Source organism: Aedes albopictus, chromosome 3 (genome assembly GCF_035046485.1).
Source record: "Aedes albopictus strain Foshan chromosome 3, AalbF5, whole genome shotgun sequence".
NCBI classification, from domain to species: domain Eukaryota; kingdom Metazoa; phylum Arthropoda; class Insecta; order Diptera; family Culicidae; genus Aedes; species Aedes albopictus.
The window spans coordinates 266,527,369-266,599,457 of record NC_085138.1 but is presented as its reverse complement, the minus strand read 5'-3'; the positions used below and the strand labels follow the sequence as shown (position 1 = coordinate 266,599,457).

Below are 72,089 nucleotides of genomic sequence, written 5' to 3'. Positions count from 1 at the left end.
TCTGATTAGAATCCTCTCAGGATTCCGAGAAAAGTCCTCACAGGATTCCGAGAAAAATCCTCTCAGGATTCTGAAGAAAATCCTCTCAGGATTCTGGGGAAAATCCTTTCAGGATTCCGACGACAACCTTCTCGGGATTCTGGGGAGAATCCTTTCAGGATTCTGAGGAGAATCCTCTCAGGATTTTGAGGAGAAGCCTCTCAGGATTACAAGGAAAATCCTCCCAGGATTCCGAGGAAAATCCTCTCAGGATTCCGAGGAAAATCCTCTCAGGATTCCGAGGAAAATCCTCTCAAGATTCTGAGGAGTATCCTCTCAGCATTATGAGGAGAATCCTTTCAGGATTCGGAGCAAAATCCTCTCAGGATTCCGAGGAAAATCCTCTCAGAATTCTGAGGAAAATTTTCTCAGGTTTCTCAGTAGAGTCCTCTCAGGATTTTGAGGAGAATCCTCTCAGGATTCAGAGAAAAATCCTCTCAGGATTCTGAGAAAAATCCTCTTAGGATTCTGAGGAGAATCCTTCGACATTTTTTTTTATCAATTTCTTTAGGAATACCTTCAGCCAGAGGTTCCCAAACTTTTTGCTATCGCGGCGCCCTTTGACATTTCCAAAAATGGCGCGGCGCACCAAAGTTTTTAACAAAGTTTTTTTTTTATTTTGGGCAAGTTTCACTTTACAATGTGCAGGACAAAATCGTGAAACACTTCTCTAATATCATGTTTTCAGAAACCAATATTTGAAAAATTATTTTTTTTAATTTTTTTCTCAAAGATAGTTTAAATATTTGTAAGATTTCAAAAATCATGTTAATTTCATCATAGAAGTTTTAAAAATAAGAAGAAACTTAGATGTAATGGTAAAACAAGCTGCTTAATTTCAACAATTCAGCCAAAAATTCTAAAGCGTTTGCAATAATTAAAGAATTCTTATTGAATGAAAATGACTACACAGAACTTGACCAAAGCTTTAACATTTTGCGAAAATTGCAAAGCAACACTTTTATTTATTTTGGAAAATTTCGGCAAACTGGGACACATGAAGAGATTGTAAAGATCTGCCAGGTGGGCTTTGATTGAATTTATTTTCATAAATTTCAACTTAACCCTTTGGGCCTGGATTGGCCATATGTAACCCCATTGATGAAACCGAGCATAACAAACTTATTCGAGTTCAGCGAGGTTGCGGCAGTACTGCAGTCTGGTTAAAAAAAAAGTCAAAGCTCTTCACACTACCAATTCGGCAAACTTGCATGCCGCTAAGCTGTTCCAAAGACCTTGTAATTATTCTGAAAAGAACGTAAATAATGTTCTTGAAATTAATATCTTTGAAAAAGTTATAGTTAAATCAAAAGCTAAGCTGAAGCTTAAGAATTCCAAAGACAATTTCAAAAACTTGAAATTTTAAGATGTGGTTTTAATTGATATCAGAAATCCTATGGAACAATCGAAGAATCAGGAAAGATTTAAAAAATGTGAGCGACACTAGTTTTACTAATAAGATAAAAATAAATTAAAGGTGTTCCGCAATACAAATAAAGAGTTATTTTTTGTTTCGTCACAAAAGCCAAAATCCTGCGGCGCACCTGGAAAAGGGCCGCGGCGCACCAGGGCGCCGCGGCGCACAGTTTGGGAAGCACTGCCTTCAGCAATTTCTTTCGGAATTTCGGCAGTTTTCAAACTCACTCGTCAATTTATTCGATAATTCCTAATCTATTATCGGAATAATCGGGAAGTAATTAGGCAAATTGTTCGGCAATGGTCATGGTAATAATTCACAGCTATGTCACCATTTGGAAGTTTTCTTCGGTAATATTTAAGAAAAAAATTTCTCGGCATTTTTTTAATTCTTTAGAAGTCCTTTCAGCAATTTATCTGTGAATTCTCTCAGAACTTGCTTTATAAATTAAACGGGAACTCCCTTGTATTTTTTTAGGCAACTTCATTTGGCGTTGGATTTTTTTTTCAATTACTACTTAAAGAATATCGGAACGAATGCCAAATGAATTCTCCTGAAAGAAATAAAAAAAAAATGCAGACAAAATAACGAAGAATTTATGGAGGGAACAGCTGAAAGAATTTTTAAAAGTATTGCCCAATCAGTTCTCGAAGGAGTTGCTGAAAATGTTTCCTGAGGCGTTGCCCAAAAAATCTAAAGGAATCAGCAAAGCAGTTTCGAGTTCGCCTTGTCGCCAATCCGGAGGCGGCGGGTTTGATTCGGAACTTTTCTCGACTTCCCTGGATATTATGGTACTTGTCTCACACTATTTAGCCCTTCAATCAATAACTGTGGAAATACTCAAAGAACACTATGCCAAGTTCCAGTGGAAACATAGAGACACAAAGAAAAAGAAACGAAGGAGTTTCCAAAATAATTGCCAAAGGAATCAATGAAGATATTACAAAAGAACGTCAAATAGAGACGAATGCCCCTTCTGGGTAAAGTCTCTCTAAACAAAACAAAAAAAAAAATTCAAAATAATTTATGAAAAACTTTCAACGGGAGTGGAACAAATAATTTGTGACTTCCAAAAAACCGAATTTTTTTTTAAAGGAGTTTCCATGGGAATTGCTGAAGGAATTCCCACATTTCCGGAGGAATTTTTAGAGCAATTGCCGGAAGGATTCTCAAAACATATTCGAAAATATTCCTAAAGGTCCCATTAGACATGACAAGTATTTGGCCAAACAAGCCCAACAAATGACCAACACAACGTAAATCATGGCAACCTCGGATGAATGTCGGACTGCAATTGCAAATATTTGTCATTATGACATACAGTCTAATGGCCCCTTAAGGAAGCTGAATCAATTTGCTGCGAAATTCCCTAAAAAAATCTTGACCCACCCCCATGTACATATTTAATACATATATTTTTTTTGCAGGTGTGAAGTCAACACGACTCCAATACTACGATTCAAATAACTATAATGTACAATTCTTGGTAACGGTATAACGTTACCAAAAATATAAAATATGTATTCCCATTTTTATTATTGATCATGTGGCGAATATTCGCAGCACACCACTTGCAGACCACTACCAGACTACACACAACCGTACAACCTAGCTGCGCCACCATGGTCTTCTGAAAATGGGCATGATGTGTGTCTCTGTTTTTGCAGCATCAGCTCTCCCACCAAAAACACGGCATCCGACACGATAAATAGTTGTCGTTAAGCAAAATCGTCATTATCATTTTAAATTAGCTCCATTAATACCTAATTAAAACTCATAATTGTTTATCAAAAATTCATTTCACCCTGTGGGACTGCGAGTGAGGGCGAACCCCGACGCAACAGCTCATTATGCAACATTTGTTTTCATTGTTGGGGAGTGTCTTTTTATCGGAAACTTTTGCGTTGCACTGCCCGACTCACGGTGCTCCATTTACCGTTATTATAAAATAAAATATACCATCAAAACCTGAAACGCCATTCTCTTTATTTATCTATCCTACACCTCTGGACAAATTTTTAAAATCATCGTTGGACGAATTTTTGAGTTACGCCCTTTTAAAGGGCCTAACCTCTAAAAAATCGAGTTTTCTATTAAATAACACCACATTCCATAACAGTATCATGAATTAAAGGCATCAATAACAGAAATTATCATGAACAACATTGTAATTTGATAGTATGCATCCATATGAATATCCGTAGAGTGCATTTTGTATCAAAATTTGTCATTACGTCAATGTACGGTAGAAGTTCTTAGGGCCTATAGAAAGCAAACATTACATTGGTGTAACATATTCAATTAAAAGTATATTGTATTGTGATTACTCATATTACTCTCCGTCAAGGCGATAATATTGACATGCATATCAGCACCAACATTTCAAAAGGACGTAACTGATCTTTAAAACAATATCTTTTCCCATAGCTGTAGATCGTATCTCATCTTTCCCAGGACACCAACAACCACTATCGGAAAGAATTGCATTTCCTCCGTCCAGTAGTGGTTGTACATTGCAACGGAGAGATAAAAGTTTTGTTTCGGCAAGCAGTTCCGCCATTTTGAAATGTTAGCACCGATATATGAAGAGCGTACGCTCTCTATACAGAAAATCTGCTTTAAAAACAATAGTTAAATATGGGCAACCACAAATTAAACAAAAAGGAATATGTGTGCCAAATGATTTAAGTTAAAAGTATAGAAAACCAAAACATTGAATGGCCAAAAGACAAAAAGTCGGGCCCATATAGCCGAGGCGGTAAACGCACGGGTATTCAGCATGACCATGCTGAGGGTGACGGGTTCGATTCCCGGTCGGTCCAGGATCTTTTCGTAAAGGAAATTTCCTTGACTTCCTTGGGCATAGAGTATCTTCGTGCCTGCCACACGATATACGCATGCAAAATGGTCATTGGCAGAGGAAGCTCTCAGTTAATAACTGTGGAAGTGCACATAGAACACTAATCTGAGAAGCAGGCTTTGTCCCAATGAGGACGTTACGCCAAGAAAAGAAAGAAGAAGACAAAAAGTCGAATCCGGCTTCAAATAATCGCACATAAAATGCTGCACGAAAATTCTTTCTTTTTTTGAAAAACATGTAGGTAAGACCTTTTGTTCCTACTAATTTTATTTTTTTCGACCTACTACACTAGTTTACAAAATGAAACGAAAGTCGTGAACTTCTGTCAACGACCAACATTTTTGAAGCATAATTTAGCGCTGATTTCCAAACCGGGCTTCAAAAAATTTAAAGTAGAACAGTTTTTGAGTTTTAGCTCAATATAGAGTTTTACAACTTTTGAAAATATGGAATTTAATAAAATTCAAATATCTTGCGTTTTGTTCAACCAATTTTAAATCTTTTTCCATAAATTAAAAGCTGAATATAATACCTTTCGATCATCTGAAAGCAGGTTTTGCGTCAGATTGATGAAATTCAAGATATTGGTGAGTTTTGGGGACGATCTCCTTAAATTTTAGCAAAATTTTCAAAAATATTTGAAGAAATGTTTTTTTTTCAATATGAAAAAAAGAATTTAAAAATTCTTTTTCAACGTTTATTTGACATATTATATGTGAGCGAGTTACAGTAAAAAATTCAGCTCAATCGGAGTATTGGTTACTGAGAATGAGATGTGTGAAGTGAGCGACATTGCTTAAAATTAGAACAAAAATCGATTTCAAATCATCAACCTTGTATGGAAAGTCGAAAAAATTTCCGCTCTACTGTAATTTTTTTCCTTCGCGTTTTCGAACTCAGGGCATGATTCTACACCAAAAACGATCATCAACTTACCGAGTTCAAAAATGCTGTAAACTAGTGCTATTACATTACCAGAAAAATTATCGCACAAATTTATGCAAAAATGTAAATAGCTATGCGCGGTTACATTTACATTTAATCGTTTCGGTGTCTTCTGCGCGGTCAGTCATTACCTATTTTCCGCACGAACACGAAACAAGACACGAACACGATATGATGTACTGGCGACGATCTATTAACGATTTTGAACATTTTTGTGCGATAATCTACGGCGAAACGCGCAATATTGTTTTCTATTTTTTTGCATTTCTACGTTTTGTCTTCTCAGCCTCATCATTTCAAGAGCGCGTAACTGCTTTCCAAAACAACACCTTTTTTCAAAGCTGTGGCGTGGCACTTCTAGACAAAAAGAATGCTCCTCTTTCGATGGCTTACATTAGAGGGATGACATGCAATCTACATCCATAGAAGAAGGAGCCGTAGTATCAACCAGTTACGCCCCTTTGAAATGCTGAAGCTGAAAAGATAAATCGTACAAATCTAGAGCAACATTTGAAAAGGGCATACAAGCATTGGTAAACAATGACTTCAGACGTCGCACCTGAGCCCGCATGAACTTATTCACACAAACTAAGACAGTTTTCAGATAGAACAAACATCGATCTTTCGGATAACGGTGTTCATTTGCGGGCGGGCTGCTGTTTAGGCCCACGAAGCGATTTCGAAAAAAAGCACAAAAACTGTTGGGCCCTTTTCATATGTTGCTCCAGGAATGAAATAAAAAATGAAAAACAATAGAATAGAAAAGTTAAATTAGTAGGGACAAAAGGTCTTAGCTACATATTTTAAAAGAAGAAAGAATTTTCACCCAGAATATTATGTTTGATTATTTGTTGCCTGTTCCGACTTTTGGCCTTTCGATATTTTGAATTTCTATTCTTATAACTTAAGATATGTGGCACACAGACATATTTCTTTTTGTCTAATTTCCGGTTGCTCAAATATTTTTGACAAATTTTTACTATTATTTTTAAGGCACATTTGCTGTATAGAGAGTGTACGCTTTTAATATATCGGTGCTAACATTTCAAAACGGCGAAACTGCTTGCCGAAACCAAACCTTTATCTCTCTTATGCAATGTACAACTACTACTGGACGGAGGAAATGCAATTCTTTCCGATAGTGGTTGTTGGTGTCCTGGGAAAGATGAGATTCGATCTGCTATGGGAGAAGATATTGTGTTGAAGAGCAGTTACGTCATTTTGAAATGTTGGTGCTGAGCATGTAAATACTATCGCCTTGACGGAGAGTAATATGAACATCCATTGACATATGGAATCCCAATACAATATACTTTTAACTGAATTTGTTACACCAATGTAATGTTTGCTTTCTATAGGCCCTAAGAACTTTTACCGTATATTGAAGTAATGACAAATTTTGATACAAAATGCACTCCAGGGATATTCATATGGATGCATACTACCAAATTTCAATGTTGTTCATGATAATTTCTGTTATTGTTGCCTTTAATTCATGATTCTTTTATGGAATGTGGTGTTATTTAATAGAAAACTCGAGTTTTTAGAGGTTAGGCCCTTTAAAAGGGCGTAACTCAAAAATTCGCCCAACGATGATTTTAAAAATTTGTCCAGAGGTGTAGGATAGATAAATAAAGAGAATGGCGTTTCAGGTTTTGATGGTATATTTTATTTTATAATAACGGTAAATGGAGCACCGTGCGACTGCTAATTGCTGACCTCGATTGACCTCACCCCATTTGGTGTTACTTGTCGATGCGGTGGAGGTAGACTACTTTTCGGAAAGTTTAAAGTCCCACCAACTTTGATATTCATGACCTTCTGATTGCATCACGTACCAATTTGGGGACACAATACTGGAAATTACATTCGAATGGATCTGGGGCCTGGGAGAAAAGGGGCGTACTGGTGGGGTTTATTGTTTGGAATCGACACATGATCATAATATGGTAATAAGTGCATTGTGAATGGAAGCTCGGATCGACTCTGGCGCACAACCATGAGGACATCCGACCGCCGTTACAAATTAGATCCGTTGAAATGCGCCGCCCGTAATTAGTCGTGATATTAATAATTCAAACTTCCCGCAGCCGATTCACGCTGCTTGCTAGGCGTTTAACGATTCACGAATTTGCGTTTCTAAGCCGGCCATTAGTAGTTAATGGATGCGAATAGAATCAACCAATTGAGTGCTGTTATTTTGCGTTTATGTGGCAAATGAGGTCCCGACCGATGATGCCGCGCGAAAAACAATGCATTCCATTAGACTGAGAGTGTATGGGGAGAAAAGTTCAACAGAAATGTTATAATTGAAAATGGCGAATGCAAATATGAAAAGTTTTGATATTTATAACTCTTAATGGCGTTTAAAGTGAAAATTCAGATCCTTTCGCTTCATCTTTAACATTAGCATTCAGTAAGACTGTATCGATGAAAAACCCTCTAATGAATACCTGAGGTCGCAAAAATAAAGTTCAGTCCATGGCATACTTTGATTTTTATTCCTTGTCAAAGCTGAACCGGGCGATTTTGTATTTTTTGGACCCCAATTCTCTATATCTTTAGATTCTGTTGTTTAAGAATATTCATGTCTTCGTCAAATTTGTTCGATAAGTAAAGCGCCATCTTTCGGTGAATTGGTTAATTCGAAATTTCGCCACTAGATGGCGATAATTGGTATTAACGATTTAGTAATATGATGTCTTAAACGAAATTATCAGAAGATCTAGAGCTTTTAGAAGCGTCACGTCTTCAGGAAAGTTGCTCAGTAAGTCGAGCGCTTACATATAATGGATCGATTGATTCGAAATTCCACCACTAGGTGGTGCTAGTGTGCATGTAAATTTTGTATCTCATATATCACTGGATCCTTATCACTTAGAAAGATGACGTCTTCGAGAAAGTTGTTGTGTTGGTCAAGCACTTCCAGATGATGGGCCGTTCGAATCTAAACTCCACACATAGGTGGCGTTAGTGAGCATGCTAATTTTAAATCTCATGTAACTCAGTATCCTGACCACATAAAAAGATAATGTGTTCGGCATTGATGATGCAAAATTTTATATATAATTATATCTATATATATAAAAATGAGTTTGAAGTTCCTTTGAGGCAACAAAAATCAAGAACGGCTGAACAGATCAGCATGACTCCTGCACAGTTCGGTTCGTATTCGTGGTGGCTGTGTTTATATGTACAAAAAGTTACAAAAATGAGCTGAGAAAGTAGAAATATTAACAAAATACTGAGATTTGTGCGAACTGGGTACAAACTCAACATGACCGCAATAAAACCAATCTAGAGTGCTGTGCTGCTATAACCTCAACAGCTGTCAAACCACCACATCTGGCAAGACAAAGTTTGCCGGGACAGCTAGTATATATATATATATATATATATATATATATATATATATATATATATATATATATATATATATATATATATATATATATATATATATATATATATATATATATATATATATATATATATATATATATATATATATATATATATATATATATATATATATATATATATATGTAAATTGGATAGAAATTTTGCTGTGTTACGTCTACTTGTCTTTGACATCACAGAAATAACAGTCAAACAGATGTAACAGTAACGAACTTTTAATCCCATATAATCTCAGGACCCTGATTACATGGAGGTTTGGTGTCTTTGTAGTTGTTTCATTGGTAAAGGGCCTTACAGATGATGGTACGTATGATTCGGAATTCCACCGCTAAGCGGCGCTAGAGTGCAAACAATTTTCAAATTGTACATATTTCAGGATCCTAATTATTTGGAAATATGGTGTCTTCGGCAAAGTTGTACGGCTGATCAAGGGCTTTAATTTGAATTATTGTTTGATTCGAGTTTCTTCCACTAGGTGGCACTAGTTGCAAATTTGCATGGGCAATTATGTGCCAGAAAATTTTCGACAAGCTGTAACTTTTTATTGAATGCACCAAAAACTCTCAAATTTTGACTGCTGGTTTCCCAACTAGTTAGCTATAATTGGTACATTTGTTGGGCTTAATTGGTTGACTCAATTCAAAGTTGGAGTGTTTCTAGTAAATAAATTCTAATTTCATTACCGTTTATTGAAATTGCTACATTTCAGGATTTTGGAAATCGAATGAAATGAAATCATGAACATAAATGACTAAAACATTGGTCATTGAAATACATTTGTTTAAGCAGAAATATGTTGGCGCATGGTATCAGTTACAGTCAGGTTTTTTTACGCGGGGGATACATACCGCGTAAAAAAAACCGCGTAAAAATAAACCGCGGTAATTCAAAAATCCGCGTAAATGAAAACCGCGTTTATTAAAAAATTCGCCTAAATGAAAACCATGATTTATAACTTTTAACACAATTAGTGAGCGGCACTTGTGCAGTGACTTGATGCATGAGAAAGTTCCTCTCCATTCCCGCGGCCATCTGTCATGCTCGAGTGACAATTCATATTCGAGCAGTTTGAACCAGTACTGCGAAGTGTCAGTATCAACCGACATTTGAAGCTGAAATTGAGGATGGTAACCACTCATTTTTCCATTTACTATCGGAATATCAATCGAATAGCCTATCATCATTCAGTTGCTCCAGTCTCTGTCAATGCACATATCATCCAATTGACCTCCAGCTAGGAAACAATATGTGTGGTGTTGAAGGTTTAAAGCTTTTACCATCATTGATGACGTCAAACCCGACATCAACCTATTTTTATTTTGGCCACCAAACCCAACAAGGACCCAATACTTGTTCGATGTTGGTCCAACAGTGGCCCAACATTTGATAAAAAAATGACCCGACTTTGATCCGACATTCGATATTTTTTCAGTCTGGCGGAATTTTGCAGGGTTTTTCGTGCTTCGTTGCCCACTCATTCGAGTGACAATATATTCAACTGACAAGGATTCGCTTCTCATTTGATAGGTGCTCTGAATGAAGTCGTTTTGAACATGAATAGAAGGAAAAATGACTGAAATGATTTGTTGGTTAGTGTTCAAATGTAGGTATGAGATGAATTTTTGCAACACCGGTTTGATCCGGTTCGTTTTTAAGGCTCCAACTCACAGGTGTCGAAGTACAGGCATTCAATCATATTCACTTAGAAAATTTTGGGATATTCCAGGTAATCATAAGTGTTCTGGAACTCAGTTCTTAAAAGTCTGTGGCTATGACAGTAGTTTCTTAAGCTAAAAATAGTAACTATACATAATTGGACAGGGTTCAAATCAATAACTATTCCAAAATAGTTTTGAAATATTCCACATCAGCTAATTGAACAGTCAGAAGATCTACTGAACATAATAGATTACAAATCGTAGTAGTTTGGAACAGTTTGGATGTCCTAGGATATCCCGACTGATCTGAAACTGTCTATTGAACCTTCAAAAGACTTACTGGACATGACAGATTACAAATCGTAGCTTTGTATAATGAAAGAAGTTACCGTTATAGCCGTAGACTTCAGGATCTAAACTCCAGAACAGTTTGGATGACCTAGGATATTCCGACTGATCTGAAACTGCCTATCGAACTTTCAAAAGACTTACTGGACAGGATAGATTACATATCGTAGCTTTGAATAATGAGAAGTTATCGTTACTGCCGTAGACTTTAGAATCTAAACTCCAGAACAGTTTGGATGACCTAGGATATCCCAACTGACCTGACTGAAACTATCTATCGAACTTTCAAAAGACTTACTCGACATGATAGATTACAAATCGTAGCTTTGTATAATGAAAGAAGTTACCGTTATAGCCATAGACTTTAGGATCTAAACTGAAGAACAGTTAGCATGACCTAGGATAGCCGAAAAAATACTATGCATCATATTCTACCCTTTTTATGCTGTTAAGCACCGAAACTACAGAAATATGTAGAAAAACTCTATAATAATGCTTGGAAAAAATCCGGCTTCAAAGTTTTTAAAATCCACGTAAATGAAAACCGCGTTAATTCAAAAATCCGCGTAAAAATAAACCGCGTTAATTCAAAAAATGCGCGTAAAAATAAACCGCGTTAATTCAAAAATCCGCGTAAAAAAACCTCGTAAATGAAAACCGCGTAAAAAAACCTCACTGTATAGTTTTACTTCCGCCTATTTATGGCACTCAGCCCAAATACGGATGGTCATGAAGACATTCACACACACTCACATGACGCCCTACATTTCAAACCCATCAACACATGGGCCAGGACGTAAGAATACGTGATCAGATGTGTTTGTCTCACAAATTACGAGAGCGTCAAGTAGGATAAAGTCTAGATCATCTGCGGTACAAGGTAATCACGCTTACCACTACGCCTCCAGCGCCGCTCTCTCTGTTGCTCATACAGTATGTTACACCACCCAGTATGTTTGACGATGCTATCCGCGCGGCCACAAGTTTGACATGTACGTAGAAGAAACATATACCCACACATAAATTTTACTCATTGTCATTATGATGTACAGCGTGCGCCACGACGTAAAAACTAACTCGTTCAACAAAATGGGTAAACCTGAAAGGTATGGCAATTATTCCTGAGATATATGTGATATTTAATTTGCATGCTCGGTACCGTCACCTACATGTGGAGTTCCGAACTAAACGGCCCATTAATTGTAAGTCGTTGATCTACTCTACAACTTTGCCGAAGACCCCATGTTTCTTTGAGCCCAGAATCCTGATATATATAACATATACAATTTGCATGCTTACCAGTGCCATCTCCTTAGGCGACTTTACAAATTTAACGGCCCATGGTCTGTAAGTACTTGCCCTACGTTACAACATTTCTGAAGATTCCATCTTTACGATATATGAGATATATTAAATATAAGTGCTCAGTAACGCCACCCATACGTGGAGTTCCAAATCAAACGGCACATCATCTGTAAGTCATTGACCTTCTCAACAACTTTGCCGAAAATATCATCTTTTTAGGTGCTCAGGATCCTGAGATACATGAAATATAAAATTTGCACGATTATTTGTGCCATCTACGTGTGGAATTTTCAAACAAACGGTCCATCATTAGTAAACACTCGACCCAATAAACAACTTTGCCAAACACACCAAATTTCTATGAAGTCAGGATCTTGATATAAATGTGATCAAATACTTAATACTTACATGCTCGCTAGTGCCACCTCTGTGTGAAGTTCCGAATCAAACGGCCCAGCATCTATCAGTCCTTGAGCAACTCAAGAACTTTGCCAAAGGTACCATCATTCTAGGTGATAAGAATACTGAGATATATTAATATAAAATATGCACGCTCAGTTGCGCCATCTATGTGTGAAATTTTCAAACAAACTGTCCATCATAAGGAAAATCTTTATCTAATAAACAACTTTACTGAAGACAACAAAGAAATTGTAAGATACTTGATATATATGTACCCAAATACTCAATATGTAAGTCAGCATGTAAGTCACTAGCGCCACCTATATATGAAACTCCAAATCTAACGGTCCAGCATCTGTAAGTCCTTGACCAACCCAACAACCTTGCTGAAGATACCGATCTTCTAATAAGTCAGGATCATGAGATACAGAAGAACAGATATTTTATTTTTATTCTGAATGTGCTAGAAATCAAGGTACTGAACAAAATCCTCTGATGGGACTCAATACACTATACATACATACTCACGGACATACCCACAAAAGTGGGTCATCGTTTATATGGAAAAATGAAAAATTCAATGGTATCCCGACTAGATGAACATAACAAGAATATATCATAATTATATCATAATATGATATAACTAACAAATTATGTTATCATTTTGTTATGACATGGACTGTTTATTACTTTTTCAAACTAAATTATAACAAAATATATTATAATCTTTTGTAACTAGTTTTGTTACAAATAAATCAGAACAAACTCTGTTATAACTTTGTTATTTTTGCAACTGAACAAAATGATCAGTTGAAAAAATAACATAATTATATCAGAATATGAAACTATTTTAATTTTTAGCTATATTATAAAAAAATGAGAAATTTGAATATGTATTCGTTTTTTTCATTGCTTGTAGAGCAAAAGGTCGATGGATGCAGGTAAAAGACCAAAAATGCTTATAAGAAAACAGCTTTATTCTGTAATTGAAAAATTTATGAAAAAATATTCAATTGCTGTTGAGGGGCTGCAGTTTCACTTGTTTTTCATTGCGTAGAATGCCGGAAGCGTATCCGGCTACCCTCAAAACTGAAAAGTACTCATATTTTTTTCAACTTTGAACCGATTTAAGTGAACTTCGACTCGTTTGAATAACAAATCTTTTTTTTATTAGGGGGATTCACTTAACTGCGTAAACTGATTAAACGTCATGATCACCAAGGCAATCTTTGATTATTTCATTCGCAAAATCATGAAACATTACAAATAAGCAGAAAATCATGGCTTACGCAGCAATTTAATCTGTTTAGTGAGTACCCCTATTGATTGGTTATGCGAATAGAACGATTGGGTTACGCGGTATTCCCAAAAGTCCACATTTTCTGGAACATGTTTCTATGCTATTGAGGGGCCCATATGCAAAGAGGTGTAAGTGACCATTTTGTTGAGTTTGAGCTGAGCATATCAAAAAATCTTCCGATTTCAAGCTTTCAGGAACATTTTAAAGATTATATTTATGATGATTAGAAAAAAAATACAGTAACACAGCGTAACAAAAAATAACTTTTTGCCTGTCTCAAGAGCAAACTTATGTGTCTCCAAAGGATTTTGGGCCGCTGAATCTGAATCCGGGCTCAGATTTGCTTTAACACGTCACAATTTTGAGCTATACCTCAATTTATAGGGCAAAATATGCGATTTTGGGCTTTTTTGACTGCAAGCCATTAAGCAAGGAAATATTTTTTTAAGCAATCAAAAGGTTAGTTGGTCAATAAACATCTAAATTAACGACTCATGCAAAATATTTCGTTTTACCAAATCAAATTGGATAGTTTTAAGCGATTTGTGTTAGGTACGATATTTCTCATACAAAGTCATCCTCCAAAAGTTGCATGCAAGTTTTCATACCAACATAAAATGCTTAAATCTATCAAATTTGATTGGGTAAAACGAAATATTTTCCATGAGTCGTTAATTTAGATGTTAATTGACCAATTAACCTTTTGATTGCTTAAAAAAAAATATTTCCATGCTTAATGGTTTGCAATCAAAAAAGCCCAAAATCGTATATTTTGCCCTATAAATTGAGGTATAGCTCAAAATTGTGACGTGTTGGAGCAAATCTGAGCCCGGATTCGGATTCAGCGGCCCAAAATCCTTCGGAGACACATAAGTTTGCTCTTGAGACAAAAAAATGTTGCGCTGTGTAATCAGAGGAAATTGGGTTGATATTGAAACTCCATACATTTTGAATGGGATGGAAAACTGGTGGAAAACTTCAAAGTTCATTTACTCGAAAGTGGGTTTTTGTAACTTTCACCCCTTTGCTTCTAAGCTCCACTATTTATTTTATTCATTGCTTTAATTTGAGTTTTTGGGTAAATATAGCATCACAGCTATTGATATGTTTATCTAAGTATTTATTTCCTTCTTTCAGTATCCCAGTCCCGTTACGGTGCCAAAATCCTATCACTTTTCTACGATTCCCGATTCTTATAGGTTAAGTAAAATTTTAGCTTCAAAAAGTGATACATCTGCACATGAGTTTTTTTTAATCTCAAAATTGAGTAAACAGTTGGATTTATATGTCATTTTAACAGTACTGCTATTCTAACTTCTAATTATAACGTCAAAAAGTACCGAACAGACTATGTATTATGAAGTAATGAATGTTAGTGAGCGTGGAGATAGCAAATGTGGTACCTACTAAATAATTCTAATCAATAAAAATGTCAACTATGTATACAGATAATTCTGCTCAATTGATGATTGCATTTGTCTATTATAACTTTTTTCTTTCGATCTATTATTATTCGACCATATATTGTTTGACATTATATCATAAATATCTATTTTCATTACTAAAAATAATCTAAAACAGAATAAAACCAAACAGCATCTGCAGAAGTAATCATATCGGCATGTGATATAATTGTGATCAATAAAAACAAAGCCACATTTTACCTTCGCTCACGTAGGTACGTGTATAATCGCCGTTCTCGCAGCGCGAACAAAACAAAAAATAAAATAAAAATCATCTCCGTCCGGAAAGAATCTTTGTCGCCGCCAAAATGCAACCCATGACGAAGCTCAATCATAAATAGTCGACTAACTACTTTTTCGTCGTTCTCTTTGTTCCTTGGAAATAGCCGACGACGGGCCATGCGACCGCCACCACTGTTATTCGTGTTTCAGTGCGCATGTCTGCGCACCGCGATAGTGCTGTTGGTAAGAGAGAGAGGTTTATTGTTTGATCTTGCATTTAAATCTCTGTCTATTTTTGTCCTGCGACTGACAAACAAGAGATGGGGGAATAGGGAAACTGGCAATACGTAGAACCAGTGAGGCTTCTTTCGTCTTGCCTCATAGCCTCATTGGTAGAGGCGACTGAAAATTTACGATGGCAGGATTGGTGGTTCAAATCCCGTCCATGTTTGTAAGTTTTATAATGAACTCGAAAGTTTTTTTTTATGTGACTTATTATTTTCTAAAAATAGAATAACACACTTAAAGTAATTATCCAAAAATGAGTAATTTTTTTTAGTTTTTACCCTATTTGATTTTTACCCTAATTGAAAATATCAAACTGTATTATAATTTTGATATATTTTATCAAAAACTTAGAACAGGGCTTGATATATTTTTGATGTATTTGTAACAAGCTCTGATACACTTTTGTTAGAACCCTTGTGATTTTTAGTTAGAATTTTTGTTATTTTAACAACATCCTGCATCTAAATTATAACTGCCTATGTTAGAAAAATCTGGGTAACATAATAACATATTATGATATAATTTTGTTATGATCGCCTAGTCGGGATCCCATCAGATCAAAACTTTTTTGATCCCATTTCAGGACGTTTTGCGCATCGCGTTTGAAGTTTGTATGGGGGTTTACATGGGAAAACACACTTTTTTGCATTTCTCTCATAACAAGGTCGAATTTGTATAAAACCATGTAACCGATAAAGTGAAAACATAGCCTAGGGTGTCCTGAAAAACTTTGTCGAAGACCGCGAAGTGATGTGACGCTTATGAAAAAAGTTATAGCGTTGGCAGTGCTTGGCGAAACATCATGATTTTGTTGCTATTGTTATTCCTTTACATGTTAAAACATAAACATATGCATGCGGTTCGTTGGTTATAACTATTTTCACAAGCATCGGATCGCTTTGCGGTCTTCAACAAAGTTTTTGAAAACATCCTAGGCTATCATTTTACAGTATCGGTTAAAAAGTTTCAGACAAACTTTTTCAACTTATGACAAAAATGAAAAAAAGTATGTTTTCCTATACAAAATTTCATGCAAATTTCAATTGCAATGCGCGAAGTGTACACGCAACCAATCGTGCTCAAATTTTGCACAGATATTCAGGACTCGAAACGGAACCAGAAAAGCTTTGATCTGAGAAAACGGTTCCGATGAGCCACACTAATACACGCACATACATACATCTTCTCCTTTCGTCGAACTACATGTTTCTCGACCCTCCGAGCCTTCTATCTAAAATTGAGTGTTTTGAACGAACAATACATTTCGTGCACGGGAAAGGCAAAAGCATCCTATATGTTCAATGCAACATTTTAACGTATGTGCATTGTACAACTGACTAGACCTACAGGGGATGGCCAAAATGTTTGGGATAGGCAACGTTTTTTTCTCTCACAAAAAAGTTCAACAAGCTATAACTTTTCATAGAGCGCATCAAAAAATCTCAAATTTTGACTGTTTGTCAACCTATTATGTGTGCATCATTGGTACAAATTTGGGCTCGATTGATTAATTTTTCGCAAAGTTAGAACCGTTTGGGTAAAACACTATTTTTCAGACAACTCATTTTTGAGGTGTCATATCTCGGAAACCAGTGAACCGAATTGAATGAAATTTTGAACGTACACACCAGCAATATGTAAATGCTTCACAAACTATTAAAACATAGGTACTTTTAAAACGTTGAACAAAATTATCATGGATTGACATTTTTTGGATTTTTCTCGAAAAAATATATTTTTTTTACATCAATGTCAATAAATTTTAGTGTTGATATCCTAAGATTTTCCACTTCTGTTCTCAAGTTATCTCTAATCAGATATATTAAAGCCTATTTAGATTGAAGGAAGAACACATTTAGTAATTTTGGTGTGGTTTTGTAAATTTTACTTTTTTTCCTCTATATGGGTAAAAATTTCAACCCGGTATAACTCAATTCACCGTAAGAAAATATTACATTTTAAAACGTCGTATTAAGTATCAATATATTGTTGATAAACGTAAAAAAATCATTCATTTCGGTTCACTGGTTTCCAAGATATGACAGTTCAAAAATTAGTTGTCTAAATAATAGTGTTTTACCCGAACGGTTCTAACTTTGCGAAAAAATTATCAATCGAGCCCAAATTTGTACCAATGATGCACATATAATAGGTTGACAAACAGTCAAAATTTGAGATTTTTTGATGCACTCTATGAAAAGTTACAGCATGTTGAATTTTTTTGTGGAAGAAAAAAAGTTGCCTATCCCAAACATTTTGGCCATCCCCTGTATACTCCCATCAACCAATATGATACATGGGCCGGAGAATCACATCCCCAGCTACAACCATTCGCGGTTCCAGTTTTTTGATCTTCAGTGACATTTGTTCACACCATCATCGCGAGTCACTGCCGTAATCGCCACGGCTCAGCTGCTCGTCTGCTCTAGCTCTAGGACTCCCAGTCCGCTCGGCCAACGGGTTGCACTTTCTGTCTATTTCCAGCTTCTGATGATGCTACCAGCAGCAGCAGCAGCAGCTCTGTCCGGAGGCGACTGTCCGTTCTCATATGCTGTCGTGCCCATTGATTTGTGTACTGTTTTGCCCATCATCATCGTCGTCGTCGTAGTCGTCGCGGCTACATTCGTTATTGTACGCGCACGGACTTTAATGTTTTAACTGTAAGCAGATTACGTTCTCGCCGTATCTTGGCGTGGCTGGCCGAGTGCACATTCGCACCGGTTGCGGTCGGACGCGCCTGCCCTAGCCATGTGGTTGTGTTGCACGGATGGGTCCGGTACTCCGGTACACTGGCTGGAGTGCCATGGCAATTGATTTATTTTACTCAATTTACTGTGGCGTGTGATTTAGTTTCAAAATTGATTTCCAACCTGCTATCGTGATGGAACTGGTCGTCTGGTGATGTTGTCGCCGGTCGATGCACTCTTTTTCGCCGGGCGAACATTACTGGGGCTGGTTGGATACGTGCGATGCGTGAATTATTAGATGACATTCTGCGTAATGTGTGGGTTTTGTGAGATGTAAACTGTGTGATACATTGAAGGTAGTATGAAAAATAATAAACTGTCATTTGTAATGAACTGACACAAAATCACACCTCAAACGGAACTTAGTTTTCAAAACAGTCAACCGCGGGTAGAAATTTACCTTCTTCATATGCGCTAATTCCCGTCATATCAGATGAAAAATAACCAATACTTAAGGACAAGGTATTTGGAGTACATGGCTCAAATTTTCTAGAGCACCGTTTTTTTAGAACCGGTGAACGGGTATGGCTGTAAATGCATCACGCTGATTGTTCAGTGGCTATCATCAGCGTGATGCATTTTGATCCAGATCCGTTCTACGGTTCTAAAAAACGGTGCTCTAGAAAATTTGAGCTATGTACTCCAAATACCTTGTCCCTAAAGATATTCCAAATCACCTTTGCCAATGACTAATTAGATGGAAGCAAAAAGATGATCAATAACTAGCTCCTAAAGCCTGTATCCGCACTAATCGGGACACAGAAATACAGCTGTAACTCGGCAATAGGTACATTAAAATTGCTCAAATTTTGTCAAATAGCATCTTAAGATGTGTTTATTCCCCCTACAAAATTTCATGTGAATCGGTGCAGTATTTTTTGTTGTAGCAACGAATGAGTAAAATGTGCGCCATTGAATTTTGTACAGCCCCTAGTTTTGTTTGTCAGCGCTGTAACTATTGAATTTGGCAAAGGAAATGGTTGAAATTTTGAACACAAACCTCTCAATCCACATCTTTTCCATAGGCAAAATTTCAAAAAAATCGATGAGATATCAACAATTTTGTAGTCGAAACATGTATTGGGACTGAACGTGATTTTAGCCCCTCAGACAGCAATTAGTCAGTACCCTTTATTGTTTCGATTGTACTATGGAAAGTACTACACCAAGAATCATCAAATTTTGCAGGCATATTATACACACAATCGACTACCTTCTGTGGAAATTTCATGAAAATTGACAGAGAAATTCAAAAGTTATGAATAGGCAAACATCGCACATGAAAAACACGAAACATTTTCACTGCTCTCACCCCTATCAACACCAGTAGCTTTCAAATCAATCGATCAAAATTGATGAAATTTTGTAAGAAAGTGTCTCTATAAGTATCATAGCTGCTAACGAAATTTCATAATTATCATCACAGAACTTTGAACTGTAGCGTAAAAGAACCATCTAGTATGTGAATGAAAATTGATTATGATTGTACAAAATGCTTAAAACCACGTCTGTTTGTTTTTCATCCACAGTTAAAAGTAATGCATCGACTTTTATGAAATTTGGCACAAATAATAAACATACACCAAAGAGTTCTCAGTCAATTATTTGGCCAATTTTGTCGATTCATTACAGAGCTGCTGACGTTCTTCTGTGTCCCGATTATTGCGGATACAGGCTTTAGAAATCTGAAAATTAAGCAAACTTTCACGTTTCAATTTAATTCCTCTTACGACTTCACATATTTTCTCGTTTTGCGTATGACGAAGGCAATCGCACCAAAGCAACAGCTAGCCGAATCGTCCTTCATCACAGTTCAGTTTTTACTTCGCCAGATTCACTTGCTGTACTGATCTTCAATTCACACCACCCACAAAAGCATTGTAGCATTTAGCACTTTAAAGTTGGATTTCGCAGCTGCAAAATGCAGTAAAGTTGCAAAGTTATTGAACTAAATGGCGTGTATCCATCGATAAATTGTAAACAAACAAGTTGTCCCTGTCCTTGGGAAGATGCAGTCATATCGTATTTAAAAACCACAGAGAAAAATGTCTTCGTTGCACTCTGATCACGCTATATGATCTGCTGGGCAAAAATATCAACCAAAATATTTTTTTATCGTTTTTCTAATGCTACATTTATCTCAATTTAAAGCTTTCTGCTCAATAATACTTTGAATACATGCATTGATTTGGGATGCGACGAATTTGATCGGCATTTCGAATATACAGCTACGGTCAAACAAAAATGTTTGACCATCTTATGTATCATAGTGCCACGTAGAAGGTGTGACGGAAATTAAATTCGAGTTGTGCTCCGGCGCATGCAGGTCTACATGGTCCCGGAGTTTTCCGAATTATCTTGGGGAAAGAAATTGACCATCCCAACTAACATTTATTCTTTATTCTTTATTCTTTATTTCTTTTCACTTCATCTGCCTTTTGGCTTAATGAAGGTGGTGGGGAAAAGCCCTGTGGAGTTGAACAACAACATCAAATTTCAGTCTCCAGAAGGCATAAAAACCCCACATCTTTCCGAACACAACAGTTACAATTTCTAACAAAACTAACATCAAGACTTACAAATTACAAGTTAAATACATTATAAACATAGTCACTATTTTAAAACACGACAAACTGGTGATAGCATCACTGGTTGTCCAAGCATCGCTTTATCGTGCCGCTGAAAAAAAGGAACGGGTAGTTTAATTCCTTCCTGATTAGGATAATGGAATAACACTCGCCTGATCTACTGTTTCCTGCCATCATGGATGATTGTTGGGATTACGTTGTTGGAGTTTTCTTATGAATGATGCTGTCGACATGTTGAAATCGAAGATCTCGTATACTTCGTTGAAAGCCGACGTTATGGCACTAATGGGACCGTTCTCGGCATAAAGCGTATTACTGGATTCCACCATTAAAAAATCACGCTGACGCAGGACTCGTTCGGGTGCGTAGATGTTTAAACTGGACAAAATCTCCGGCGCGTCTAATTCTCCTTTCAATACTTTTGCTGCAAATCCGGCTTGCTGAACGAATCTTCGTTTGACCAGAGTATCCAAACCAAGAAGGCAGCATCGATCTTCGTAAGATGGTAAGTTCAAAGGATCGCGCCACGGTAGATGGCGAAGAGTACGCCTAACAAATTTCCTCTGTATAGCTTCGATTCTACTAATCCACGTCGATTGATATGGACACCATACAACGGCGTTAGATTCCAATATTGATCTTACGAGGGCGCAGTACAATGATCGGAGGCAAAATGGATCTTTGAATTCGTCGCATATTTTAAAGATGAATCCCAACTGCCGGTTTCCTCTTGAAATGATATCGTCGTAATGAATTCGAAAAGTAAGCGCCGAATCTAATATTATGCCTAGGTCACGCACGTGGTTGACGCGCTCAAGTTTGGTATTGTTGATCGCATAGTCGTAGCAAATAGGATTTTGTTTTCGATGGAATGTAATAGTGTTGCACTTGTGGATACTCAATGTAAGCATGTTTTTCAAACTCCAATCCGCAAAATGGTCGACTAATTGCTGTAGTTTGGCACAATCACTTAGAGATTGTATGATCATGTAGATTTTGACATCATCGGCGAAAAACAATTTACATCCGGGCGGTAAGAGGCGAGACAAATCATTGATGAAAATCGAAAACAACAATGGACCAAGGTTGCTGCCTTGTGGTACGCCAGATAGATTTGTGAATGTAGCAGATGTTTCCGAGCCAATCGTAACGCAGAGTTTCCGGTCCTTCAAGTACGATTTCAACCAGCAAATAGAGTTTGAACAGATGCCTAGTAGTTCAAGCCGCTTCAGCAAAATATTGTGATCCACACGATCGAAAGCAGATTTGAAGTCCGTGTATATCACGTCCGTTTGGAATCCACTGTCCATGGTTCGCAGACAGTGCGATACGAATTGCACGAGATTCGTAGAAACCGATCTATTCGGATAAAACCCGTGTTGGTCGGTAGATATGTATGTTTTAAAAGCGGAAACCATCATATCGTACACAACAATCTCAAAAACTTTTGAGCTGGCACACAAAGACGTGATTCCGCGGTAGTTTTCTATGTTTCTTTTGTCACCTTTTTTATGGACGGGGAACATGACGGATAGTTTCCAACTCTCAGGAAATTTACGTTGCTGTAGCGAAATATTAAACAGAACTGCCAGGACAGGACTTAACGCAACACAACATTCTTTCAAAACGCAAGATGGTATGCAGTCAGGGCTCGCTGCAGTAGAGTACTTCATCTTTTTGATCGCAGAAGACACTTGTTGAACGGTAATATTATTGATAGCAAGGTCACAGACATTCAGTGTGGTTCCTCTACATGCAATTTCAACCTGAGAATCCGTTGATGTCGTGTCGTTGAATGCACTCAGAAAGTGTCTAGCGAATAGGTTGCATTTTTCCAGAGACGAAGAAGTATAACAATCTCCTAAAAACATCTCCGTTGGCAAACCATTTTCATTACGTTTCGATTTAACAAAGTTCCAAAACTGTTTTGGGTTTCGTCGTAGACTGTCCTGCATTCGTAGGGTATAACGCTTGTAGAGAAGCCGATTGTATAACCGATATCTGTTGCTAGCTCTGACTAATTCCTGTTTGGTAAACAAGCAGCGATTTCTACTATATTTCCGAAGAGCTTTTGATCTTCTGCGCTTTAAGTGCTTTAAGCGGCTATTGCCCCACAACGGTTTAGGAGGTGGTCTGCGTAAAGGAACGTAATCGAGCAAGGCAACTTCTATAACGCGTGTAAAACTATTAACAGCATCGTCAATACTGTCTACCGTCTCAAGAAATTGCCAATCATATCGAAGAAGTGCTTCATTCAAACCATCGAAATCTGCTTTCCGGAAATCAAAGCCGTAAGCACAAGGAGCGTCATCAAATTCTATAGGGTCAGGTAAACATGCTTCAAGCTCTAACGCCGGGTGGTCGCTGTCCAGAGCGGAAAGAGGCTCGACTGCTTCGGAAAGTATGCAATTTCCAAGGGCTGATTCGTTCACAAGTACTAAGTCCAGAAGACGCCCATTCCGGTTAAGAATATGGTTGATTTGGGTTAGTCGGTTCAAACAGAAGCCATCAAGAAGATTACTGCATGCTGTAGACACAGAAGAGCGTATAACATCCAAGGTTGGACTGGTTGACGTCGTATTCCATACTAAATCGGATTGATTATAGTCACCGAACAGAAAAGCGTGATCATGTGAACCCAAGTTCGAGAAAACAGATTCGATGGACTCAACGTGGTTTTTGATGCTAAACATGTCTGCTTTGCGATCAGGAGGCAGGTATACAACTCCGACACTGATACTGAATCTGGGTAATTTAAGTTTAACCCAAATTTGCTCAAGAGACTCATGTACAGGCGAGGGTTCGCCACAGCATCTAATTCTTGATGAGATAGCGATGAGTACACCGCCGCCACGAGCCTTTCTGCTATTTTGTTGGTTCCTATCATTCCTGAAGACTGTGTAGGAGTTTCCAAAAAGTTGAGGAGACAGAATTTGCGCATCAAGCCATGTTTCCGTAAGTATAATTACATCATAATGGCATGCCGTCACTGCGAGAAAGAAAGCGTCAATCTTGGTGCGCAGTCCACGAACGTTCTGGTAGAAGAACGACAACTTGTGTCCTGTTTCTTGATCGCCGATGCTCTGCGAGGTTGAGCTTCCGTCGCAGCTAGAAGTACATCGATAACTTGACTCAGGGGGTGTAGGGTCATCTACTACTTCGGCAGGACATATACTGCAAGCTTTACCTGGGAGAGCAGCTACTTCATCTGTGGTACATTCGTCAAGGCATAAAGTAGAGATATCCTGTAAAACCAGATGGCTATTAAGATGGGCAGCATCCGTACTAGCTTCGGCGAGACATATACATTAGCGTGGGTCATCGGAACCGTTTTCTCAGATCAAAGTTTTTTTGGTTCCTTTTCGGGTCCTGAGTGTCTGTGCAAAATTTGAGCACGATCGGTTGCGTCTACACTTTGCGCATTGCAATTGAAATTTGTATGGGATTTTGTATGAGAAAACCTACTTTTTTGCATTTTTGTCATAAGTTGAAAAAGTTGGTCTGAAACTTTTTAACCGATACAGTAAAATGATAGCCTAGTATATTCTGAAAAACTTTATCGAAGATCGCAAAACGATCCGATGCTTGTGAAAATAGTTATAACCATCGAACCGCTTGCATGTGTTTATGTTTTAACATGTAAAGGAATAACAATAGCAACAAAATCATGCTGTTTCACCAAGCAATGTCAACGCTATAACTTTTTTTTATAAGCATCAGATCACTTCGCGGTCTTCGACAAAATTTTTCAGGACACCCTAGGCTATGTTTTCATTTTATCGGTTACATGGTTTTAGAAAAACTCGAGCTTGTTATGAGAGAAATGCAAAAAAGTGTGTTTCCCATGTAAAACTCCATATAAACTTCAAACGCGATGCGCAAAACGTAGACATAACCGATCCTGCCCAAATTTTGCACACTTATTTGGGTCCTGAAATGGGATCAAAAAAGCTTTGATCTGATGGGATACCATTGAATTTTTCATTTTTCCATATAAACGATGACCCACTCTAATATACATTCTTCTAATTTACCTGTACAAACAGGATTGTCAACAAGACAATCATGAGAGTTTTCTGATGCAGGATTCGTTGCCGGAGAGCCGCAGAGGTTGGTTGAGCCAATGTTGAAAAAACCGCGTTTCTGCGATGAAAAGTTCACTTGAATTGGTGCAGCATCTACTTGTGCTTCGGCAAGACATATACTGGCCTTAAAATTACCACTAAAAGCAGTTGATACGCTGTCGGAAGTTGATTGCTAGGCCGAATAGTCTACCATCTGCCTGACTGCCTTCACACGCTTCTGATATATCGGGCAGTTAGGACTCCATGCTGAATGATTGATGCTCAGTAGTTCGTCATACGGGTTACCTTTGTCCATCTGTTTATTCTTTAGCTCACAGTTGATGCACTTCTCAAAGGTGGCATCGCATTCTCGAACATCTCCAGCGCACACGGGGCAGCAAGTAGGATTTCCACAAGAAGAGGCTTTGTGGCCATACCTCGAGCATTTGAAGCAACGGTAAACATTGACATCTTCAACAATTCGGCAACGATCCCAACGAATATTAACACGCTGCCGTTGAATCAAAGTTTCGAAGGTTTGAGCATCGGTCTCAAGAATAGCGATGAACGGGAAGTTTTTCCGTTTCTCAATCTTGCGCATACGAATCAGTGTTATTTCAGACGAGGGTGACAATCCGTTTTGCTTCTTCAGAATCGGGACAAGCTCAGAAGCATCTACATCCTCAGACAAACCTACGATTTTTACTCTGGGCTTCAAGGGTTGTAGTATCGAAATTTCGTAGTCATCGGATAGTACATTTACGGCTGCAGTTACAAGTTTTTGGGCATCGGCGCTAGTTTCACAACGAACGACAACATCACCATTATCCTTGGAACGGATGCCTTTTACAGAAAAATCGATTGGATCTATTTTTTCTCGAATATGCTTTTGCGTTAAATCAGCCTGTTGACTTTCTTTCGGTTTGATGATGACAGTCTGTTCGAACTTCCTACCAGTACCCGGGTAGAGGTGAACGGCAAACCAAAAACAAAATAATAACAAATTTTATTGTCATAACTTATTTTGTCATTCATTAGTTCTTCATGAATAGCTTAAAACAACATGTGAATAGCATAATGTGATATCATAACAAAATATGCCATTCGCTTGTCATTTATCAAATTTGGAAGAATAACTACTGAATGTCTTATTTTGCTATCATAACAAATTTTGCAATTGATGAGATATTGTTGACCTCTTACGAGTTTGATGAACCATCGGAGTTTGGCACTTATCAAGAACAACATAATGAGAAAATTTTAATTTTTGTTATTCTAATGGTATCTTTTGATAGTTGACAGGCGAATAACTAATTTTGATATTGTTCTGTTTTCAATAACTCAATAATGGTATATTTTGCAATTATTCTCAACCTTTATTTTGTTTGTTCTTGGTTTGCCATTGTAATGTCAAAATTTGAAATTCTTCAGTTATTTCATAGAACAATGTCAGTTATTATTTTTGCCCTTTTGTCACTTATTTCAAACAAACCAATGGCAAATTTTACCATTCAGTAATTCTTTTTGAATGATAAAACTTGCAATTGTTTTGTAATTCTTTTCTGCCCGGGTAGTAGTCGTCGCTTGTGAGCTGCTCGATCGTTCTGCTCTGGTAGCCTGCTTAGCACCGGACGATTTTTTCCCGTTCACAGCATTTCCATTCACAGTAGCTTTTGCACCAATACGGCGTTTTCCAGAGCGTAGAGTCCATCCCTCATCCAAATTTTCATTAACGACAGAAGCACTTCCACTCGGTTGCAAGCTCTTAGTCGCGGTAGCATCAGCTGCACCATCGACGATTACGGTAGGCGATTACGGGTCACGGTCGCATAAGAAGGGCGATCTTGATTAGCGCCACGGTCGGTTAGCATAGATTCAATTTTTTCCACGAGAGACGGTATCAGTGTAGTTTCGATTTTTCTCCACAGATTTTCCTCCAGCTGGTGCATACAGGACCCATATTTTGAAACTGTAGCGCAGACATCGTCCATTCTTTCTAACAGCTTTAATGTGAATGTAAACGTCAACGAGGCTTTCTTTAAACAGCTTAAAGCTGCGTTGCTGTGGCGTACATATAAACAGAAGCTTCTATACGAGCCCTACACCAATGAATCTGGCGAACTTAGTAAACATGCACAAGCTGTGCAAACAGCTTCTATGGTACCAAATCATAGCTTTTTCCTCTGCTCTTTTGTAATCACTAACTCCACAAAATCTTTGGTAGGCGCTTCTCCAGCCTTTTGGCAGCTATTAAATAATAGTTATACGGCTAATCCAAATTATTCGATTGAATATAATTATAGATTACGATACCGTGATGCAATTCATGTTCGACTGGAAGTATCGCTTTTATAATTGAAGTTATTGCCGTTACTTGGATTCGATCTTCCGATATCTGCCTCCACTACTCCCGACGATGTCCTCGCTACCATACTGTTAAATATAAAATGCATATAAAATATCCAGTTTTGTTTTACACCAGATAAGGCTTTAAAATTGAACCGCGATTGAAATTGATTCGGGTTTTCGACCACAAAAGTGTAAAACGCGTTTTTGGTGACAAACGGTTAATTAGGTGAAGGTGTGATCAGTTTCTAATAATCGATCAACTTTTCAGAGTGCCACCCCAAGCAACACACATGGTTACAAAACAGTGACGGCAGCGTATGTAAGGGTTGCGCAGTAAGTCACAGTGACTTCTGTGCCACCCTTACATACGCTGCTGTCACTGTTTTGTAACCATGTGTGTTGCTTGGGACGTTGTTTGGAAGATTAATAAAAAGTGGTTTAAAAAAATGGACGGCTTCGACAAGTACAATAAAAAGTTCAGTGAGTGCTGAGTGCTAACATTTTGGCAAGAAATTGTAAAAACAATGTGAAAAATGCAATGTAGTGCTTCCCGACGGACAGGAATTATACTTGGCTACAACAAGTAGCAACCTGAGTGCATTTCTAGAAGGTAAGCAAGAAAAATTTGGATAATTTGTTCGCCAACTTCCGTGCTACTCAATGACTGTGGTGAGGGGAGGAAAAGTGTAAGGTGGAGAGTGGCTGCCATACTCGCTGCCATTTTTAAACGCCTGTACGCTATGTCTGAACCAGCAGATTATAAAAATTGAATGTACATCGGGTTTCTTTCCATAAAACATCAGTATTCAAGCTATATTTTCATTTGCAGAAGGTTTTAAAATATTCTATCGGTGAAAATTTTTCCATACATTTTGTATGGGAGAGAAATTGACCGAAAATGAGGATTTCAAGCAAATTTGTATGAAAAACGGTCAAAAAGATGGAAAAATCAAAATTTTCCCGATAGAATATTTTGAAACCTTCTGCAAATGAAAATATAGTTAGAATACTAATGTTTTATGGAAAGAAACCCGATGTACATGTAATTTTTATAATCTGCTGGTTCAGACATAGCGTGCCCTGCAACTATGTCCTTAAATTTTTAACAAAAATCGCGGACTAGGAAAAGACAAACCGTGAAAGTTAAAGCACTCAGAAGTTACACCGAAACCTTTTGGAACCTGACATGCCTGCCCAAGATGCTGTTGGTAGCGGATGAATGCCACATTTTCTCAGCTCCTTTTGAAGAAAAATAGTTTGGCTGATCAGAAGAAAATGAAATCCGTTTCTGTAGCTGATGAACGACGCACTCTAATTGATGAATTTGGTGAGTTCCTTCTGATTTAAATCATGTTGTTGTCCATTCCATAATCACAATTATTAGATGCATTACCTTTGGGATATTGATACATATTTTATTAGGTGTACATGGGGAAGGGGTCACTCTGCTTTTTTCTCGTTTCAGAGAGCGAGTAATGGCGCTTAAGCCTAGGCTTACGAGCCTGGGCATGAGGGTCAAATTCCTATGTCCCATCCCAGGAGGAAGACCATCGACGGAGTGACATTAACTTTCTTAGCAAAGTCACTCCCAACGAATTTACTTCACGTTTATACTACATACTATGCTGAGCGGTTGGTACGAGATGTCCCCGTTCTATAGCATTATCATGGTATCAATATTCACAGCAAAACGCTGCACAGTAGGCCTGGCCGCTTCAATTCTTGTAATACATCCCCGATGTGCTGCAAGCATTGATAATGACAAGAAAAATAATAGAAGCAGTCGATTCTATCATTTTCCAGGATTCGTTCAATGAATGGCTGTGTATGTGTAGACTAGACTAGACTAGACTAGACACCAGATAAGGCTTTAAAATTGTGCCTTAAGAAAACATACCCAACCTCATCTAACTGAAAAATATTGTGAAACGTCAAACGCAATGATGTTTACATTCAGCATGCTGTGTGGCTGAGCTAACAGTTTCTTAATCACAGCTTTAAGATGTAAGACTGTTCTATAATTTCTTTAGGGATTCCTCTACGAATTCCTTCAGAAATTTCTCCAGGCATTTCTCCTGTGATTACACCATAAATTCCTTCAAGTATTCCTACAGAGATTATATAAGAGATTTCTCCAGGAATACCTGCACGAATTCCTCGAGAAATTCTCTTCACAGGAATGCTGTAGCAATTTCTCTAAGGCCTCCTGCAAAGACTGCCCCAGAAATTCATCAATGATTTTTCAGTAATTCCTTCAGCGATTTCTCCCGTAATGCCTCAAGGTATTACTACAGGGATTGCTCTATTGATTTTGTCAATAACTCCAGGTAGGTCCAGGTCTCTTCTAGAAATTCATTTAAAGATTTCTCCAGGATTACTTCAGGAATTCCTCTGACGATTTCTATAGGAATTTATATAGGAATTCCCCCCAAGAATGCCTACACGAATTCCTCCACGAACTCCTACAGGAATTTCTCCAAGGATGCCTGAGGGAATTCCTCCCGGGATTCCTACGGATTTTCCTCCTCCAGGGATTATGCCAGGAATTCCTCCAAGGATACCTCAAGCGATTCCTTTACTAGGGTTTCCATGGATTCCTCCAGGGATTCCTTGCAGAATTCCTCCAGTTCCATTTCCCATGGTTATCAGTGAAGCAATTCCTGGAGGATTCCCAGGAGAAGTTCTTTGAGGTACCCCTAGCAGAGATGCCAGATATACAAATTTTTCTGTATTATACAGATTTTTGACCTTCTATACAGGCAAGATACAGAGTACAGAAAAATACAGATTTTTCAAATGTGATACAGATTTCTCCAGAAAGCAAAACATGTGAAGTTATTTTCGATAAATTTAATGCAAACTTCAAAAAAATGTTGTTTAACTTTAAAGAATTTATAAAAAATTGCAAATTTTTACACATGTGTCTGCTATACCTTCAAATATGATGATCAAATAATCTGGCATCTCTGCTCTAAAGGCAACTCTGGAGGAATCCCTAAATGAATTCCTGGCAGAATCTCTGAAGGAATCCTTGGAGGAATTCTTGGCAAATCCCTGGAGGAATCCCGGGGGGAATTTCCGGAGGAATCCCTGAAGTAATCCCTGGAGGAATTATTTGAGGAATCCCTAGAGGAATTTGTGAAGAAAACTTTGAAGGTCTTTAATTATGGTGTTGGCTTTTCAATCTTCTGGAAGAATCAAAACAACTATATGTTTTCTTGATCCGACGTTTTGATCCTTATTTGACGAAGAAAACATATAGTTATTTTGATTCTCCCAAAAGACTGAAAAGCCAGCATCATAACTAAAGGAAATTTTGGAGGACACCTTCGAAGAATCCCTGGAGGAATCCTGGAAGAAATTTCTGGTGTAATCACAGGAAAAATGCCTGGAGAAATCTCTGAAGGAATTTCTAGAGAAATCCTTGCAATATTTTTGAAGGAATCCCTGGAGGAATTCGTGGAGGAATCCTTGAAGGAATCTTTTGAGGAATCCCAGGTGAAATTTCTGAATTTATTCCTAGAAGAGTTCCTGGAGGAACTAATCCATGAATTCGTAGAGGAGTCTCGGGAGAAATTACTGGAAGCACCCCTGAAGGAATTAATCAAGAAATCTAGGGAGGAAACCTGGTGGAGGTAGTTTGTACCAATTTGCCTTAATTTGAGAAATTTTGTTCTCTATGAAACATTATAGCTTGTTGAACTTTTTTGTGAGAGAAAAAAAAAGTGGCCTATCCCAAACATTTTGGCCACCCCTTATTTCGTAACAGCAATGAAATTTATTTAAAAAAAAAAATTTTCGTGGCATCAAAGACGTAAACTTTTTGTTAATTTATTTTTATTGAAAAATCGTCATAATTGTGAAACTAAATCGGTACAATATCATGGCACTCATGAATAGAAGTATCAAATGATCAGGATCACCTGATGTGAACAGTGGATGGTTTGCTTCCCGCGTAAAACTAGTAAAAACGCGTACTAGGGTACAAGAATCGTCTGTTTTACTGGCGGCACATCGGTTTCTGACAAAACATTCAACAATAGTGTAAACTGGTTCAACCTGTCAATGAGGTATGTTTTCAGCTAGGCTTGGAATTCTTATTGAAGAAATAAATACTTAGTGAACAATATGTCATATATACAAAATATGGCGTTTACTAAGTTAGCATCCAACAGCAAACCTAATTGCTTGTAAGTTTTGTTCAATTTTCGGCCATTGCCCTGGTTCCATGGTCCGCTCTATTCGCGCAAAATCAGGCGAAGAGTGCATCATTACGCACCTTCCAACATGCACGCAAATTCTCTCAGACATTTGTGGTGTTTAAAAAGAGATTATGTAAATTAGGGGCCCATTAGTAGCAAATCTTTTCTGTCGACCAGCCAGAAACAGAATTCAAAAATATGCCTGACATAATTCAGTCTCGGTTTTGGAAGGTGTAGCCACCTAACCTGCTTATTCAGCGACGACGACTCCATCCATTTCAACTTCAACGTTCAACCGAACCCGATCATTGGACGCTAATCATCACTAATGACCGTGTTACGACGAGTTATGCGCACCGAAACTCATCGCACCTCTTTGTTGTGTAGATCTCACATTGGACGGTCGCTCGGTCGTGGCTCGACCGACAATTTCAAATTAACGTCTACCTACTCTCGCTCCAGTGAACAACGCTCGACTTGGAACATAGCTCTGGTGGTCATTTGCAACAATAATAGCCAACCCCAACCGATACGGCAATTTTTGGCACGCGGGAATGCACTTCCTTTCGGTTACTCAGCAGTCAGCACTGACTTCCATTCATTTCTTCTGCTTCGTTCTGTTTCGGTTCGTGGTCGTGTCGGTTAAAACTCGGTTGGTAGACGGTATTAACAATGAAATTAATTATCGTCAAAATCTGTTATTAAGGTTTCGGAGTAAATATTTCTGTTTTACTTTTATTGCCGTCATCATCAACATTATCATTTGCAGCCATCGGCCAGTCAGCAAATGTAAAAGCGAACGCGCCAAAAGTAGCCAAAGATCTCCCGTAAGCATAGAATTCACACAAGTCGGAACTGTTGCTCTCCGTTTGAACCTGCACTAGCCGTCCCGTCCGTTATAGTCTGCTCTACCTACCCACTTGACTCCGCGCATTTTCCTTTTCGGCAACCGGACACGTCTTGGTGACGGCGACGACGGTACAATTGCAAATGGCAACAACAAACACAATGGGCTAAATGCTTTCGTCGTTTTCTGTGCTCCGTTCGTTTGTTTAAATGCAATTCGAAAAATGTTTTCCTCATTGTTGGATTTCCTTTCTGCAAATTCCGTTCGCTGTATTTCCCCCACTTGTTCGCAGAGTCGCGTCGGGTTTACGTCGCGTGCGTACAATGAGCACCACCGGCAACCGCGCGGACACTCGCCATGTTCTGGGGCAGTGGTTTCCAAGTTTTTTGTTGTTGCAAAAGTTGGTCACATTTGTGAAGACACTAGGCAGAGTTTATCTTCCAATATTATTTTTCTGCATTAAAGCCCATCTTTTACTATTTTCGACTGTTGAATTTGTACAGCACAACTACAACAGAGCACCAACGATAATTTCAAAGGTTCTACCAGTGCAGTGATGCCAGTCAGGATCTGGGAAACCGAACAGCTACCGGTGGAGTGGAAGGAATGGGTAATCGGCCCCATTCACAAGAAAGGCGAACATTTGTGATGTGAGAACTTCAGAGTGATCACCATTTCGAATGCTGCCTACAAAGTACTATCCCAGCACGTCTGTCACCAAAAACGAATGAGTTCGTGGGAAGTTATCGGTTTCATCGACGACCGGTAGGCAACGGATCAAATCTTCACCGTACGGGGACTCCTCCAGCATCACTTGATCATCAACTTTAACGTGGTATACGGCAGTATCAACGGCACAGATCTATGGGAAATCATGGACGAAACGGTGAACTGCGAACGATGAACGATAAAGGTTTCGGGTGAACGATCCATCCAGTTCATTAGGAATCTCACCGGGGACTACGACAAGGTGACGGACTCTCATGCCTACTCTTTGCCCTCCGGACAGTGAATCGAGGCGTTGGTATCAGGATCTGCGAGCCAGCCGTAAATAAAAACCAAGCAACGAATAATTAACAAGAGACTACGAACCGTGACCAACGCCGAACCGAGACTTCGCGCAGCTCGAACGCGAGTACGATAGTTGCCCAAAACACGACCTCAAGATCATCATAAGCGACTTAAACGCTCGGGTTGGCCAGGAGGCGGAATTTAGACCGACAATTGGAAAGTTCAGTGCCCACCAGCTGACGAACGAAAACGGCCTACGAGCTACGACTGATTGATTTCGCTGCTTCTAAAAACATGGTCACCTATTTCCAGCACAGTCTCCCTTATCGTTACACCAGGAGATCAACACAACACACGGAATCCCAAATCGATCACGTTCTGATTGACGGACGGCACTTCTCCAACATTATCGACGTCTGGACCAATCGTGATGCTAACATCGACTCCGACCACTTCCTCGTGATGGTCAAACTGCGCCCAAAACTCTCCGTCATCAACCATGTACGGTACCGACGGCCGCCTCGGTTTAATTTGAAGCCATTAAAACAACAAGGCCGCTTTGCCGGACGAGGGCAAGCTTGATGAGACCTCTCTTGAGGACTGCTGGAGTACAGTGAAAGCAGCCATCAACGACGCAACCGTGAGCACCATCGGGTGCGTGGAACGGAATCGATGGAACGAATGGTTCGACGAAGAGTGCAGAACGGTTTTTGAAGGGAAGAACCCATCACGGGCGGTGTCGGGGCCGTGCGAGGCTCCGGGGAACGATCGACGCGATGGGCTTTCACGCTCTCGTCGCACGCCAGATGGGCGGGACCAACGGTGCGACATTGTGTGCTAATGTCGTCGCTCTCGCTGGCTTGCTGCTGTCAGTCGCCGTTCACGTTCGGGCGTGAACAGGCGGTAATGCTGCAGCGAGGGACCTGACAGAACCTGGAACGTTACAAACAGAAGCGGAAACAGCAGACCCGCTGCTTTCGGAAGAAAAAACCGTCACCTGAAGAAGCGGAGTGCGATGAAATGGAACTGCTATGCCGTTCCCAAGAAGCACAGATATTCTATCAGCAGCTTAACGCATCTCGTAATCCACCAAAAATGCCGCGAATACCAGATCCCAACGCACCACCTGTTCATCGACTTCAAGGCGGCGTCTGACAGTATCGATTGCATAAAGCTATGGGTAACCATCGACGAGAACGACTTTTCCGGGAAGCTCATTAGATGGATCAAAGCGGCGATGGACGGTGTAGGAAACTGCATAAGGGCTTCGGGCGATCTGTCTGCAAAGGTCAGACTCACGATGAACGCATCAAAACGAAGTATATGCTGGCAGGCGGAACATCGAAAACAGGGAAAGCCTAGGCAGCAGTGTTACGATGATAGACGGGGATACTTTGGATGTGGTGGAGGACTTCGTCTACCTCGGGTCCTTATTAACGGATGACAAAAACGTTAGCCGTGAAATACGGAGTGGAAGTTGGGCCTACTATGGGCTCCGAAAGAACCTGCGGTCGAAATAGAGTCGCACCAAATGCACCATGTGCAAGACGCTGATAAGACCGGTGGGTCCTCTACGGGCACGAGACCTGGACTATACTCGAGGAGGTCACGCAAGCACTCGATGTGTTCGAGCGACGGGTGCTTAGTACCATCTTTGGCTGTGTGCAGGAGAACGTTGTGTGGCGTCGAAGAATAAACCACGAGCTCGCTACACTCTACGGCATCCGGAAGGTGGCAAAAGCTGGAAGGATACGATGGGCGGGGCACGTTGTGAGATTTTTTTTTCCTCATCTGTAGAGCCTTTTAACCACTGCGTCCATTATTTAGGAATATTGTGGTATGACCCATATTTAATTTGGTGCTAGTCAAATATCCTGTTACAATTGAGATACAACTAGGCACAACTCGTTTCAAAAAGTTTATTACCCTGTTGGGATTACTTCCCCAAATTTTCAAGGGCTCTGGAAACCCTTTACCAAATATCGTCAATCTGTGATGGTACAGCACTCCGCAGTCACAGAGTAAATGCTCGGCAGTTTCGTTTTCGGTTTGGCAGAAACGACACTCGGAGGATGGATTTCTCCAATCTTACTTAGATGATGTTTACTCGGGCAGTTGCCAGTCATCAGACCAGTAATTACTCTGAGATCTCTTTTGTTTAGATTCAGTATGGACCTGGCTTTTTCTGCACTGGGTTTTATGAACCTTTTTGCTTGCTTGGATGTATCCGTGGCATTCCAATTAGATTCTACCGTGGACATTTTCCAAGTTTTTAGTTTCATCCGAAGAGCACACTCAGGAACTCCATAAAAAGGTTCAGGGCTTACAAAGCTTGATGTCGCACCCTGTCTGGCTAAATTGTCGGCGTTTTCATTTCCCAGAATAACACAATGACCGGGCACCCAGTATAAAGTTACCTCGTTCCTACTGGCCAATTGCTTTAGAGATATAATGCATTCCCACACTAGCTTGGATTGACAAGTGAATGATTTTAGCGCATTTAAAGCCGCCTGACTGTCCGAGTAAATACAGATCTTGGCAAACCTATAATTTCTTTTCAGACAAATGTTGGCACACTCTAGAATGGCTTGAACTTCCGCTTGAAATACAGTGGGACTGCATCTCATTGGTATAGCCTTACTGATACCAGGGCCAAACACTCCAGCTCCAGTATTTCCTCCCATCTTGGACACATCAGTGTAAAATACAATAGAACCTGGACGTAAACTTGACCCACCAGCATCCCAAACATAGCGACATGGTTTCACCACTTTGAAAGGAAAATCATAGTTGGTCTCATAGAAGATCTCCGTCTAGGACTTTATTGTAGCGTATAAACTGCAGGGCACTTTTTGCCGTTTGTAGTTTAACAAATTGATGCAATGGCAGTATATTGAGAAGGGCATCCAAAGCAACCGATGGAGTGCTTTTCATTGCTCCTGTCATAGATATACAAGCAAGTTTAAGTAGCTTACTTAGCTTCTTTTGAGAGGTTACCTAATTTGTTTTGGGCCACCAAACAAGTGAATCATAAGTAATCTTAGGCCGGACTGTTGCAGCATAGATCCAGTGAATCATGTTAGGTCTAAGACCCCAGGTTTTTCCTAAGGCTTTGCTGCAGACCCAAAGAGCATTGGTGCCCTTGGTTAAAACATTGTTTAAATGAGAATTTCTATTCAGTTTTTTTTTTTCAAAGTTATATGTTTGACTTCTTCTGAGAACCGAATTTGAACTCCATCTAAAGAAGATTCAGTAGGATTTATTTTTAACCTTCTAGTAAAAGGTACAATTACAGTTTTTGAAGGGTTTACGTTTAATCTTTCCTCTCGGCACCATTTGATGGTAACATTCAACGTTGATAGAATGCTGGACAATAACCCTGCAAAGCTGGAGTTTGAAAGAAATCCGGAGAAGATCTGGTGGGTAGCGTGCAAGGTGGGCGGATCAGGTGAAAAACGATCTGGCAAATGTGGGACGTGGCCGAGGTGAAGGAATGCAGCACAGTGTTCGAAATCGATGATTTTGCGATCAAAATTAAATAACTTTTTTAAGGTTGGTTATAGACGTTTCGCGTGTTTTACAAAGTTTTTCTGCATGTTAAAAGGCGTCTTTTGATAAAATGCAATAAATGATTAATCCCCCTAGAAGTGAGATAAAAATTTTATTTTTTCGAAATATTTGTTTAGAGGTTTGACGTCTTCGGCAAAGTTGTAACCCATAACAAGAGGACAAAAACCGTAGAACATGTCAAAGCTCCACCTCTTACGGTTTTCGAGATATGGAGCGTTTTGTGCGAAGTACCCCTAAAACTAGTTTTTTCACTGTAGCTTCAACAGATAAAACCCTACAGTTTTGTGACCTTCAACAAACTTGTTCAAGACGTCGAGTTACACATTTCTTCCGAAGATGTCAAGTCATTATATCTTAAAATAAAAAAGTTATAGGCAAATTTATCATATTTTAAGGTGTACTTTCACCTTAAATAACTATTTCCGGCGCAAAATGGCGCAGATGGCTCAGTCGGTAGTTGAAAGATTAGACTTTCAACTATCACGTGAGGGTGGAAACCTTCATGGGCAATAGTGGGAAAAGTGGTTTAAATACATGGCAAAAACTAATTATTTTGTCTGTAATACAAGAAAAAAAAATAATAATAATTAAGATGCCCACAGTAATTTTTACTGCACTGTGGCAATATTTTACAACATTTTTGCAAAAAAACAGTGAGTTTATATCACTAAAAATTAAAACATCAGAACAAATTATTGTCCCGAGAGTTATAACTAAAGCTAGTTCTAAATAAAAGTAATGAATTTCTTCCAAATTATCAATCAACAACATATCAATTCCCAAACGAATGACTACCTACCCAATAGTCGTTAAATTGAATGGCTACGGTGGTTGGAATATCAAATGCGTTTTGATAAATACCTTCGCAGTTCTTATTAAGGTAGTTGTAATTTTACATTCTTCAATACATATTTTGACGATTTCCTGGTGAAAATAAAGTGATCAATTTGATATAAAAAATTATTTTCAACCGATTTTTGTAAAAAGTACTGTTAAAAATATGAAACATACTTCAATTAACTTATGATGCAGACGATGGGACGCCAAAACATGTAATTGGTAAACGTCAAGAGATTTGAAATAATGTTTGAAATAAAAAAAACTATCGCATTATTTCTCGGCACACTCTGTATTTTATTGATTTATATCTAATATATTTCAATTGCTTCCCAGTTTTAAGTGAAACTCGTGGATTACCGAAAAAGCTGTTAATCTGCTATCAGACGAATCAAAACTTCTCCTGATATTTTCCGATACTGATTCTGTAGTTGAAAAGTCAAACAACAAATCAGGGATGGGAACACTCACTTGCGAAGAGTTACACTCACTTGCTGTTTTCTCAGCTCAGAAGCGTGCAATCAAGAAACGATGTATGGGCGACTTTTGGCTTGTGATTTTGTCTCAAAGTTTGCTGAATAGAGTAGGGGTCAGAAACCCATACCAAAGTCTTGACAGACCTGTGAAAGCGACTCTCCACAAGGTGAGTGTAATTTACATTCACCTCGTGGAGAGTTGCCTTCGCAGCTCCCTCACGCCTTCGATATGCGTGTGCGACCCATACTTTATTTGGGAAACTTTTAGACAAAACCAAAAGGCAAAAGTCGTCCATACATAGTTTCTTGATTACACGCTTCTGAGCTGAGAAAACAGCAAGTGAGTGTAACTCTTCGCAAGTGAGTGTTCCCATCCCTGCAACAAATATAAATATAAATACATGAAAAAAAAATCTATTCTGGTGTTTTGATGCACATCTTGAACTGTAAAATATTTCCTTCTCCCTATTTCTAGCGCTACATAACTTGAATATTGCCCCAAAATAAACTTAAAACAGGTAATTTCGAAGTAGCTTTAACAGAAATTGCCTGACCATCTGATAGTAAACAATATGAATTCAAAATCATGAATAAAATATTCTGTTTGGTAAAAACAATGCTCAAAAACGGCACGAATGCATTTTTGGTGTAAAGTGTCGCTAATTTAAGTAAATCATGCTCAAAAATGTTGTAAAATATTGCTGAAAATTACGCAATGCAGTAAAAATTACTGCGGGCTCCTAAATTATTAATGTTTATTTATTTTACTTGTATTACAGACAAAATAATTAGTTTTTGTCATGTATTTAAACCACCTTTCCCACTATTGCCCACTAGAGTTTCCACTCCCAAGTGATAGTAAAAAGTCTAATCTTTCAACTACCGACTGAGCCATCTGCGCCATTCTGCGCCGGAAATAGTTATTTAAGGTGAAAGTTACACCTTAAAATATGATAAATTTGGCTATAACTTTTTTATTTTAAGATATAATGACTTGACATCTTCGGAAGAAATGTGCAACTCGACGTCTTGAACAAGTTTGTAGAAGGTCACAAAACTGTAGGATTTTATCTGTTGAAACTACAGTGAAAAAACTAGTTTTAGGGGTACTTCGCACAAAACGCTCCATATCTCGAAAACCGTAAGAGGTGGAGCTTTGACATGTTCTACGATTTTTGTCCTCTTGTTATGGGCTACAACTTTGCCGAAGACGTCAAACCTCTAAACAAATATTTCGAAAAAATAAAATTTTAATCTCACTTCTAGGGGGATTAATCATTTATTGCATTTTATCAAAAGACGCCTATTAACATACAGAAAAACTTTGTAGAACACGCCAAACGTCAAGAACCAACATAAAAAAAGTTATTTGATTTTGATCGTAAAATCATCGATTTCGAACACTGTGTGCAGCCACGAACCAAGTTTTGTGGGGAAGAATTGTTGATTAAGTTTCATTATGATTGTAATGTAATTCTAAATAAATGAAAATGGGATAAACTTTTAAGATTAAGACTGATTCTGTCGGTTTCGTTTCCGCGATACTTTCCTATTTGAAAATCACTGTTTAGGCAACAGTATGTACCGAATGACGTTGGAGGTTCGTATGGCACCAAAAATGCATCGCCACTGTAGCCCAACAGCTCCGTACGTTTCTTCGAATGAACCAAATTCACTTCCCCGAACGGTACGACACACAAAACTATGTTCCTTCACACAGCTCTTTGGAGAAACGAACCAACAAACAGTAGGATCACATACAGAGAGTGCCACTGGGACCTGATGTTTCTGCCCCAGACAAACCCAACAGTTTCCTCTCCTTCCGCCCCGATACGATGCTGTTTACTGCTGCTGCCCTTGCATACATTAGCGTCCGACGAAAACTACGCAGGCAATGTAAATATAAATGCAGAAAGTATCTTTTTGTTCTTGGCCCTGGACGTGTGGCCAGAGAGCCACCACCGCTCCTGCCGGTCGGCAGTCAAGTCCGGTCTGTCTGTGGCCATTCGGCTTTGCTGTTTCTGATGGCGGACGACGTAGACATGAATGAAATAGAACTGACCCTGACATGATTCAGTCTGTTGGTGGCGTTCGTGCCGGGTAGACCAGCAGCCAGCCAGTCAGTGTGGTTCTCCAGCAGCGGGACGGAGAGTCGGTGTGAGGCTACGGAAATGAAATTGTTCGGGTTTTGGGGGCGGGGGGAGAGGTCGGAAGGTTGCTGGATGGGCAAAACCCGCTGGCATCCGGACTTGGATTCGGAGTTGGGAATTAGTTTATTGTTTTCCTAGTATCAAGCAAGTCGCACAATCCTAGCGAGGACCGACAATTCACTGGAACCCATTCACACCGAATTCGGTTAACCAAGCCGGGATAATTTTGGTGTGTAGCTTTTGGCCCATGTCGGAAAAGGATGATGTATTGTCGTTGGCGTGTCAGTATGCGGCGTGCAGGGGAAGCAATATATGTGTGATGTGGAGAATAAGGATTGCATAGTCATTAATTACAACTTATTACCGAAGAATCTTATTTTGTTTTATCGCGTTTTTCGATTTCGTATTTCCATCCCAATGAACCCATCAAAGAGGCTGCAAATTTCTATATCATACAAAAATAAATTGAAAATAGAGGTCTGAGGTCTAATGAGGAGTAAATTCTAATCTGAGAATAATTATGTAAATGTCACGATCCATATAACCTCGCTGTAGTTTTGCATAGACTATTGGAGAGTTATATCCGATAGCATAAGAATTTTGACGATGTCTTCAGCGTCTTTGGGTCTTTGCAGCAAACTGATAATTCACTCTTTGGTTTCGTCCACAGATTGATTGCCTCATAATGGATGAATTTCAGACGATAATATTTAGCTTGTGACTTTATTCCTGGTCTTCGGCACCATTATTCATTATTGCCGAAATCTTAATCTATATTCTTACCTTGATCTAAGAATCATAGTCTGGTTGAACTATCAAGTTCCTCATTTCCATGTGTACAGTAAGACTGGTAGTAGAACACCGTTTGGATAAACGGCACATATTTGACAACTTTTAACCTATAAAATTGGAATAGCCAGTTAACTTACTGTGGAAAACTAAATTTAAGATAAATGCAAAGAGACTCACCAAATTTGAGCGGTCATTCAATGCACTACGCACGTCAGCATTGATCTCTACAACGAATTATGCGTGCTCCTCAGTCTGGCAAAAGTATGAAGCCCATCATATCAAACCGAACGCATAATTTATGACAATAAACCGAAAGTGCCTACATTTTTATGTCCCCTTTCAAATGTCACAAATTTATGAGCCGATAAATTCTCACCCGAATGAATTTATTTTAGCAAAATCCCAACTAATGCTCCCATCGCATCGAGCGGCCATACGACCCGCAGAGCTAATGCGTCGAATTTTGAAAACTAATCCATCGTAACGACATATTTGACCGGCCGACCGGCGATGGGCCGGGAGCCCAATCGTCACACTGAATCAATCTGTTGTCTGCCACGACGTATCTCTCTATAAACAGGGTTTGATTTTGAAATTGGGTCTCGCAATCAAGCGCAATCGGATTTACTGTGTTTGTTCAGCGGCAGCACGGTCGGGACGGGGGGAGGACAAGATGTGCGTGCACTTTTCCGTTCGATAGTGACCGACGACAATCTCACAAACTGAGAGTGAAATTTCATCCGATACAAATAAAACAAACCTGATTCTTTGAACTCCACAATAAAGAATGGTAGAATTAAAGTTTGCCTTTTGTTGAATGCGCTTATGAGAACTGTTATAGGCGAAATAACGGCTGTGACTGTTTATTAAGCATTAATCATTCAGGTAAATGGAATTAAATTAAAATGTCGAGGTGCAGTTAATGACATAACTTTAATATAATAGCAAATACATATCAAGTATCTTTATCATTCCCTATCGGTGTTTGGAACGAGTCGGATGTGAATGTCCGTTTCTCTTCGCGCGGTAGCCTTCGCAGTTAGTAGAGTTTTTTTTCCCTCGCGCTGAGGGTTTTTTATATCGGTAGTATCCTACTAGTGCGGAGTGTAGTGCCGCAAGGCGAATCCCTCCGATGTTGGGGAGCGAGTTGCATAGCAACATCGTCCAGCTCTAATCTCGAGGCAAGCATAACTGCCCATCATAAACAACACACCACGACGACGACGACGACGACGACGACGACGACGACGACGACGACGACGACGACGACGACGACGCCGGTAACGACGAAGTGAAAAAGTCGACGATAAAGGTCATCAGCGTACAACAGCAGCAGCAGCCCAAGCCATCGCCACCAACAAGCTACCTACCTACATATAGGTATACAAAGGCTGTGCACTAGTGTGGGACACGCTTGTATGAAAAAAATTAATCCTCGCTCCAGTCGACTTTTTAGATCCCATTTAGGCCCCATATGAACTGTACAAAATTTCAGCGCAATCGGTGAAACTATAATTTAGCGCAAGCGGTTCAAAGTTTGCATAGGATGTACTATGGGAAAAGTTACACTTTCAAACAAAAAATCCCAGAGGTCGCCCTTTGTCTCCTTAATTCAAATCGATCAATGCTTCTTGTAGAAATAACATTTACGAAACTTTCCTTCGAAGACCGCAAAACGATTGGATGCTTGTGGAAAAAGTTATTGATTTATTGCCGATTAGTAATCCAACGAACGGCTTTTTGTTTTGTTTTATCAGCAGCACTGCTGCTGCCGTTGTTGCATGGGGTGGCGGGAGGCATCACCACCCCCAGAAACAGCAGCAGCCAAGGCAGCAGCTGCAGTGCTGCTGATAAAACAAAACAAAAAGCCGTTCGTTGGATTACTAATCGGCAATAAGGGGCTGTTCATAAACCACGTAGACCAAAATTTGGTCATCTCAGAACCCCCCCTCCCCCCTCGTAGACTTTTGTCCATACAAAATTTTTGAAATTTGTATGGAGCGTAGACTTTGGTCAGACCCCCCCCTCCCCCCAAAAAGTCTACGTGGTTTATGAACGGCCCCTAAATCAATAACTTTTTCCACAAGCATCCAATCGTTTTGCGGTCTTCGAAGGAAAGTTTCATAAATGATTTTTCTACAAGAAGCATTGATCGATTTGAATTAAGGGGACAAGGGGCGACCTCTGGGATTTTTTATCTGAAAGTGTAACTTTTCCCATAGTAAATCCTATGAAAACTTTGAACCGCTTGCGCTAAATTATAGTTTCACCGATTGCGCTGAAATTTTGTACAGTTCATATGGGACCTAAATGGATTCAAAAAAGTCAACTGGAGCGAGGATTCGATGTTTGTCCCATACTACTGTGCACAGACCAGTTGAGTATTTTGTATCTTTTTCGCCGCTCTATTGTTCCCCAGTCCACCGTCTAGCTTGCAGTAAAAAAAATATTTCGATTTGAGTTTCGATGGTACAGTAGTTCCCCCCGGTTCACGGCCCATTCACACCACACTAATTTTTTTTAGTTTTAAGTTTTTTTTTTTGAGTTGCTATCCTTTCTATTCTTTGATTTTTTTTGTTTTTTTTTCAACATTTTCTCATATTATATTAGTATTTAAGTAGATACAAACATTGAATTGATTTTTTCTAAGTTGCTATCCTTTTTCTATAAGTTTTTTTTTCCTCTTTCTTGCCCCCTTTCTCCCGATATCACTTTACTTCGTATTAGAACAGGTGTTGAGACTATTTTTTTTGGTTTGACACCGTTTTGCTCTACCGCATTTTAACCGCAGTGGTTCAAAACCCCTTTTTTTCTGGATTTATTTTTGCTTTTTTGACTTGGTTATTTTTCTCGACGTAGGACTATTGGTTGAATTCAGGTGGGACCACGTCTTCGAATTAGTGCTTTTTTTTAGTTGCTATCCTTCTCTTTCTTTGTTTTTTTTTTGTTTTTCTTTTTTTTTCTCCTTCAATATTTTTTTTATAGATATTTAAGTTGGTAAACGATTTTTTTGGATTGTTGTTTTTTCCCGTTCTCCCGGTTTAACTTTATATTGAACATCTGGTTGGTTATATTGGTTTTTTATTGCCATTGTCTGGCATAAGGTATAATAAAATAGGCCTGCATGGAAACGAATGACACTGGTGGGAGTTCACCGGATCTCGTAATTTCATCCGATGATGAGACAGGCTCTGGTCTGTCAACTATTTCAATAGAACAAATTCAGAACTCTGACGCCATGGAAACTGGCGATAATGAAAACGATCCAGGGGTTCCCCATGTACGTTGTGTTGTTTCTTCCGGAATCGTTCCAATTAGTTCTTTGGTGAAAGAAACACGGTCCCAGCCCATGGTAAAAACTCCCTTGGCTACAAATTTCTCTCAGCCTGGCATTTCTTCTCAGCCCGCTGTATTCTCTTCTATCCCTGGATCTTCTTCTAACCCGGTGAGCCCCCGCCAGAAAGTTTATCCACCCGGATCTAAGGGTCCCTTTCTGGTTTTCTTTCGGCCCAAACCGAATGGAAAAAAATTAAACAAATTACAAATCGCAAATGATCTGGCAAAATCGTTTCGCGGAGTTCTGGAGATAGACTCACCCAGCCGCGACAAACTGCGTGTCACAGTAAATGACCCCGATCAGGCGACAAAGATCGCTAACTTTGAGCTCTTTACGCGGGAATATAAAACATATCTGCCTAGCCTCGAGATAGAGTGCTACGGAGTGGTCACCGAAGATAATTTAACCTGTGCTGCAATCATGTCTGGAGCTGGTGGGTTTAAAAATCGTGCCGTCCCACTGGTTCCAGTACTTGATGCCGTCCAAATGAACAAGGCACAAACTGACGGCTCAAAACAACCGTCGAATTCTTTCCGGGTGACCTTTTCCGGCACCGCTCTTCCGAGCGTTCTCGTGGTTGGGCTTCTTCGATTACCTGTTCGCCTCTACGAACCGAAGGTAATGCATTGTGCAAAATGCCAGCAGTTGGGACACACCGCACTTTACTGTAGCAATAAACCACGCTGCGGTATGTGCGGTGAACAACATGCGGAGGGCTCCTGCAATATGGAGCCAAAATGTGCCACTTGTGGCGAATCTCCGCCCCACGAGCTCAGTGCATGCCCGAAGTACGTAGAGCGGGAGAAACATTCCATAAACTCCTTAAAACAGCGGTCAAGGCGATCTTATGCAGAAATGCTGAAAAAGATCGCCCCGACTGCTGTTCCAGTTGCCCAACCTTCTACTAGCACTAATATCTTTGCAACCCTGCCAGATAACGATCAAGGCTCTGACTCTGAGGATGGTGTAGAGTACACTATAATTGAGACAGGGACGAAAAGAAAGCGAGCTGTTGCAAAACGGCACATGCAACAGCGAGCTTCTCAAAACGTCCCTGTTGCTCAACCAGCTCGTCAAACCCCTCTGATAAAATCAAGAAGTGGCGGGAGCACCAAAAAGGTTTCGCCTCCAGGTTTCAAATTTTCGGCTGGAGATTTCCCGTCACTTCCGGGAGCATCTAAAACCCCAGATGCCCCAGTTTTTCGCCCAGAAAGCCAAAAGACTAGTCAACAGGAACGTCGACAAAACCCAGTCGGTCTTTCCGGAAAATTGACTCTCTCTGGGATAGTGGATATCATCTTCGAAACGTTTAATATCTCACCCGTAATAAGAAGTTTGATAAACATGGCACTTCCCTTTGTGACACCTCTTCTGAAGCAACTGGCTTCACAATGGCCGATTCTTGAATCTTTCATATCTTTCGATGGCTAATTTGTCCAGCGAGGTCGGAGATATGATTGAAGTCCTACAGTGGAATTGTAGAAGCCTAATTAAAAATATGGATGCGTTCAAATTTTTAGTTCACAGTACACGTTGTGACATATTTGCCCTTAGTGAAACATGGTTAACTTCCGATAAAGACATTTCTTTCCACGATTTTAATATTATTCGTCGTGATCGAGGGGATGGATATGGAGGGGTGATCTTGGGGATCAATAAGCTCCATTCCTTTTATAGAATTGATTTCCCCCCGATGAACGGCACTGAAATAGTTGCATGTCATGTTACTATACAAGGAAAAAGTTTCAGCGTAGCCAGTGTTTATATACCGCCTAGTACAAGAGTATCTCGCAGAGATCTTGCGGAAATATGCTGTGCTATGCCTGCGCCTTGGTTGATCCTAGGAGATTTTAATGCACACGGAACAGCCTGGGGGTCTCCGAAGGACGACAATCGCGCAACCCTTATATATGACCTCTGTGACTATTTCAATTTGACAATTTTGAACTCCGGGGAAGCAACGCGAATTAAACCTCCAGATCCTCCAAGTATGTTAGACCTCTCAATATGTTCGAATTCACTATCATTGGATTGCACGTGGAAGGTAATTCAGGATCCCCATGGTAGTGATCATCTGCCGATCAAAATTTCAATCACCAATGATTCGTGTCAGGCTCGCCAGATTGACGTCGCGTATGACCTCACGAAGCATATCGACTGGGGTAAATATGCTGAATTGGTCTCAGAGGGCGAGCAGTCGGTTGACGTTCTTCCACCGCAGAAAGAGTACCAATACTTGTCCGGGTTAATCGTCGAAAGTGCTCTACAAGCGCAGCGTAGACCGGTTCCGGGAACTTCGATACGGCGAAGAACCCCCACATTGTGGTGGGATGAGGAATGTACCGGAGCCTATCGCGAAAGATCCGCCGCGTTTAAAACATATCGGAAGCGAGGTACACGGGAGAACTACGAGTGGTATTCCTCTCTCGACCATAAGTTCGCGAACCTCGTGAAGGCGAAGAAACGTGGTTATTGGAGGAATTTCGTCAACGGTTTATCGCGGGAGACGCCAATGCGAACTCTCTGGACGGTCGGAAGGAGAATGCGCAACGCGGTATCGGTTAATGAGGATCGAGAAAGCTCGCCTCGATGGATTTTCGATTTCGCAAAGAAAGTCTGTCCGGATTCGGTCCAAGTACAAGCGAATTTTCGTCGTTATCCACCCGAAAGGAATGCAATGGATTCACCCTTTTCGATGCTAGAATTCTCACTCGCGCTTCTGTCATGTAACAACTCTGCCCCAGGAATGGATAGAATTAAGTTCAACTTGCTTAAAAACCTCCCAGACGTCGCAAAGAGGCGCTTGTTGAATTTATTCAATCTATTCTTGGAGAGCAACACTGTTCCGGATGACTGGAGACGAGTGAGGGTTATTGCCATTCAAAAGCCCGGGAAGCCCGCGTCGGATCACAACTCGTACCGTCCAATTGCGATGTTGTCGTGCTTAAGGAAGCTGCTAGAGAAGATGATTCTCCATCGGCTTGACAAATGGGTTGAATCGAATGGCCTTCTTTCAGATACTCAATTCGGTTTCCGCAGAGGCAAGGGAACGAGCGATTGTCTGGCGCTGCTTTCTACAGAAATTCAACTGGCCTACGCTCAAAAAGAGCAAATGGGCTCAGTATTTTTGGATATTAAGGGGGCTTTTGATGCCGTTTGCGTTGATGTCCTTTCAGACAAACTCCACGAGTGTGGGCTTTCTCCGATTTTAAACAACTATTTGTACAACTTGTTGTCTGAGAAGCACATGTTTTTCTCTCATGGAACCTCGGCAACTTCACGAATTAGTTACATGGGTCTCCCCCAGGGCTCATGCTTAAGCCCCCTTCTTTACAATTTTTACGTCAGAGATATCGACGAATGTCTCGTGGAAAATTGCACGCTACGACAGCTTGCGGACGACGCCGTGATCTCTATCACCGGACCAGAGGCGGAAGATCTGCAAGGACCACTGCAAGATACCTTAGACAATTTGTCTGCTTGGGCTGTAAAGCTGGGTATCGAATTCTCTCCGGAGAAAACTGAGTTAGTTGTCTTTTCTAGGAAGCGTGTTCCAGCAGATCTAGAGCTTCAATTTTTGGGTAGGGAACTCACTCAAAGTCTTTCACATATGTATCTGGGGGTCTGGTTCGACTCTAAAGGCACCTGGGGAAAGCACATTAATTATCTGTATCAGAAGTGCCAACAACGAATCAACTTCATGCGTACACTTACCGGAACATGGTGGGGAGCCCACCCGGAAGATCTGATAAAGCTTTATCGTACAACGATACTGTCGGTTCTCGAATACGGTAGCTTTTGCTTTCAGTCCGCCGCGAAAACACACATACTGAAGCTAGAGCGTATCCAGTATCGCTGTCTTCGGATCGCGTTAGGCTGCATGAACTCGACGCACACAATGAGTTTGGAGGTACTAGCAGCAGTACTCCCTTTATCAGATCGTTTCGTGGAACTGTCGTTAAGGTTCCTCATCCGCTGTGAGGTGCTGAATCCATTGGTAATTGAAAACTTTGAGAAGCTGATCGAACGAATTCATCAAATAAAGTTCATGACAGTGTACTACTCGTACATGACTCTGGAGGTTCACCCTTCTTCGAATGTTCTCAACCGTGATTGCTTCCCAGACTTCTCCAATTCCACTATAGTTTTTGATCTGTCCATGTTGCAAGAAATCCGTGGAATTCCAGATCCGCTCCGATCGGAGCACATCCCAAAAATTTTTGCAAACAAGTTTGGCCAAGTCAGTTGCGACAGAAGGTTTTTCACTGACGGGTCAAAAACAAATGATTCCACTGGATTTGGTGTATTTAATGAGCTTCATAGCGCCGCCCATAAACTTCAAAGTCCTTGCTCAGTATACATCGCAGAATTGGCGGCTATACACTACGCATTAGAGCGAATTGCCTCTCTTCCCTCTGATCAATATTTCATTTTTACGGATAGTCTCAGCTCAATTGAGGCTATTCGCTCAATGAGGCCGGTGAAGCACTCCCCGTATTTCCTGAGCGAAATTCGATCAATTCTGAGTGCTTTATCGCATCAAGCATATAACATCACTTTGGTTTGGGTCCCTTCACATTGCTCGATCCCGGGCAATGAGAAAGCGGACTCACTCGCCAAAGTGGGCGCTATGGAAGGCGATATTTGTGACCGTCATATCGCTTTCAATGAATTTTTTTCGATTGCTCGTCAGCATGCCTTGGTTAGTTGGCAACAAAAATGGGATGCAGGAGAGTTGGGCAGGTGGTTACACTCAATTCTCCCACAGGTATCGAAGACGGCGTGGTTCAAGGGGTTGGATATGGGTCGAGATTTTATCAAGATAATGTGTCGACTTATGTCCAATCACTACTCTCTGGGCTCGCATTTCTATCGAATAGGGCTCACAGATAGCAATCGTTGTAGCTGTGGTGCAGGCTATCAAGATATCAACCATGTTGTGTGGGAATGTCCCGAATACGGTATTGCCAGATCCGATTTATGTGCATCCCTCAGGGCCCGAGGGAAACCAGAAAAGGAAGACATTAGAGATGTGTTGGGTAAACTTGATCTTGAGTATATGAAGCTTGTGTACGACTTCTTGAAGCAAGCTGAAGTCTTCGTCTGATATCCCCGTCTTGTTGTTCCACTTGTCCACCTCGTGTCTTTATTTGATATCCCAGTCTTGTTGCTCCACTTGTCCACCTCGTGTCCCTTCGAAAATCGTCTGTATGTATCGTTACAGGTTGTATGTCCACTCTACGTTTGACCAGCAGCAATACGCCACACCAAGCTGCCACGTGTCAATGAAAAGCCCCATCACCCTATCCTTTCCTCAAATATTTTTGTTCCCCCTAACCTCGACCAAACCGCGAGTTTTTCGGTTTCCCAAAACTAACATAGTTTATAAGACAAAAACATGAAATTGTAAATAGTTTTAACTGGATTCGGCTCCGTTATGCCTGTTGGCGCATGAGCCTTAAATAAATGATTAAGTAAAAAAAAAAAAAAAAGTATCTTTATGAAAACATTAAGACCTTGAAAACCTTGTTTAATTTTTGAAGATAATATAAGTTAAGATTTCGCCGAAGGTGCTTTTTCCCATGTTCCAGAGGTTCCTCCTCCCAAATCTTGGTAATGACCCAGTGTAGTGCTCACACCAGTGCTTCCCCACCGTATTTTAGTAGCTCGCCTGGTTGTTGATCTGCCCCAGCGGAGTTGTTGTTTTCAACCGGCTAACTTTCTACTCAATCTCTTGGAGGTTAGAGGTAGGAAATCTTTTGTCTTGCACACGTACTTCTAGATCTGTTACCACGCCACGTTCAGCGCATTCAACGTCGCCATGGAGGTGCTCATCGTAGTGCTGCCGTCACCTCTCGACCACCTTACGCTCGCTCATGAGAAGATTCCCGTGATTGTCTCGGCACTTGTCGGCTTATGGCACAGAGCCATAGCGCGGTACAGCTCTTCCATCGCTTCGTGATCTCGTTCTTCCTGCTGGCGCTTCTTCCTCCGGAAGACTGAGTTCTGCTTGTTCCACGCCTGTATATAACGTGCCTCATTCGCCCTCGTATGGTAATACAACATTCTCGTCCATGCTGCATTCTTCTCGATTTTTCAACTGTTGATAATCGCCGTCGTACCAGTCGTTCTGTGATTCGGAGTCGCGAAGCCTAGTGCTGCAGTCGAGGTACTATCTATGGCGGATCGGATGTCCCTCCAGCCATCTTCAAGTGTAGCTGCGCCAAGATGCTCTTCCGTTAGTAGAACCACTGCTAGCTGCTGCGCGTAGTCTTGAGCCACTTCCACGTTACGCAGCTGCTCGAAGTTGAGCCGCGGTGTTCGACTTCGATGCGTGGTAATAACTGTCGAAAGTTTTGAGCGCATGCATATAGCGATTAAGTAGTAATCCGAATCTATATTCGCACTGCGGTATGTGCGAACATTGGTTATATCGGAGAATTTACCGTCGATTAGAACGTGGTCTATTTGGTTTTCTGTTTGATGGTCGAGTGATCTCCAGGTGGCTTCGTGGATATCTTTGGGGGGAAGAAGGTGCTTTGGAATACCATACCACGGCACGGGAGGCTGCAAAGTTTACGCATCTCTGGCATACGGTGTGCAGGCAGGTTCGCCCGATAACCGGTCTGTACATTTCCGCATTTCCTACATGCACGTTCATGTCGCCGACAACGATTTTCACGTCACGCGGCAAGCAACCATCATATGTTTGCTCTAGCTGCGCGTAGAACGCTTCTTTCTCGTCATCAGGTCTCCCTTCGTGTGGGCAGTGGACGTTGATGATGCTGTAGTTGAAGAAACGGCCCTTAACTCTCAACATGCATATCCTTGCGTTGTTGATCGGCTGCCACCCGATCACACGTTGACGCATCTTGCACAACACTGTAAATCCTGTTCCCAGTTCACTGATGGTGCCACAATTCTGGTAGAAGGTAGCCGCCCGATGCCCGCTTTTCCACATTCTCTGTTTAGTCGGTTCAGTCCAACAAAGTTCCTGCAACGCCACGATGTTGAAGTTGCGGGGATATAATTCGTCGTAATTCGTCGTATATTATCCTGTCATATCCTACGAAACCAAGTGACTTACAATTCCAATTTTCCAATCGTAGTCCTTTTTTCGTCGCATGGGTATTTGCCGATTGTATCGAATCGTATTTTCTCCTATGTTATTCGAAAGTGGGAAGACGCTGATCTGGCTACCATCTTGGATCTAGCTGGGCGTGATGCAGCATTTCTTATTCAGCCGCTGGATGCCAGAAAAGACGTTGTTCGAGCAGCACCTCCTTGGTGAACAGAAGCTCTGGTCGTCCCTCCTCAATCTAGCTGAAGTAAGAAGGACAACAGTGCCCAGGCTGCACTACTAGCTAAGCAAACAACTCTTAGCTGGCGGTCTTTGTCTTCGTTTGACCCGTGGAAGCATAAGCTAGGAACTTGTGAGGACTAGAGCTATGTTGGACGCCCTCCTTATCGACTCACCGTTTTGTAGCCCATTGTTCACTGGATCTCAGTGCAATTAATACCAGTTCAATCGCGCAATAGAAACCATTGATATGCACAGTCAGTCTAAACTAAGCTATGCTAAATCACTGACTTGCAAGCTCACTCAACAAAATTCACTCATTAACTTATCAAGGCACATGGCACAGAGTGCTTGCAAAATCGACAAACAATAACATTGGACAACTATGCGTAGAACGGCAGTAAACATCATCCAATACCAGCGGCACGCCGACAATCGGCATTCCCATTTTCAAAACGAACCGATACTCAAACTGGATTGGCGCGGCATGACAGCCAAAATATGTACCAGGGTGAACGTTGGCTAGTGGATCGCCCGCCGCCGCAGATTGTCCGAAGCGTTTCATATCTATCACAACACGGCTGCTGGCTGCTATAGGCAAGGTAGGATCCGCGTGAACAGGTTTGTACTTTCGAGCCTATTTCCTTGTTGTGCGGCGGCACTGATAACGAAAGATGTAGACCTGAAGCTGACCGAAACTGCGACCGCGACTATAAATCCAAGCATATGCGAGCCGATCTGAAAGGGAAAAAGTCACGATAATAGCAGTGTTAACCAGCCAATCAGCAACAGATGCGAGGGTAGGCCGGAAAGAGAAAAGTCCAAATTTTATGTTGTTATGATTGTCAAATGTTAGGATTAGGCAGTTAAGCTCCCAGATGGTGAGGCACAAGATGATTGCTACAACCGGTAGTTTTGGAGAAAATTTATATAGAGGATTGTATATCGCTTATTTCAGGAGTATTGCATCAACTACTCTGTCTATTCGGAAGAATATTAATGCTAATAGATTAATAGAAAAAAATCAGTGAAAAAATCAGTATGTTTGTCATATAAAACTAATAAAAGATTTTGAGGATAAAAAACAAAAGCATTTTTGGAAAGAAGTGACCTCTGAGACCTGTTTGTAATTGCATCCCGAGTAGAGGAAAAGAGCTCAATAATAGCATATTTTGATATGGAGATCAAAAAGTGATATGGGTTTGATTGACATAAGAGATAAAAGATCTAAAAATAAAATCAAAAAATTACTCCTGGAACATCATCATCAAATCATATTTAGATTTTGTAAGATCTAACCAATAGCAGCGAGCTTTTCGTATGATCTTGAATTATCAAATTTTGATATTGTTCAGATGTTTCAGGAACATTTTTCAGATATTATTTTCAGATCTTTTATCTCTTATATCAATCAAACCAATATCATGTTTTGATCGTCAGTATTTTACCTCTACCCGGGATGCGACGCATTTAAAGTATATACATATACTCCCCGTGAGCAGCCCCTTATAGCATTCACGTAACTTAACTTTTCACATAAAAAAAACTCCCAAAGTCTCCATTCCATAGAATACCTGAGTGAGAAGCATTAACATTTTCATTGCTTGTGCTAACTGTGCGTCAGCTTCGGCCACCGCAAACAATCTCGAAAGCGCGAACAAAAACGAGCACGTAAATAAATTGGAAACACATTAAGCATCCCTTTTTTCATAATGGAGCATAAAGTTGCGAATTTATGCGCCGAGACATAAAATTCCTACGTTTGGAATTAATTTTTCATGTTTCCAAATGATACGTCCTAAGCGAGACTGACTTCTCGCTCAACGGTCTCTACGTCTCCATCTTCTCCCCGTAGCTAGGGAACTTTCCGGCTGACGGGGACGGGCCTTCTCTGGCTCTGGCACAACGACGACGACAATGACGGAGACGGAGACATCAGCAGACGGCGGCTTTGGCATTCATATTTCTGAGAGATCACGCGCCAAAAACCACGAGACTGTGGCCGGGCAATGGAAAGAATTCTCGAAATAAAGCTTAAAGGAAATCATTCGTCTTCCGCATTGGTTCTTTCGTTGGTGTTTTCAACGGCATCACCGCGTTTCAATTGTGCTAAAGGAAGAGAGAGCATATTCTGCAAAGTTTTTGCTATCGATTTACTCATAGTGGTCGACTGATAGGGAATAAAGTCACTTGAAAATACTTTGTGATTGTGCCAGGCTTGATTATATTCCTAATGGGTATGCACCTACTAGTTATAATAAAATGCCTGCCCTTGTAATACTGTCAAAACTCAAGGTACCCACAATTAATTTATATCACGACTCACTCAAAGTGCAAATTGTGGGTGTGGGTGTGGGTGTGGGTCAAATATGATTGTCAAAAAACTCAACGTACCCATCTACAAATTGATAAATTATTGGTAAAATTAGAGAAAAAAAAACACAGCTCAGGTGAGATTTGAACTCACGATCCTTAACCCGTTAACGCCCTAGGTGTCTCACAATTCAAATCTTCAAATAAATTTGTTATCAAAGGTCAAGTTCCAATAAAATAAACATGATTTGACGAAAAAATGGAAGTCTATGGTGTAGTTCCAAAAAAAATTCTTCATTGTAGGTCTTCAATATCTGATAATTTTCTCGAGCTCTATTACAGCACAGCTTCTACGCTATCGTTATATTCTGATCCGTATAGATATAATACAGCTCTAAACAAGTGAGAGAGATGATAACCACTCAAAAAGAATAGAAAAAGAACTTTTAAATTGGGCAGACCCGATAAACGCCTAAAAGTATGCAATGTATGGTCCTTGTAATTTCATGTTGTTTCAACTGCAGTGTTCAATATTTCTCAAATTTGTTTTTTGTACCTAACAAATCAAATAAAGAGTGCTCACTATGTGTAGCATAACCAAACGTTAAAATACTGTAGAAGTTTGATTTTACACTCATAAAGTACCTAATTGAGTTTTTCCTTTAGTACCCCACAAACTCTCTGTACGTACTCACCATACGTAAACTTTTTAGAAATGTTGCATGTTTTTAAAAGAAAATCGTGTTAAATACTGTTCCTTTTTTAATTTGTATCCTTTGACAGATACGTATTTCGACCTCAACTATAAGGTCGTCTTCAGTGTCTCGTACTTACAGGTATTCCACTAACACGCCCAGGTTCATCATCATTCCATGTTTCGATATCAAATTTCAACCAGATATACTCTACAAGGCCTCTCCACTTATGTTTGCACTACTCCATGATTTTTTAGTCGTGCACAATATGTGGGTTTAATGGTACTAGTCTGGGCACCATCAATGTTACAACCACCCAAAAATTCAACTTTATTCGGTCTACCAATTGCAATTTAGAATTACGCACAAAAGTCTGAAAAACATAACGCGGGGGGGAAGAACATTCCCGATAGAAATCCTTGAAGGAATCCCGAGAGGATTTACTGAAGGAATTCTGAGAGGCATATCTGGTAGAATTCTGAGGGAATCTCAGCTGAAAGCTTGATAGGAATCCCTGAAATAATCACAGGAGAAATCCCGGGAGGAATTGCTGTATACATTCCAAGCAAGGATCCCGGCTCGTAGCAAGAATTCATTTAGGATTCTCTGAATATGTTTCAACAGAACACTAGTATACTAAAATGAATCTGTAAAGTAATTCCATGAAAGAACGGTGGTTAAAATTTCTGAAAGAATCGTTTCAGGATTTTCTAAAGCAATTCTGGCAGAAAACTCCGAAGTTTTTCGTGAAGGAATCCTGTAAAGAATACCTGATGGAATTCTTAGAGAGATGATCATGATTCCCGATGACTTCTAGTCCTACCGGTCAGAAGCTGAGCAGGTATTCCTGTAAGAACCATAGAAGAAGTCTCTATGATCTAGGATTGCCTGAAAAAAATCTCGGAAAAAATCTGTATTTTTTCATATTTTTCTTTCGGGAGGAATCCCTTAAAGAGTCACAGCAGGAATCCGAGAAGGAATCTCTGAAAGAATTCCAGCACAAATCCCAGAAGGAATGCAGAAAAGAATAACTAAAAGAATCACAGCAATCTCGGAAGCAATATCTGAAGGAATCCTTGGAATAAACCTGGGAATATTCTCGAAAGGAACACCTGAAGAAATCCCTGGAAAGAATTCCTGAAGATATCTCTAAAAAAACCTCAGCCTCTACCTTACTGTCTTCTTTGCCCTCTATTCCAACCCTCTATCATAACCTTCAACCCTACCATCTGCCATACCCTCTACCCTAGCTCTACCATAACCACTGTATTATCCTTTACCGTACCCTCTAGTCTATATTGTGCTTAATCGTACCGTCTACCCTACTCTCTACCCTAACCTTTTCGTCCCCTAACCCAACTCTCTATCCTTCCCACTTCCCTACCGTCTACCCTATCCTCTACCCTAACCTTCTACTCCACTCCCTCTACTGTATCCTGCACCCAAACCCTCTACCAGACCGCCTTCTCCACCGTATACCCTACCCACTACCCTACCATACTCATCAAGCCTGATCGATAGATACCCATATTGCATGGTATCATAGCTCAAACTACCATTCCATGACCGCCATCTTGGATTTAAAAATAGGGTCAAATGTCGATTTTTGACTTCTACTCATGAAGCTCGGTCGATAGATACCTTGGATATCTTGGATATGATCAGCCATCTTGGATTTCAAAATGGCGTCGGATATTAATGTTTGAGTTCTACCAGTGAGGCCCGATCGATAGATACCCATATTGCATGGCATCATTGCTCAAACTCTCATTCCGTGGCTGCCATCTTGGATTTAAAATTATGTTAAATATCGATTTTTAACTTCTACTCATCAAGCCCGATCGATAGATACCAATATTGCATTGTATTATAGCTCAAACTACCATTCCGTGGCCGCCATCTTGGATATGGTCCGCCATCTTGTATTTCAAAATGCCGTAGGATATTCATTTTTGTGTTCTACTCATGAAGCCCGATCGATAGATACCCATATTGCAAAGTATCATAGCTCAAACTCTCATTCCGTGGCTGCCATCTTGGATTATGGTCCGCCATCTTGGATTTAAAAATGGCGTTAAATATCGATTTTTGACTTCTACTCATCAAGCCCGATCGATAGATACTCATATTGCATGGTATTACATATCAAACTACCATTCCATGGTCGCCATCATGGATATGGTCCGCCATATTGGATTTCAAAATGGCGTCGGATATTCATTTTTAAGTTCTACTTATGAAGCCCGATCGATAGATACCCATATTGCATAGTATCCGAAGCAGCATTGCCATTAAAAAGCATATATTCTGGAGTTTTGACCGCCATCTTGGAACCTAAGCCGCCATCTTGAATTCCAATAACCCTACTACCACATCCACATCCTAAGGAATGTATATGCCAAATTTGATTGAAATTTCTTGCCGCATTCCAGAGTTATGCCGGTACATTGAACGTACATACATTTCAACATACAAATAGTCAAACATACAAACATATAAACATACAAGCATATAAACATACAATCATATATACATTGACTTTTGGATGTATTGATGAACAACTCTGCCGAAGAAATGAACTATAAATCATTAACTATTGTCAGGATTCCAGGGAAATAAATTATTTCCGCATTGGAAATGTAGCTCATAGATCGTGACAATATGTAATCTTTGCAGTATTGTTTACGCCACCTAGTGAACCAGTCACAAACTATATTGTCCACTATGAGCAAGATATGGGTGTGGAGAGCGGTGTCCGGCCATTTGGCCGAACGCCGTTTGGTCGAACTATGGTTAAAATAATCCGGAGGAAGTTTTTCACTTTTCAACCGTCAATATGATCATCATAAATATTTCCTTCTTTTAAATATAGGCTATTCTTTCTAGTTTTACCCTTCAGGGATTATTTGGCGTTGAAACTGCCAATATTTTATCAAAGATTTTTCCTTCTTTGAATCATAGGCTATTCTTTCGAGATATACTGATGCGGTAAGTAGCGGCATGGTCTGGTCACTACAGTACATCATTCATTTTCGGCCAAACGGCATTCGGCCAAATGACCCTTTCGGCCAAATGGCATTCGGCCAAACGGCATTCGGCCAAATGGCGTTCGGCCAAATGACCCGGAACCGTGGAGAGCATCTTCTCTGAAGAAAGTATTCTAAAATTTTGCATAATTCTGGAGATATTCACATCAAAAGGACTGTCCTATTTATAGGACGCTGGGCGTTCGGGGCATCTGTCCTATAAATAGGACGCTGGGCGGATATGGGTTAAATGCTAGAAAAGTTTTTTACCAACTAAGCTATCAAGTAAATTAATGTCGCGGCATTTTAGTTATTATGAAGTGATTAAAGTCTCATTGATAATCCGTTTTCTTCCCTATCCGCAAATCTAAACACCAAAGCCTGAATGTACTATATTACTGAAAACAAGCCGATAGATGGATCGATCAAATTTTACGTTCTTCTTAAAGGCAAGCACTTGTAACCTCAGGTTCAGCATTCTTTTCACAGTTAAAGCTGAACTCTAAACCTGGACAATCAAAAGGGCTTTTCGCAGCAGTACGCTATTCTTTCGCAACCGTCGTCCGAGACAAGCCAGGCATGATGAGGTTTCAACTGTAAAGGTTTTATAGCTTTTCACGCCATGGATTCAAAGTTTGCAAGAAAAGGAAATTGGATTCTCCTTACATCAAAGCATCGCCCCATCATTCATTCACTGCATTGCATTTGGATAGGGGCCTACTTCCAGATGACCGGCTTTTGGCTCTTCCTTGTTGCCTTGATGTATTACAATAATTTTAAGGCGATAAATTTGCGCACTTCTATCTTAATTCGTGACGTTCTCGCGGCTGTGCGGGCTGCGATTTCTTTTGTCTCGAGCGCGCGGTACTTACTGCTTATTCATTATATACGGCGTATGATGTCCGATTTCTTGCTTTCCTTCCTCCAAGCAGCGCGCCAGCCAGTAGTGGTCGTTCTGCCGCGGTCGGTTGGTCGCATTGCTGGCCGCTGTTCCGGTGAAAGGAGAACCGTTTATACGAATAAGGCGTGAAAATTATGATTACTGATAAATCCTAAATAATTTGCAGTGAGAAAAGTGCAGTAAGACAAGCTCCAAGCGCTTTGACCTGGTGCGTCGTCGTGGTCTGCTTTTCTTTCCTCCTGCCTGCACAAGGAAGCCATCACAAGAGCTGAGTTGGTTGCCACATCTTGTTGAGCCAGCGAACCAACCAACAACCACTACCTAAGGTACCTACCATGTGTGAATCGCTGTCCGATCCGTGCTAAATGGCCCAAAGGTCATGGGAATAGCGTTGCACTCAACACTTTGCTGGGTTGAGACTGAGAATGAACGGTTTCTTGGCGTTTATATCGGTTCCTTTGATTGGATTCTTTTGTAGACGTTTGCTGCTTGGCTGTTTTCATATGAAATAATGGAAATCGTTTGCAACGCACGTTATAAATATCGAATCGTGTTCAGCGGTAACGTACTTCGCGTTTATTGGGATTGCGTTCAATATGCCTTCTTGAAGAATCACCGTCCAGTTAAATGTTTATATGAAACCACACCAGGAAGTAAGTTATGAAGTCTGTTTTGGAAACCAGGCCTTGATTCAGTCACAGTCACTGTCAAGCATCGTGGATTATCGGATAAACACAGGAACTAACAACTCGAATTGTTGCTTGCAATCTAGGAGTATTCATGGTCGACTTATTTTCTCTCTTTGTTTAGGCTGAGCCCATGGACATCTTGGCCCTAGACCTGTGCGCCGCCGCGCCACGCCGCCGCCGCCGACACGTTTTGCCCCACGCCGACGCCGACCGTAATATCGGCGGCGCGCCATACGCCGATGTTTGTCACGCCGCCGATTTTCATTTTTCACGCCGGTGATCAGTGCAAGAAAAAAAATTTGTTTAAATCAAGTTGAGATAAAATACTAAAATTCTTTCGAAGATTCCTCTTAAATTCCAATCAAAGAATTCTTCAGAAGTTCCTTCAGAGATCTCTTCAAGAGTTTCTTCAAAATTGTCTCCAGTAGTTCCTTCAGATATTCAGGGATGCCTCTAGGGGTTTCAATATGCCTTTTTTCAGAAAATCTCTCAGGAAGATCTCGACAGAAGTACCTTCAGATTTTTTTTCAGGAGATTCAGGGATGCCTCCTAGAAATACATTCAAGATTCATCTAGAAGATTCATCAGGGATTCCCACAGGAGGTCCTTCAGAGATTAGTCAGAGAGTTTCTCCAGGGATTTCTTCTAAAATTTCTTCAGGAATTCTTACAGGAGTGTCTTCGAGATTTGTCCAAGAGTTTCTTCAGAAATTCTTCTAGGAAATCTTTCAGGAATTCCTCTAGAATTGCAGCTACGGGTTTCTTCTGGCGTTCTGTGTTCTTCTGAAATCACTGCAGGAGTTCCATCAAGGGTTGCATCAGGAAATCCCTCCTGGAATTTTTTCAACAATCCCTTCTGAAATTCTTTCAGGGATTCCCCTCGGTATGCCTCGTGGAAATTTTTCAGAAATTCTTTCAGGAGTTCTTTAGGCATATGTCTAGGAGTTCCTTAAGATATTCCTACAGAATTTCCTCCATAGATTATTTCATAAGCATTTTCGAAGATTCATGCAGTATAGTAGTTCTTTCAAGGAATGCTCCAGAAGTTCCTTCGGTGACCTCTTCAGGAGTTCCTTCAGGGATCTCCCCAACAACTCCAGGAGGATTCAGGGATGCCTCCAGGTGTTCATTAGGAATTCCTTCAAAAGTTTCTCTAAGCTATTTCAACAGGAGTTCGCTCGGGTATTCTTTCAGAAGTCAGAAGTCTTCAGAGATTTTTTCAGGAGGATTCATAGATGCCTCCTGGAGATCCATCAAGAGTTCCGTTAGAAGTGCTTTCAGGAATTCTAACAAACGGTCCTAGAAATTAGTCTAGGAGTTCCTGCAAGGATTTCTTCTGAAGTTCATTTGACTTTGTAATGGCTTTTTCAGTCTTGACAAATTTCAAATACAGCTATTTAATCTTGTCCGACATTTCGTTTACATTTGGTACCTTTCTCACGGACTCAATTATTGCCGATTTTTCGTCCAGTGTTGTTCTGTCGAACAATGGTTCTCGAACGGATTGAGTTTTCTCTCACAGCAGTTAACGATTTTTGGATTCGACTGCGATAGAATTTAACTTTGAAATGGCTTTTCTAGCCTTGACAAAATTCAAATGTAGCTATTTTATTAAGTTCTTTTAGAAATTCATACAGGAGTTCTAACAGAAATTAGTCCAAGAGTTCCCTCCAGGAGTTTCCGAGATTCATGCAGATGTTTCTTCAGAGGTTCCTCTTGAATTTCTTCAGGGATTCCTTCAGAAGTTCATTCAGAAATCTCTCCAGCAGTTCCTTCCAAGAATCTTACAGGAAGATCCAAGGATACCTCCAAGAGAATTGAATTGATTCAGGGAAGTTTATTGGGGGATTCCTACAGAAATCCTTTGACAAATTAATATAAGACTTCCCAGATAACACAAAGTCTTATATGATGTTGAATAGAATGCTAAAGTGGAGGCCATATGCGTACCTGCATCCCATATGCGATCGTGTGTTGACTGGGTTCCTTCCAAGAATCCTTCAGGATATCCATAGGGGATTCCTCGAGAAGTTCATTAAGGAATTCATCCATGAGTTCTCCAAGTGATCGCTCTTCGGGTTCTTTTAGAGATTTTTCCAGGAGGACTCACGGATGCTACAAGAGTTACATCAGAGATTTCCTACAGGAGTTCTTTCAGGGAATCTTATTAAAGTTCTTTCGAGAATTTCCTTAGGAATATAATCAGGCATATTTCCCGGATATTATTGTCGGATCTCTCATGGAGTTTCTATAAGATTTCCTTAAGCATTTCCTTCTGGAATTCCTCCAGGATTTTTTTCGGGGACTCCTTCTGACAATCTATCGGGGATTCCTCCTGGAAATCCTGCAGGGATCCCTCTACCCAGAAAGATTCTCTCGGGAGATTCCGCTGAAAATCTTTCAAGAGTTCCACCTGGAAATCCTTCGGAGATAGCTACCGGAATTCTTGCGGCGATTCCCCCTGGCATTCCTGCAACAATTTCTCCTGTAATTTCTTCGGGGATTTCTCTTGGACTTCCTTCAGGGGTTCCTCATGGACTTCCTTCGAGCATTCCTTCTGAAATTCCTACGGGAATTCCTCCTGGAATTTATTTAGAGATTTTTCAAAGCAATCTTTCGAAAATTTCTCCTGGAATTATTTCGAGGAGTTCCCCTGGAATTCCTACGGGGATTCTTCCGAGATTCCTAGAGATTTCTTTCAAGGTTTCCTCCTAGACTTCCTTCAAGGATTCCTCCTGAAATTCTTTCAAGGATTCCTCCTGATATTCCGTCGTGGATTCCTCCTGGACTTCCTTTGGGGATTCCTCCTGGAATTCCTTCGGAATTCCTTCTGAAATTCCTTCTAAGATACAACTTAAACTTCCATCTTTGAACTCTTCCGCGGGTTCCTCGTATAATTTCTTCGGGAGTCTCTCCTAGAGTTCCTTCAGGAAATTTTCCTGAAATTCTTTGTAGATTTCTTCTGGATTTCCTTCGAGGATTCCTAGACTTACTTCATGGATTCCACCAGAAATTCTTTGAGAGATTTCATTTGATACTCCGTCGTGGATTCCACCTGGAATTTCTTCAGGGTTCCTCCTGGAATTTCTTTGATGATTCCTCTTAGAACTCCTTTAGAGATTCCTCCTGGATTTCCTCATGGAATTCCTCCAACAATCCTCCTGGAATTCCTTCGGTAATTTCTTCCAAAATTCATTCGTGATTCCTCCTGGAATTAATTTGAAAATTCCTTCTAGAGTTCCTTCGGGATTCCTTCGGGAATTCCTTCAGGAATTACTCCTGGAATTCCTATAGGTATTCCTCTTGGAAATCCATCGAGGATTTCGGTTTTAGATCCCTCGGAGATTCCTTCTGGAGTTCTTCGGGGATTTCTCATAGAATTTCTCCAGAGATTCCTCCTAAAGTTCCTTCGGAAATTCTTCCTGCACTTCTTTCAGGGATTCCTCCTTGAATTCCTCCGGAGATTTCTCCTGGAGTTCCTTTGGAGGTTCCTCCTAGAATTCTTCCTTGAATTCCTTCGGCTATTCCTCCTAGAATTCCTTAAGAGATTCCTCCTAGAATTGCTTCTGGCATTTCTCCTGTAATTTCTTCGGAGTTTCCTCTTGGAATTCCTTCGGGGCTTTCTCTTCCAATTTCTTCGGAGATTCCTCATGGAATTCGTCCTAGAATTTCTTCGGGGTTTTCTTCTGGAATTCCTTCGGTGAGTCTTCCTAGAATTCCTTCGGGGATTCCTCCTTCCTGAGTTCTCCTGGAATTCTTTCGGGGATTCCTCTTGGAATTCCTTCGGTCCTCTTAGATTTTCCTTAGGAATTTTTCCCGGCATTTATTCAGAGATTCTTTGGGGATTATTTCTAGAATCCTCCTTGAAATTCCCACTGAAATTCCTTCTGGAATTCCTTCGGGGATTTCTCCTGAATTTTCATCGAGGATTCCTCCCAAAACTCCATCGTGGATTCTTCCTGGACTTTTTTCATGGATTCTTTCTGGACTTTAACGTGGATTCCTCCAGATTGTTTTCCAGAGATTTCTCCGGGAATTCCTTTGAGATTTCCTTCTAGAATTCCTTTTGGGGTTTCACTTCAAATTTCTTCAGAGATTTCTCCTGGAATTCCTTCGGGGATTCCTCCTAGAATTCCTCTTGGAATTCATTCGGCAATTCCTCTTAGAAATCCCTCAGGAGTTTTTCCTGGAATTCCTTCAAGGATTCCTCTTGGATATTTTTCGTTGATTCTTAGGGGATTCTTTCTCGAATTCATTTTGAAATTCCCGCTGGAATACTTTGGAGGATTCTTTCTGGGATTCCTGCTAGGATTTCATAGGTTCCTTAAGGGCTTTGTACAGCAGTTCTTACAGGGAATATCCCAGAAGTTTCTTCATGGATTCCTCCAGGAGCTAGTCCAGGAGATTCTTTAGGGCTCCTCCTGGAATTCTTTTGGAGATTATACTCGGAAATCATTCGAGGATTCCTTGTAAATAGTGCGACCATATTATCAAATGTGATAGCTTCTGAAGGTTCTGAGAAAAAAAAAAACGAAACTGTAGCAAAATCTATATTTTTGCCCTTAATTGGATGCAATGGAGTAATGCAACATGCACTAATACAGATACGGGTAATGTCACAATAGGTCTAATTACTGGCCACAGTGATGGACCCGAACAGGAATAAAAAAGGTGTTCATTCAAACTAAGGTTATAAGTACACAGGGTTCAATATTTGACAAATGAACTCAAGAAAAAACATATGTTTGACACTAATGAAAATTCGATCGAGTCAAACAAGATGTTTGAGCATTGGTTTCTTTTTGGTCAAATACTTCATCCTGTGTACTGGCATAATAATAATTCATGTCATCAATGGTTATGAAGAAGCAAATAGTGGACTATAAATTCTACAGCGTAAGGACAACTTCTTCGTTTCGCCAATGTTGACATTACGGTCAAATTTTGGTCACGCCGATTCACGCCGCCGCCGCCGCCGCCGAAAGTTGCCACCGGCGTGACGCCGATGACGCCGCCGCCGCCGACCAAAAATGGGCCTCACGCCGCCGCCGAGCAAAATAAAGTCGGCGCACAGGTCTACTTGGCCCCTGCGCTGGAGCTCCAATAGGGCACGATCGATGAAGTACTAGTTTTATAGTAATGAGTTGAATTTTTGTATGGTGGGTATTATGATTCCTTGTCTTATTTGATACTGTTTGATCATAACATTGGATAACTGCGTAGTTGTTTTCTCTATTTCTTGTCTCTTCAACAGCACAGTTTTTTAAAGTTTTGCTCAAACTGCATCAAATTAGACAAACACAACCCACATTACTACATTATCTAGTATGTCATCGTTGGTACCCTATTAAAAGCCACCGAGTCGCCATGCACGAATTATATACCACAGGCACCTGTTGCGAAAATCTCTAGCCGTTAAGTATTCTTCACTGATACACACCAGGTTTCACGAACATCATGAACATCAGCGCAGATTTTAAAATAATGCATATGCTTAACGGACGCCAGAGGGTCACTCTCAAGCCAGCCGCCTTCAGGTATCAGAAGGCCGGCTCCAGAGGCACGTTATCCTCCATTTGGGACATTTTTGCCATCGCCAAAATAACAGCCTATTTCATCATCTACCTGAGGGAAAAGGAAGGAAAAAGGATTTGGATGGGGATAGGGACAGGTAGGGAAATAGGAAAAATACCCTGGAAGAGGGTACTAACGCACAAGCGTATCACAATGGGTTCAAACAGCGCCCTGAAAAGGGCACTGTAATTACGCATAAAGCGAAAGAGAGCCTGTAGCTCTTTACCACAGCGGGTTAAGAATAGGCTGACCATACGTCCCGTATTCAACGGGACAGTACCGTTTTAATGACCTTTTAGGGTTGTCCCGTCGTATTGTAGAAAAAGGTCGAAATGTCCCGTATTTTTCGGAAATGAACATCTTAGTGTTGACAAAAAAAGTTAAGTTTGACTTATTAAGATAATGTTTCGAAATATTTTCCTATCATTATTCTTTTCAATGAAACTAATATTCTTTGATTAAGAAGTAAACATTTTGAGTTAAATATTAATAATTTAATGTATCACAAATATTATTTAAAAGCATACTGCAATTCACAGTTTAATAGGTTTTTTGTGCTTCTATTCAAACTCTCAACAAATTTAAAATTTTTGATTGATTTGTCTTTATTATAGAGACTTTCAGCCCTTGGCTGGATCGTCTCTTACCTAAGCTTAAAATGTAGTTTTTGAAGTGTTAAGCCATAATTTTGTATTAGGGTATCGCGCCACTTGGGCGGTGGCTTCTATATTCGTCTGTTTTCCACTGTAACTCAGTCAATTTTGAACCAATTGACTTGAAATGTTGTACACGGGTAGATACTATACCTATCTCACCACATTCCAAAAGTTGTGTCAATTGGTTCAAATTTGACTGAGTTATAGTGGAAAACAGACGAATATAGAAGCCACCGCCCAAGTGGCGCGATTCCCTACCTTAGAATATACCCTTTTTCTTCAGCAATTCTACAGGAATTCACTAGAATAAAATGTTAATTATTCCATTTTTGAACGAATCTTTTTTACAGGAAATTATTAAACCATGCAGGAAGAAGTTAAAGTTAAACAAAATAATCATTCCAATAATGTGATTTATCAAAAGCTTTGATGACATCTACGCTTTTTATATGATTAGGGATTTCAGACTTAAAATACGAAAAATGAAAATATTTGTTGAAAGAATCTCATACTTGTCTCCTTAAACCATTGCCCACAAATATGAAGAAAAAATAAAAATGGTCCAAACTACGACTATCATAAAATAATTACATTCAAAAATAAACATACTATACAGAATATTAGCATTTTCAGCATTGCAAAAAATGATGAAACAATAAAATATTATAACTTTGTGACATATTCCTATGATAATTTTGGCGCGACTTAAATTTCGAAAGTTTTTAAGGTTTGTGTGATCTTATGGTTTTAAATCGCATAAAAATAGCTTCTACAAGTTTCAGCCAATAATAATAGAATTAGAGGGCGATGAATAAAATGTGATTTCCCAAGCAACCAAAAGTTCGGATACCACTTGAAGAACATACTCAGAAGTTTAAGTTTGGTTCAATTCAAGTTTCGTTGAACTTAAATCTCCAAAAAGTTCCTTATGTATTTGTTATGAACTTGGAAGTACATGTACACGCTTTTAACATCTCTTCAAAACGACATTGAAGTCGAAAAAAGGTTCAGAAAGAACTTATGTTGAACTTTAAAACCGAGTTCAATCAAATATTAACCGAACTCATGTTGAACTTTTTCGTGCCTTTAAAACTCAAATAATAGTTCATTTGGACATATATTCCAACAACTTGAAATGTTCCGTTCCGAACTTGTTTCGGACTTGTTTTGAACTTACTACTCAAAGTTCGGATAAATATTGACCGTACCAAAAGTGAACTTCATTTGAACTTCGGCGACAGCGGGGCCGGGGAGAAGTTCTCATTCAATTAAATCACTCGGAAATCGAGCGCAGCAGCCACAGCTTGTGTTAATTTCGCAAGTACACTTTGTTTCACTATAATATTTCAACATACTTACTTGTAATCAACTCAAAGCATCCGTATTGTGTGGCTCAAAGGCTGCCCCCGCAGCGGAAAACTGTTCTGCCCATTCCGCCGGAGTTTTTTCGGCTGCGGATAAAAGTCTTCCAGCTTTGCAGGATGTTTCAACCCCGTCTTACTTGTCGCACCAGCGTGCTGATAATCGACTCTAACTAAGATAATTTGACTCTAACTAAGATAACTTTTATTTTCCAACCGGTTATGAATCTTACTGTCTTCAATTTGTTTTCAAAATTATTTTTTTTAGAAGTTTGTTGAACATGATGTTTTAATACTGCAGAAAAAACATCTAATATCTTTGTCTTTTCTTTGTGCTGGCGCGATCACTTACCGCGCACTAGGTTTTTAGGGACGACACTATTCTTCAGGCCTAGACAGCCACAAAATTAACACCACGGACACTCGCGACGACGTACGGATTTTGGGACACGTGATTCACTGTACCGCGTGCTCACTGGGGACTTTCTTTCTAGCGAGGGATGGTTTAGCGAACGAGTGTAAGCTTCGAGTGTCGAGTACTAACTAATTTATTGTTCAATAAAAATGTTCTCTTAGGGCCAATTTGCATGTGTGATTGTTATAATTGTTGGTCGTGTAGATACAATTTTGCTAAGTGTTTGTGTGGTTTACAATTTATGTTCTACGTGTTTAGTTTTAAGATTATTAACCCTTTGAGATCCGGGTTTCATGTATGATCGCCAACACGCCGGCCGCCGTTGAAACGGTTGTTTCAATGATTTCCGATAGACGATTCTGCTTCGTTTTGGCGTGATGGACCGGTTGGTCTATTCTTCTGATCCGCATCAGGCATTTCAACGACTGGTTCATCGACAGGTAGCAGAAAGACTTCAGTCACTGCTCGTGTGTAGATCCCCTTCGCGGTACGAACATCAACGACCCGAACATGGCCGTCCGATCCTGGCGATACCGCTACGACGCGACCCAAGTTCCATTCTAGGGGTGGAAGACCTTCCTGCTTCAGCAGGACCAAGGATCCCACCTTCACTTCGTCCCGCACACGTTGCCACTTCGAGCGCTGATGGAGCTCGCTGACGTACTCTCGTGCCCAGCGTTTCCAGAAATCCTGGACACTGCGCTTCATCTCCTGGTAACGGTTGAGCCGACCAACAGGATGTGAGGTGTAGTCGGGCTCTGGAATAGAGAATAAAGGTTCTCCCACAAGGAAGTGACCGGGAGTTAGGCTGGACAGATCCTGCGGGTGACTAGACAGTGGCGACAGAGGGCGAGAATTCAGCATACTTTCGATTTGGGCCACTGTAGTGTTGAACTCCTCCAAAGTGAACGATCGACAGCCAAGAATTCTACGCAGGTGGTGTTTAAACGATTTGACCCCCGCTTCCCACAGGCCACCATGGTGGGGGGAACGAGGAGGGATAAAGTTGAACGTTATTCCATTCTCCAAGCAGTATCCATTCCACTGCTCTGTCGAATACTGCTGAAGGTACTGACGACGTAGCTGCTTCAGTTTTCGATCAGCGCCGACGAATGCTGTTGAGTTGTCGCAATACAAATTCACTACGCGACCGCGACGTGCGATGAACCGCTTCACCGCATTGATACACGCGACGGACGTAAGGTCGGTGACTACCTCGAGGTGTACCGCCTTCACCACCATACAAACGAACACTGCGACGTACATTTTCACGTTTGCTCCCCTCCCAACTAACGGGCGAATACCGAAGGGCCCACAGTAGTCCATACCACTATTCGCGAACACTCGTGCCGGCGTGATTCGCACAGACGGTAGAGGAGCCATGAACTGCTCCGTCGGCTTCGGGGCGCAGCGTAAGCAGGTCACACACTGCCGAACGACTTTACGAACGAGATCGCGTCCACGCAGAGGCCAGAATCTTTGCCGAATGGTAGCCAGTAACAAGGTTGGTCCTCCATGAAGAGTCCTTAGATGGAGGGAGCGAGCGATTAACCAAGACAGATGATGTTTGGCTGGTAGAAGAATTGGTGCTCTGGTATCCAAAGAGGCCGACAGCTTTGCCAAGCGTCCTCCTATCCGTAGGAGGCCTGTGTTGTCCAGAAACGGGTTGAGCGACTTCAACGACGATTGGAGTTTCCGGTCCTTGCTGGTCAGTCGCGGCTGAGGATTCGCCGAGTGACAACGAATTTCTTCTGGGAATTCTGTACCTTGGACGGAACGAATGAGCGATTTAAGCGAGTAATCTACTTCGGGCGGCTGAAGAAAACCAACTTTGCGACGATTTTGCGGACTTAGAGCGTTTCGACAGAATCGGAAGCAGTAACTAACTACCCGAAGCAACCTTCCAAGATCCGAGTATCGATGGATGATCGAGTGATCCACGTGGGTCACCGCGAAGGTAATCACCTGGCGAGCTTCCACATCACGAACTTCCTGTTCTTCACGAGTGAGTGACACGATGTCTTCAGGCCAAGTTTCTACGGCCTGAACGAGAAAGTTAGGCCCATGCCACCACAGCGAATCTTCGAGTATTTCTGACGGTAAAACTCCACGAGATATCCTGTCCGCCGGATTGGCCTTCGACGGAACATGGCGCCAGCTGTCGTTGTTTGAAAGTTTCTGGATTTCTGCTATTCTATTCGACACGAACACCTTCCAAACGGTAGGCGGCGATCGAATCCAGTGTAGAACTATACTGGAATCCGACCAGAACGTCACTACTCCGGTGAATCTAGTCGTGCTTCGGACTTGATCCAGCAGCTGACATCCTAGCAAAGCAGCACAGAGTTCAAGTTTCGGTGTTGTAAGTCCACGCAGTGGTGCGACTCTCGATTTGGCTATGAGAAGTTGGCTGTAGTGATCTCCAGCCCCATTCGACGAAACCACGTAGACACAGGCGCCGTAGCCGTGGTCGGAAGCATCGCAGAAGCAATGCATTGCGTAGCTGTTGAAGTCGTTCGCGAGAACTCGGCGTGGAATCTTCAGGTCTGCTAATTGCGGAATTTCTTCACGGAAACTCAGCCACCAATCTCGAAGGTTCTCCGGAAGGTCATCATCCCAAGGAATTCCTATCGCCCACAGCTTCTGAATAAACATTTTGGCACTCATCACCACTGATCCGACCAGTCCGAGTGGGTCGAATAACTGTGCCATCTCGGAGGCCACCACTCGTTTGGAGACCTTGTTCGAGGGCGGAAGCGATGGGATTTTGAATCCAAATTCATCGGTGACGTGCGACCACAACAAACCTAGCGTTTTTATGTTTCCGGAATCGTCGATTTCAGTTTCCGGCGCGAATTCCTTCAGTTCATCCGGCAAGTGAGCCAGAATCCGAGGATCATTGGAGCTCCATTTCCTCAAGTTGAAGCCTCCAAGCTTCAGTAGTTCCGTCAGCTGTATCACTGTCTCAACAGCAGTTTCCAGGTCGTCTTCCCCTGAAAGAGCATCGTCCATGTAGAATCCTTTCCGGATGACCTTTGCACCTAGCGGATATCGGTGCCCTTCATCCTCTGCCAATTGGTTAAGCACACGTGTGGCCAGGTAAGGTGCGCATGACGTCCCGTAGGTCACTGTGGTGAGCTGGTATCGCTGAAGAGGTTGGGTTGCACTTGTCCGCCACAGCACTTGCAGAAACCTGCGGTCCAGAGGATGAACCCAAATCTGGCGGAACATCTTCTCTATATCAGCCTTGAAAACAAAACGAGGGATCCGCCAGTTGAGGACGATAGCGAGAAGAGGAGGTTGCACGATCGGACCAACGAGTAGCACATCATTCAACGACAACTGGGAACTGCCCTTACAGGTGGCGTCGAAGACAACGCGGGTCTTCGTGGTGGAGCTATCGAGGCGGAAGATGGCATGGTGTGGCAGTACAAACTGGGGAATTTCGACGCGAGGACTCAACTCCATATGGCCAAGTGCTGCGTACTCCTCCATGAACTTCACGTATTCGCTCTTAAACTCGTGGTTTGCCGCAAATTTCCGCTCTATTGCCCAGAATCGGCGTTGTGCTACCGCAAAAGAATCTCCCAGCAGTTGAATCATTTCATCCCGTATCGGAAGGCGAATCATGTAGCGACCATCACTTGTTCGACTGACTGTGCTCCGGAAATGCTCCTCACACACTTCTTCCAACGGAGTCATCGCCTTGTAACCGTCGAAGTTTTCGACCTCCCAAAAGCGCTGAAGCTTATTGTCGAGACTAGTGGTAGCGCTAACTACACGAATCGGAGAAGTACGAGATGCTGTTGATAGTCGACCAGCGACAACGTACCCGAAAACAGTCTTCTGAAGCATCGGGAAACCAGCGCGTAGATTGATAGTATGCGAGAGCATTAGGGAGTAGAACAGTTCTCCACCAACGAGAATATCGACCCCGGAGCTGATGTTGAACCTCGGGTCTGCGAGAGGGACGTTGTGGGGGAGATTCCAGTCAGAAATGTCGATGTGCTTACTTGGAAGCGTGACCGTGATTTGTGGTATAACGAGACATTCGAGAGGGTAGTCTAATCCTCCGAAGCGAGACGAGATCCTGATCAATACTTTAGAGCGAATGTGGACGATTCCCTGGCCAATACCACTAACATCGATGCTGATTCTATCGCGTTTCAACTCCAGCTTGCGCGCCAGAGCTTCCGAGATGAAATTTGCTTGGGAGCAGCTATCCAGAACTCCACGAACGTAGCGTGGGTTGCCGTTGGAGTCCTTCACCTTGACAGCTACCGTTGATAGAAAAACTTCATCGCAGGGGGCACGTACGGGAACGCTTTGTGGAGCAACACAGGAGGCCACAGGAGAAGAGTGCAATTCGACACTTTTTCCGATCGATTGCGGAGCGGACGAATCAACCGGCGACGGGGAGGGAGCAACGACGACCGAATACGAGAAGGAGTTTACCGGGCCAGACGACATAGCCCCGACGGATGGCTGTTGCGAGCGCGATGGTGGTGAGGAAAACGATTGCG

The 72,089-nt window shown here is 40.8% G+C and overlaps 1 long non-coding RNA gene across 1 annotated transcript; it reads right to left on the bottom strand.

Annotated features, from left to right (window-relative positions):
* Positions 1-49,489: 49,489 nt before the first annotated feature.
* On the bottom strand, positions 49,490-50,126 carry LOC134291049 (uncharacterized). Its single transcript, XR_009998903.1, has 2 exons — positions 49,822-50,126; positions 49,490-49,774 (listed from the first exon to the last, which is right to left on the bottom strand). It is a non-coding gene; the product is annotated as an uncharacterized LOC134291049 (long non-coding RNA).
* Between the last annotated feature and the right edge of the window lie 21,963 nt (positions 50,127-72,089).